The sequence below is a fragment of the Bombus vancouverensis genome, unplaced genomic scaffold (genome assembly GCF_051014615.1).
Source record: "Bombus vancouverensis nearcticus unplaced genomic scaffold, iyBomVanc1_principal scaffold0046, whole genome shotgun sequence".
NCBI lineage: Eukaryota > Metazoa > Arthropoda > Insecta > Hymenoptera > Apidae > Bombus > Bombus vancouverensis.
The window spans coordinates 199446-271534 of NW_027468937.1; the positions used below are offsets into that span (position 1 = coordinate 199446).

At 37.8% G+C, this 72089-nt stretch overlaps 1 protein-coding gene and 1 pseudogene across 1 annotated transcript; one reads left to right on the forward strand and one right to left on the reverse strand.

Moving 5' to 3' along the window:
- Window positions 1–28648: 28648 nt before the first annotated feature.
- LOC143304674 (uncharacterized) lies at window positions 28649–29479 on the reverse strand. The gene has a single exon (XM_076627184.1). The coding sequence runs from the start codon at window positions 29477–29479 to the stop codon at window positions 28649–28651; it is 831 nt and encodes a 276-aa protein (XP_076483299.1).
- Window positions 29480–32322: 2843 nt separating this feature from the next.
- Window positions 32323–40529, forward strand: LOC143304675 (very long chain fatty acid elongase 6 pseudogene; annotated as a pseudogene).
- Window positions 40530–72089: the final 31560 nt, after the last annotated feature.

The window sequence follows — 72089 nt, forward strand, 5'->3', positions numbered from 1 at the left end:
TAACGTCATTATTTTAACACATGTTTTAAGTTAATCCTTTTGTCCTGGAGGACTTTTTAAGCCTAGAAAGGTTTTCGGTTTATAGAGGGTTATTGGAAAGGTCCTTAGGCTTATTAGGCGCTCTTAAAAATTACGGAGACTGCGGGCAGTGACCTAACGGAAAAAGTGGATATTTATCTAACGGAAAATCCGGTTTTTTCCTGTAAACAATGACACCCCCTAGCAAGGTTGGTAGGAGGTTTCCTTCTCCTCTCACCACTCATTAACATGACTGAAACCAATAGGCATCACATATCGTTACTCTCACCTTATTAACGAAAAGTGTGAGGAACGAATCCGCTTTCTTCGTTCAAGAAAACACACCCACACCGAGCTTTCCTCCGTAATTGCATGAGATCGGAACATCAGTCTCCTCTATTACTACGTCAACTACAACAAGAAACTCAACTGTAAGGGCCTTGCTGTATTACCAAAGAATACTGTGCATGTGTATCGCATCTTCATACGCCAAATCGTCGTCTACGACATATATCATACGCAACGGCGTAAGTTCGTTGTATCAATTTGTTGAAAATATATAGTTTATAATCCTGTTAATCGCAGCGCTATACCACCTCAACCACCTCTATTATCTTAACGGAAATCAGGAGATCGATCTATTCTCGACGTTGATTATTATAATCGTAACGGGAATTTACGACTCCCGCTGATGTGTTTCCGCGCGATTACGTCTCCCCGCGATTGGTTGAAAATACAACCTTAATTACACAATACCTAAAACAGTCCAGTTATGTAAAGTTTTCTACCACATATGCAAAATACTATTAATATTGATACAGATAAAAATGAAAAAAGTAATAATAAATTGACATATTTACAATTTCTCTGATCTCAAGTGCGTCCTTTTTATTGATTATTCTGTAATGATAAAAACAGGAATATGTCTAATCAAAAATCTTTTAGTACGTTTGGGACGCAACTGCTCCATTGTGCAGCAGTAGTTTTAGCTAATCGATCGTTACAACCACGTCCGCGCTATTGACTTCTTCAGAGGTCTCGGCGACATTTGAATTGTGCCTGAAATTGTACAATTTGGTTTTGTAGGTACCCAGGTAGATACCCTTGTCCAAGAAGTCTTCGTTTTTATACTTCCCGTTCGTGGTTATTATGTTTTGCGTCTATCTTCTTAAGCATATTTTTGAGGTAATCCATGCTGCATCATGAAGACATTAAATAATGTAGATTTATATTGTTTCGACTCGAGATCTCTACCGATTCATTTATGTGATGCTCTGTATGAAGTGTATCATCGATCAATTTGAAGAGAGACACGATTTGAATTTTTGGACGAACTACAAATTTTTAATAGTTAGTAGCCAAAATTGAGAAGCTAAATCAAAAACCGCGCGGTCACCGTCTACTTTTTCATAAATGTAGTCATAGACTATGGACATAAAAATATGGATCGTACCATAAGTCTATGGTTTATTCATCTCTGGATATAATGTTCTTGATTCGTGATGTAGTCGCGCGTGGGTTGCCTCGTTGCTTATTGCCCCGATGTAGCTGATTCCTCCATCTGGTTTAGGATCAGTTGCCTGCAGCTTGTGAAGCAAAAAAATCAGAGACTGTTGAAGAATTTTGAAGATAGATCTGTCTTATACTGTTCATTCTAAAATAAAACGAAATATTTCATTAAGTTTCACAGAATAAATTATTATGCCTATTTGCATGGTAAGATTTGCTTTCGAAAAGAAATACTATGTAGAAGACAAGTTGTGCGATAATAATAACCAAAACGAGTTGATATTTCTAATTTCATAGAGTGCTTACTTCATAAATGAAATTTTGGGGGTGCCCTGGAGAAAGTACTTGTTACGTTCAGATACTGGCAAAGATTGCAATGCTCTCTGCATAATGTGCCTCGATTTTTAATAATCCTTCTCCACTATTAAATCATGTCTCGGGAATATGTTTAAACTTCCCAATCATGGTATTAATTGTTTTTTCTAATTCCATCTGCCTGCCAGCCACGACACGAACAGCCAACATGTGACTGTATATTTTCAGTGAGTCGTTAGACCTCACTGCCTCTTGAAAAACATCATTTAATGAGTCAGGAATTCCAAATTTCGATTCTAAATTCAACTAAGCCTTCCAAACGTTTAATTTTTCCTTCTGTTCCCTGAAATTATTCGTTTACACCGCTCTTGTCGCGACTGCTCTTACTTTCTCTATTTCTGTTGCTTGTAGACGGTATGCCGTATACTGTAGCCATACTATTGAACTGTCTGGAATAGCTAAAACTAATCTGTCGAACTGATCTACAGAATTTGATAACTGGTTATTGACGAGCGCTTCTTCTCTTTGACGAACTTCACGTTCCTTCTGTGTTTTCTGTTCTCAACGTTCAGCGGCACTTAATTTCTTATTTCTCAGTTTTGGCTTTTCTTCACAATCGTTAGATGACTCTTTAGGCTGAAGGAGAGTTAAATCAGGGTTGTTATCCCAGTAAAATCCATACGCAAATATCCTTGGCTTCTGCTCGTTATCGTCACCATTATTAACATTGTTAAGCGCATATCTCAAATCTTGTTTGGAAGGTTTGGTATATTTCAGTTTAACCTTTTCTTCTCCTGTTCGTTCAACACACGTTCGTTTTTCTCTGTTTCGTTTTTTATCTTTGGTACTTTTTGTAACTTTTCAATTGTTATTCTTTTGGCGGCTACCATGTTCTCTTGATTTTGTTTCTTTCTTTTTAAGTTATTAATATCATCCGATTTCTCTTCCACACAATAATGGAAGATAGTGTCACGTAGAAGACACAGGAAATCGCGAAATTAACGGATCATGTCTTGTGAATTTGAAGTGTGTAGGGCGTAATAGATGCCAAAAGAAAACACTCGGAGATATTTAAACAGTATATTTATTAACAATTCTCTCTTTCGACACTTTGCGTAGAACTCGCGATTACACTTGACGATTCGCAATTCTCGGTTACAACTGATAGACGATGAGTTAAGGTGGCGATTGAGCAAAGTGCGCGATATAAATTAAGATGATGACTACTCAAGGAACGTAGAGGAACTGTCCTTCTGTGACGATGACGCTGCGGAGGTGTGACTAAGGGTACGAGATAATCGGATTCATTAAGGAAAGTTTTCCTTAGGAAAGTGAGGGAAATGAACGTCGCTGTTAATTCGTTAATTTCTATGTTGATGGTTGAAGAAGGATAATAACCGCCCTCGAGAGAAAGTTGCTAGCGGGAAGCGTCGTCCTTGAGGAAAACAGATTTCCCGTATCTTCCTGCAGTAGGTGTTAGAGATTTAGGGACTGTTAGGATAAAGACTGTTTGTCTGTTTGAAGAACTTAACTAGTTAACTAAATCTTAAGATTTATAACAGGTCCTCAAGCTAGCTGAACATGTACTGTGGAGATGCATCGACGTCTGGTAATCGTCGCACCCAGAGAATAGGGTCTGCGTGTGGCGAGCCACGGGACAGAAACCGTTGGAATGTTTACTGTCGAGTACCGCTACAACTATTTCTTTTTAAGGAGAACTATACTATTACCTCATACTTTTGTCAGGCAAAGCGTTCATCCCTTGACCGCTGCTACGTTCGGCGACTGGTTGTCGCCTCGAGCCCAAGCTCATTATCACAAATCTCGAACAATTGTAATCGAGTTAAGTTATAGAGGCTAAAATATTGAGGGTTTTCCGATGAATTCCAAAGGAAGGCCCCGGTGTCCTTTCATCTCCGACATATATATTTTGTGGCATGCTTGTAAAATCTAGACATCATTCTTTTGATAGCTTTTTATGATTGTATCACAATTTTAAGATTAATTAAACGAATATTTAATAATGATTTTAATATCGAAAGTAACGATTATTATACTACGAATTTTTATATGAATAGAGTATGTTAGAATATGTGAAACATAAGATCCGGTCAAGTAATAGGAACAAACGAAAAACAGTTTTGTACGAAGAAAAACAAGAAAGATATAAAGAATAACAGGCTTTGTTTTCGAGAAAATTGATCTTGGAAATCTGTTTGAAACATGTAAATTTGGTTAGTTACCGATTAAGCAGAGGGAAGTTATTTGACGTGCAAAAATAAGAGAAAAATGTGGAATAAGATCTTTCCATATAAAGCTTCATTTTCAAGAAAAACGAATTTCTTCGTGCTCAGTTGATAACACTGTTCAACACGTAATTTTGCAACCTTCAATTTCTTTTACCACCGTTCCTGGTATGCCATCTACACCAACCGCTTTATTCCGGTTCATCTCAGCTCCGGCATCCAGTAGCGCTTCCTTCGTGATCAAGCCCTCGCTGACACTAATACTCCCGTGGGTTCTACTTATATTTCCCCTCGGTCTCGTTAAGAAAAGCTACGTCATGATAGCCCTGTACGGCCTTCGCTATGGATCCCTGCCCAACGAGGCACAGAACTCCTTTCAACCCTTCTCCTTGTTCGTTCGAATCAGTTTCCTCATCTGCCTCTTCTTTTTCCGCAACTCCTAAATCCACTGTGCCGCGTCTCCAGTTCCTCTCGCCATTGCTCTCTAGCTCTTCTTCTCGTCGTCATCACCTCCTTTCTTAACTTCATCAACTGTTCACTCCGCCAATAATTATGATTTTTCTTGCTCATCGGAGGGTAAACCCTTTTTAATTCGGAGGTACATGAGGTTTCCACTGTAACAGCATACATCGAGCCCTACTGCATAGATGTCCCTCGGTACATGTTACTAATCTTTCTTAATTAACCATTGCCACCAGGTGGCTCACTTAGCCAGATTGACACATACCATTTCATATTGAATAATACTTCACTTCATACATGTAGATGGCACCACTCCTTAATGTATCATAAAGCCCCTAAAGAAGGGGCCCGTTTACCAATATGGCAACCGTATGACACGTGCGCGTCTCATCACGTCGTTCAAATTATTATGTGAGCCCTACTTCCTACACTGCATTGCATATAAGCATTTGCATTTGCATTTCCCCTATCCCATCAACTCACAGTTGACCCTAGTGACAAGAAAACCTCACCTTGCCCCAATGCTACCACCCACATGTACCTTCTTCAATTCATCGATCTACTAATATTCATGTGCCAATCCAGCAGGTATTAATCGTGTCGAAGCCACCCAAAGGGCAGTGTTAGTATATTATTGTGTTCCATCGTGTGCAATTGCATTCTCTATCATACTTCATAATCTTACACCATTTAAATCTATTATATTAATTATCATCTCGAAGCCAATATTAAATACTGTTGCGTTGTCAATTAATACAAAACCATTCTCGTTATTCAATTAAAAGTAAAATAAATAACGACTAAAACAAAAACAAAACACGATAAACAGGCTTAGCGTGATGAGTTATTGTTATTAAAGGCGTTTTTAATCTTTCCATTCTTAACCATTAATTTAATAGTTTGTAATTAATTAATTAATTAATTTGTAGTTATGAAGCTATAATAACTCATCAATAAATGCGAACAACCAACGTCCTTTCGAATTATCTACAACAACGTACTCACGCATATTAAACATTTACTAATACGTTATATACATTAATTTATTACTTTTTAAATTATCTACTGTTTCCTATTAATTCCTTTCTCTCTAATTCCACTCTCTAATTCTTTCACTGTTTTCCATTATGAACTGACTTTATCTGACGAGTCATTATAGTTCCAAACATATTTATCCTAAGCTATTGTATTTAAATTACTTAAGGTTGAAAATAAATTTCTTCTTAAAACTTTATATTTATATAGTTGTTCAATTATATTATGTAGTATTCTACGTAATACTCCTTCATTATATTACCACTCTTTATTATATTTTATTGAACTCTGGCTTCTTCTAATTCAATTCTAATTTTATTTCCTTTTAAAGTTTTATCATTTAAATTGAGATTCGTAATTCCATTTTCTATAGATACTCGACTTTACCAACTCCTCTTCATATTTTAATTCAATAATTCAATAATTTATTGCTTTATATTCTTTGATATTGTTCATCTATGACTCATCACGCCATGATTATCGAGCATTACACTTCTTGTTTCTCTCACATTTAACATTAGATCCTCCAATTATTCCATTTATTTTTGTTCAGCGAAGATATTACCATTTAATTATACCCAAACATATTGTAACTCACTCACTCGATCATAATCCACGTCGACTCCCTTGTAACATACACCCTTTTTTTTTTATTAACGTGGAGGAAATCCGCACGGACACCAGGTCGCTTCTGGGGAAAAGCGGCGTGGTAGTGCCGGACTCCAGCCGACTAAAACCTCCACGATGACCGCCCCGGCTGCGATTGAAAGGGGCCCGGGAACTGGTGTGAGCGATACACCGCCCCCCCCCCCCGCCTAATACCGCCGCTTGATGGAGCCATGTAACATACACCCTGGTATTCACTTAATACTATTCCACTCACACCAATTCTCCTATCACCTCATCCCACTTCACACCCCTTACAATTTATCGTAATAATTCATTGCACTTCCCTCCCCCTTTGTAATCCATTGTAACCCATTGCAATTTTGTTGAAATTCGCACAAGCATACTGTATTTTTGACCAGTCGTGGGGAGACGCTTTTGCTAGGAAATGCATCAACGGAAGTCCATTATTAAAATGAGCATAGATATCCTAGCGAGATCCACTTCATGAATAATAATTCAAAGTCAATTTTTAGATATCAAAAACCTCGTTCCCTAAACACTACGCAAGCCAAGACTTACCTCTCAAGTAAGTACATTAGTAAAAGCAAGTAAGTACCTCCTTCATATATGCTTACAACCAAGTAATAATTAATAAAACACATAAACATTGATAGATATATGGAGAGTTAAAAACCTCCTTCTCTAGTCGATATTAGTAAACAATTAATCGTATAAACTCTATAGTCAATTACAATAAACTATCTGCTGTTAAATAGGTAAAAAATGCTAAACTTCATCGTACCTGCACAATGTTTATTGCCATAATAATAATATTACTATTATAAAATTAATATAACTTTAATATAATTTAATATAAAACTCCACTTCTCAGGATATCCTGTTCTACCTCCTAAAATCGAAACCTTCTTCACACATCACCGCGCTTCGCCCAAGTCTTACCTCGTAGGGGTACACACCTATTAAGAGTAAGTACATCCTTTCCTATTGACATGTCGAGTCACGATCCGAATCCGGGCTCGAGTCGCTATCACGGTGAGGACTTGGGGTAGGTAATGATTCTTCACTGAAGCTATCCATCTTCTTAGACCACGGAAGTGACTTTTATTGACACAAACAAAAAGGTTACAGAGTTGACGCAAACTGACGATGATCATACACTTGCAACACTAGTGACAATGATCTTAGGTTCACTAACAAATACGCAGCCAACGGGATGGTAGGTGTACGTACTCTATGTCAGATTCTTTGGTGATATTCACTGACCGTAAGGTGTCAACCTTTTCGTCGATGAGATCGCAAGCGAGAGAGTGAGTTTCCGTCCCGATGATGCCACAAAGAAGAACTATAATGGGGTGTGTCTAAGGACACGAGATCATCGGATTCGTCGAGAAAAGCCTTCGTTCAGAAAGTAAGGGAAATTGGCGTTGCTGCTAATTGGTCAATCTCCATATCGGTGGTTAGAAAAAGATGCTAGCCGCCCTCGAGGGAAAGTTGCTAGTGGGAGACGCCGCTCGTTGAAAAATAGGTCTCCTCTATTTTCCCGTAGTTGGGACAAAGACTGTTTGTCTGTTTGAAGGACTTTAGTTAGCTAAATCTTAAGATTTATAACGGGCCCTCAGGCTAGCCGAACATGTACTGCGGAGACGCATCGACATCTGGCAATCATCTTACTCGAAGAATAGGGTCTGCGTGTGGCGAGCCACAGGACAGAAAAATTCGGAAGAGTTAATATGAATAATAAATAAGCTGAGTGCCTTTTATAGTCGACACTACTTTAACTTTAATAATTAGCACCGTGAGCTTCGTTCGACTCACCGCTACTCTTCGCATCACATTCCGCGCTAGGTTCATATTTATTCTCTTGCACAAGTTGCTACTTGCACTGATGGTTACTACGATATTGCGACGACGAGCGGTGGCGGCGGTATCGGACAGATGGTGGAAGTTCCTGGAAAAAGGAAGAGGGGCGTCGGCATCAACAGCAATATCAATACCAATACCAATACTAATGCCGCATTCACCGTCACTACTACCGGCTCGGGATCGCTGGAGCCGATGGCGCAAATCAAACTTGGTACGATCGATATGACGACCGCCGACATTGGAACTGAAATTACCAGAGAGATGGAGGAGGTCGGGAGGATTGCCTCCATCTTGAAAAGTCTTAAAGGCAGCTGTATGCGTAGATTGAAGTTAGCGTCCCGGAAGATGAGGGCGGGCGGCGCTAAGCTTCAGCAGCGTACGGTCGTCCCATTTTATCTCGGGACTGCGGGCAGTCTTTAGCTTTCTCAACAGCAAGAACAATATCTCCACGGCAGCGATAGAGAAACGGAGAGCGTGTGCGTGAGCGTGTGTGTGTGTGTGTGTTAATTAACATCTGTTTAATCCATTTATTATTAATAAACTAATTATAATAGTCTACGATACTACAATATATTTAAATCATTGACTTTATGTATATCTGTATCAAAAAACTGTATCAAAATCTTTTACGTATATATTGAAATCATTGACGTTGATGTATATATTAAAAATCATCCTATATAGACATATAAAGTGATTCAGATGATATGGGAAGTACGTAAGCCGATTCACCACAATAAAACGAGGAGAATGGTTTATATAAACATATGCCCAATATAACCGGGGATTCGAATGGCAGCTTATTTTTTGTTGTAGCATGTAATTTTTTACGTTGTTTGAGTATCATGTAAACATTGTGTTATAGATAGAGCCATTAACATACAAGCTACATTCACTGAATCAGAGTCTGTATGGGAAACGATTTTCGAATCGCCGTTTGCTTGAGAGGAAAATGTTACAAATAATAAACGAGCGTTTTCGAAATACCCGTTCTTAGAGGAAGCTTACAACAAAAGGAAATGCGCGTGTCGGTAAAAGTGTTAGACAAGAACGAGGTTAAGAAGTACGAGGGGGGGGGGGAACAAGAGGAAAGTAAAAAGTGATATGCAGCTTGGTAGAGGTTCAGAAGAAAAGTCTGAGGAAATTGTGAAAGGAAAATGTCTGACATAAAATGTGATGATTAAGAAAAGAGTGGGGCATGAAACATGTTATATAAAATATATCTTATATGTTCTATTTTGGTTCATATATATGTCGGAGATAAAAGAACATCGGTGCATTCCCTTTGGAACTTCAGGAAAATCCCTTAACACCGTAATCTAGATTCTATCATAGGCATAATTAAACAATTGTCGTCTTTTAATCCGATTGTATTTGTTCGAGATTTGTAATAATGAGCTTGGGCTCGAGGCGACAGCCAGTCGCCGAACGTAGCTGCGATCACGGGATGAACGCTTTGTCTAACAAAGGTATGGAGTAATTCTATAGCTCTCCTTAAAAGAAATATTTTTGGCGGCACGCGACAGTAAACATTCCAACGGTTTCTGTCCCCTGACTCGCCACACGCAGACCCTATTCTTCGAGTAAGATGATTGCCAGATGTCGATGCGTCTCCGCAGTACATGTTCAGCTAGCCTGAGGAGCCGCTATAAATCTTAGGATTTAGTTAACTAAAGTCCTTCAAACAAACAGTCTTTGTCCCAGCTACGGGAAGATAGGAGAGACCTATTTTTCAACGAACGGCGTCTCCAACTAGCAACATTCCCTCGAGGGCGGCTAGCATCTTTTTCTAACCACCAATATGGAAATTGACCAATTAGCAGCAACGTCAATTTCCCTTACTTTCTGAACGAAGGCTATCCTCGACGAATCCGATGATCTCGTGTCCTTAGACACACCCCATCATAGTTTTTCTCTGTGGCACCATCGGGACGGAAATTCATTCTTTCTTGCGATCTCATCGACGAAAAGAGTAACCCCATACGACCAGTGAATATTACGCGTTTTATTAACAAAGAGTCCGACTTAGATTTTGTGAACCCGTACATCTACTATCCCGTTGACCGCGGATTCGTTATTGCACTTAGGATCATTGTCATTAGTTTCTCGAGTATCTAATTACCACGGTTACTTGTCCGATTCTATAATAATCGCAGTTGCACTAGTCAATGTCTTCCCTATTGCACAACGACAATGTGTAATCCAAATGAAGATTCGTTTCACGCCCCTAACCCTAATTCTAATGTAAACCCGACATTTATAATGTAAAAAATGTATATGTAATACAAAAAGAATGTAGAATATAGGTACTAATGTTTAATCTGATTTTCTGTAATTTTGACAGTTTTGTAATCTTTTATTTTTATATTTTTATATTTTCTATATCTTTGTGCTCTTGTATTTTTTATATAATTCTATATTCAAGTAACAGTATAAAAAGGATACGAAAAGTATGGAATGGCAATGCATGTAACGGTACGTGAATGTTACGCGTGCGCAAGATAACCAGGAGAGGTTGTATAGGAATCAAGAGGTCGTTGGACAAAGAGAACGTTTTTTAGCATTACCTTATGTTTAAGACATTCATATATTCTGCAGATATTAGTTCCTATCAGTATACCCACGTCGTTATTAACAAGATGTTTATGTATTTCCATTATCTTTGTTCTAAAATTCACTGTTATTTTGGGAATTTGTTAAAAAATCTCTTAATCCTTTTAGGAGATGTATCACTCTAAACTGAGATCTAAACTCAGATCACAGGTTTTTTTTTATTTTATAGATTAGATTCACAATTTGTCCAGTTTGGACATTTGGTAGAATTTTTTAGCTGTTAGATTATTATGTGGGTAGCTACCCCCAGTGGGATACCATCTTCGTGTTTGTTTGGTTGTGTCCTTTGTGAGGTCTGCTGGGTATATCCCTTTCAGCCTTCTATCCATGTTTGAGGTGTTGATCGTTTCCGCAGCTAGCCAGTTTGGCTGTGTTCCTATTCTTTCTTTGTATTTTTCTGCGTGTCTGCTAATTTTCTCTTTGACCATTGGTATTCCCAGGTCCTTCCGTATACCTTCGCTTCTAACGTACCATGGGGCGTTTACTATTGTTCTAAGAATTTTAGCTTGTACTGTCTCTATTTTGTTTATATGGCTCATTGCCGCTGCCCCCCATAGTGGTATTCCGTACGTCCAGATTGGTTTTATGATCGTTTTGTATATTTTTAATTTATTTTCTATGCTTAATTTGGATTTTCGACTTGTTAGCCAATGCATTTGTCTCCTTGTTATCTGTATTTTGTCTATTATTGATTTAGTATGCTGTTTCTATGTGAGTTGTGTTTCTAGGTGGTCTAGTCCTAGGTATTTGACTTGCCTTGTTTGCGGTATGTGCGTGCCGTTCAGTAGGATGTTTGATGGTGTCTGTTTTCGCAGTGTGAGTGTAATATGGTTGCATTTATCGGCGTTTGCTTTTATTTGTTTATCTTGCAGCCACTTTTCTATTTTTGTGGTATGTTCTTGTAGTAATTTGACTGCTGTTTCTGGGTTAGTGTGCCTGACTAGTACAGCTGTGTCGTCCGTGAGTGTCAGTATTTTGCTATTGGTAGTTGTTGGTATGTTTTGTGTATAGTATTGATCCTAAGACGCTTCCTCGCGGAACCCCTGCCTTTATGTCTTTAACTTCAGAGTATGTGTCCTTAATTTTTATTACGAAGGTTCTGCTGCTTAAGTAAGATTTTATTAATTGGTATATTTGCTCCGGAAATTGTTTCCTGATTGTTTGTAGTAGGCTTTCGTGGTTTATTTTGTCAAATGCTTTATCTATGTCCATAGAGAGGGCTGTACAGTATTGTTTGTTTTCTAATGCTAGTATTATTTCTTTAATGAGCCTGTGCATTTGCTCTATAGTGGAGTGTATGTTTCTGAATCGAAATTGGTGATCTGATATTAATTTTTCCTTCTATATTATTGGTTTTATGCGGTTGCATATTATTTCCTCTAGTATTTTGGAAAACACAGGAAGTAGTGATATTGGTCTGTAAGATGCAGTTTGGTGTGGTTCTTTGCCTGATTTAGGTAACATTATGTCCTGTGTTAGTTTCCACAGTTTAGGAAAGTATTGGATTCTTAGTATTGCATTGAATATTATTGTCATTAGTGTTATCGCTTTTGGCGGAAGGTTTTTCAAGATTTTACCATTGATTAGGTCGATTCCTGGTGCTTTATTGTTTTTTGTTTTCTCGATTATGTTTCTAATTTCTTGTGCTGTTGTTTTAGGTATGGTATAGTGGTTGTCAGTTGAGGTACTAGTGGTAAACGCATCCTCGTCCGTATGACGTTTGGGGTTGCTGTTGTTGATATTATATGGTATAAATGTGTTTCAAAGGTGGTTGGAAAATTCTTCAGCTTGCTCTTCGTTGCTTCTTGCCCATGTGTTGTCTGCCGTCCTGATTGCTGGGACTAGTTTTATTGGTTTCTTTTTTTTCGTGGCTTTCCATAGGGAGTAGTTGGAGTTCTCGTGAGCAGAGAGTGACTCTATGAATTTTGTGAATTCGTTATTATTGTGCACTTTTATTTTGTTTTTTATTTCCTTTGCAAGTTTGTTTAGGTATTTTTTGTTTTCTCGTGTTCTATGTTTTTGCCATTTTGCTTTCGCTTTTCTTTTTTCTCTAATTTTTTCAAGTATGTCTGATGGAATTATTTTTGTTTGTCTGTTGCTTGGTTCAGGTATAGTGATTGTCCATGATGCTTCTTGGATAGTTTCTGTCAATGGTGTTACTGCCTGTTCGACGTGTTCGGGTGTTTCCAATGGGATGCTGCAACTGGTTTTGCTCTCGATTATTTCTTTAAAAATTTGCCATTTGGTTGTTCTGTTGCATAGTGTCCCTGGATTGCTATAAAGTATTAATTTGTTTCTGTAAGCAATTGGGCTGTATGCAATGAGGCTGGGTGTTATTTTTAGTTTATTTGCGTTTAGTCCCTTTGTAACTGCAAAATCGAGTAGGCCAGGTATTTTGCTGAGGTCTGTCGGCCAGTATGTCTTCCTGTGGATAATATATTGAGGTTGTTGTTAATGTATTTTTCCAGGGTTCTACCTCGAGGTGTGGTAATTCTTGATCCCCATAGCGTGTGGTTTGCATTGTAGTCTCCCGTTGCGATATACTTGTCACCTAAGTGTTGAAAGTACTCTTCCCACGTTTTTGATGTCATTTTGTGTCGCGGCGGTACATATACTGCTGTCAACTGTAAATGGTTGCTGCTAGTTTGTACAGTAACGGTGGTTGCTTGTATATATTCCTTACTAGCTTGGCTGTGTTAGTGGTGTTTAATGTCGTTTCTTATTATTACTGCGGTCCCTCCGTGTGATTTTCCTGAGGGATGCTTGGTATCATATATTGTGTAGTACGGTATTTTTATGTAACTTTTTATAGTGAAGTGTGTTTCCGATACGAGTAGTATGTCGATATTATTATTATACAGGAATGTTTTAGTTTCTAGGGCCCTTTGTTGTAGTACGTTAGAGTTCCGGGCTGCTATTTTAAGCATGTCCATTTTTATTTTTTACTTAGCAAGTTTGTGAGTAGTTGTAACATGACTGTTGTTTGTTGTACTTGTTGCCTTAGTATTGTGTTTTTCTTACTTACCATTTTTCTTAATATCTCTGTACCTTTAATGGATTGTTTGAGCATTTCTTTGATTTCTGTATCGTCTTCGGTGTTGTTGCTTTGATTCTGTTTGTTTGTGGGCGTTGTTTGTCTAATGTTTTGGGTTACTTGCGCGTAGCTGCGGTTTCCTTGGGGATCGGTGTTTCCGTTTATAGCTTTTGGTTCATTTTTTACTTTCAATGTTGCTTAATTATCCGTTATACTTTGTTGTGGTTGGTAGTTATTGATTGATCTATTGCCAAGTGGTGGAAACTGTTTACGTTGTGATTGTTTTCTGATTTCGCATCCTTTATAGCTGGCTGGGTGGTTTCCATTACAGTTGTAACATTTTACTTCATTTATTTTCCCTACGTATGGACAGTGTGTTGTTAAATGCTTCGTATCGTATCTTGTCATATTGTTTATTGCTCTTGTTTGGTGACCAATTTTTGCTAATTCGTCACTTAATTTTTTTTGTGTTAGTTTTTGAATGTAGTCCTCTTATAACTATTTCGTAGCTCCTTTCCGTTTTCAGCTGGTATGTGTGGTACACAGCGTTTTTTCTTTTAATTCTTTTATCACTTTCCTATAATTTTCTGGGGTGTTTATTTGAATTTTTACTTGTTCTAATTTTGTTTGTTTTATTGTGTAGTTTTCCTTCCCAACTATATCGTTTAGTCGATCAATAAGCGGGTCTATTATCTGGGCGTCGACAAATATTGGTGGTGGTTTTGTAGTTTGCGTTGATTTAGTTGTGTTTTTGGTTGTTGGGTCGTCTATTTCTTCCGTAAGTGAGCTGAAGGAGTTTCTTAATGGTAATTCTTGCAGCCACCGCTGCTTTTCTGTATCTGAATTTCCTGTTATTTTTCGTTTCTTGTTATAACTTGCCACCTTCCAGCTTTCATCCTGTTGGGTTAATTCGTTATTGGTAATATTCTCTTCATTGTTTGGTATTGTTTCCATATCAACTTCGTTTGTAGCTGAGCATTCCTGTTCTTCGTTTATTGGTTGGCTTGGTTTTGATATGTTTGTTGTTTTATTTATGTAGTATTGTTCGTCTTTGTTAATTATTTTTATCGGTGGGATGTGCTTTTTCATTTTAGTTTTGCTTGTAGTCTTCTTAGTAGAAGACACGAGTTTCCACCATTTAGCTATGGGCGTTGCCGTTCGTAACTTTCTCTTCCCCACTTGCCGCACTTTTTCTGAAGCACTGTTTTACACGTCCGTTTGGCTCGGTTGCTCTGGCAGAACTCGATTTACAACATTGAGAACATTTATATCGAAAATTCTTTCTCGCATGAAGCTTCTGTATTAATACAAAAGGCACGAATTAAGATATATGATTGTTCACAAGTATTAGAGCACTTGCTGATCTTATAGATTTTATAGAAAATGTGATACATGATTGACCAAGATTATTAAGAAAATGAAGTTTACATCCGTATGAGATTAACGATCCGAAATACACACTTTGTGAAAATTCGTGACAGTTGGAGGAAAAGTAATGAATTAACGATTATGTGACAGCAATTAAAATCCGTCGATCTAGGGTCTTTATTAAATTAAATAGTTCAAAATCGTTTACATATTAGGTGATCCCATAAGTTTTTGTGTATATATTTATACACTTTTGTGTATATATTTCATGTGTCGATTTCTAAACATACGGCCATACGGGACCAATGCACTTGAGCTTAGCTGATCGAGAACAGGCTAGAGTAGATCTTCGTGGGCATAGGATCGTAATATAGTGAACACAGTGACTTCTAACAGTAAAAAATCACGAGTGAAATGCGTATCCATTTTCGACATCTCATGTTATATGAATTTCGGAAAGAAAGTTCGGTAACAATTGCCAGGAAAAACATATGTGCTGTTTACGGAGAAAATACGCTTTCATCTCGCACCTGTAGGAAGTGGTTCCAACGTTGTAGAGCTGGGAATTTCTGTTTAGAAGAGGAGGTACGCTCCGGGTGTCCTCCTCAGACAGACGGAGATAAAATTCGGGATCTTGTTGAAAAATCACCAAGTTTGACAGTTCAAGAGATGTCAAATGTCCTGAAAATACCTAAGACAACGATTCATAGGTGTTTAAAAAAAATGGGGATGGTGTCAAAGTTGAACGTTTGGGTGCCCCATGAACTTACGGAACGGAACCGTCTTGAACGAACGACAGCGTGCATGTCATTAATTGCACGTAATAAACGTGAACCATTCCTTAAACGCCCCTGGTAACTGGTGATGAAAAGTGGATACTTTTCGAAAACCCTGAACGGAAACGTAGCTGATCCCAACGAAATCAGCCACCTGAACGCTGTGCAAAACCAGGGTTACATCCACGTAAAGTTCTTTTGTGTGTATGGTGGGATTATAAAGGAATACTCTATTTTGAACTTTTATCTAGTGGTGATACCATTAATTCAGACAAATATTGCGCTCAGTTAGAAAAATTAAGGGAAGCACTAGCTGAAAAACGGCCAGGTTTAGTGAATAGGAACAACGTTATCTTCCATCACGACAATGCTAAACCGCATGTCGCGAAAAGCGTTACAAAAAAATTGTCTGAATTTAATTGAAAAATTTTACCACATCCCCCATATTCCCCAGACATTGCCTCATCTGATTACCACCTGTTCAGAGCATTACAACACTTTTTAGTAGCTAAAAAATTTGAAAATATTGACACTCTCAAAAATAGCATAGAAAATTATTTTAAAGAAAAACAAGAGAACTTTTATCGAGACGGAACCTACCAGAAAAATGGGAAGAAGTTGTACAACGAGAGGGGGATTACATTTTTTCATGAAACTGAAAGGTATGTAAACGATCTTAACATATATAACCTCTCGAAAAACGGCACGAACTTATGGGATGACCTAATAATTAAACAACTATAAATATATCAAAAGATTATAATAAAAGAATGTAATACAATATCTAATGTCCGTACTTGTAAATACAACGAAAAACGTAACGTGTAGATTGCAGATGTTTATGAATGTAAAATTTGCGAAAAGCGTATGAAAGTTATACACATAAAATATACAAATATTGATATATGCACGAAAACTATGCGTATATGCACAAAGATATGTACAATTTATGAGTAATATGTCTAATATTGATTTATTAACGTTATGTGAATTGATACAAAAGAATATTTAACAATTTCGTTTTAAATAAAAATCTATTTATGACGACGCGCCAAAATTCGCATTACGATAAATTACGATAAATTATAAATTGCTTTTCCGTATCTGCAGCACTCGAATTGTACAAGTAATGTGTGCGTTTGAGGGCCCGACCTTTTGGTCGACCGCGCCATACCTGCAGTAAAAACGCATACTGGCTTCGCATTTAGATGTTCGCGTTCGACTTGGGAATGGCGCGCATAGATGTTCGGCGCGCGACTTGCCCTCTCCTTGCGGATCATTGGACAAGTTAAACCTACCCTTTCGGACGGCAGCTCGCTTAGCTGGCGCCACGCGATACCTGCCACCATATAGCTCGGTCCCAGCAGGTTGGCTCTCCAGCCGATTATTCCTGCTCGGCAACCATTTTGTAGGCTTACCGCTTGCACCGACGGTCACAGGTTTCCTCTCCAGCTCGCACGCTTCGTGCTTTTTTCTGCGCCCCGGTTCTTCGTTACTGTTGTTTTCTTGGTTCTATCTTGTTTATTGTTCTATCTTCGATCCAGTGTTCTGTTTGTTGTATCCGTTGCGATTCTTTGTTTGGTTGTTGTTGTTGTCTCTATAAACTTGAAATATAAATGCAATTTCCTTTTAAATACAGTAACGAGGTTTATTCAATTTCGATAACATTGTATTAGTAAGATATCGAAGCTAGCAACTTTTCGTTGAAGTTTATTTTATATTTCTTAAATTATTCGGGTAAAGATAACTCCACACTGACGGCCTATTGTCCACAGACAGATGTCGTAGTAATCGGCGGACAATGTCTGTCAGTGAAACTTAAGGCGCGTACGGGCAGACTACAGGCGTCTGTAGACATTGCCTGCCGACAACACATGCCAAAACATGTATATAAACTGCCTGCAAGCAACGTCGCTTGTCCACTAGAAGTTTGCCGGGTATCACTGCGTATCGATGAGTCGAAGATGCCTTGGAGATGCAACACACGGATCGTTTAAATCTACCTGTAATCCAATCAAGCTAGCCTAAAAAAAAGACAAATTCAACATTAAATTGTATCGGACATTTTGCTACAACGCTCAACTGATAGAAATCATGCTCAGGAACAAATATATGTCTTTGCTAACTTTCTAAATATATGTAGACGACGTTTTAAATTGCTAGTAGTTGAAACAAACAATATGATATATTTTTGAGTGATCTATAAGGATTTACAGGCCCACTGGGAAATCTTATTAGTGTTCCCTTGCACTATGTATTAAAGCGCATCAACACCGATAGAAGCACTGTACACGCGATATCGTCGCGTCGTGTCTCCTGAAAATCGCCGATAAGTCGCTCGAAACTTTACTGGAAACATTTCTCCATGTTCTACTGACAATCACATAGCATGTGTCATTGCTGGAATTTGATAAATTTGGTTGAGAACACGAAAGAATTTTCCGTTTACAGTAAAGCAAGGGACTATCGAGTTGGAACAATTCGTGTTTGAAAATAGCGTTCTATGCTAAAATGGCGGTGGAAATTATACTACATGTAAAAGTGAGTCATAAAAACAAATACAATTTTCTTATTTTCTATCTTTTTTACTTTTATCGCAAGTATGATTTCTATACATATAACTGTTTTCAATTTAAGGAGGAACTTATTTTCTTAAGGGCTTTTCATACAAATTTGAAAAATAACTGTTGTTTTTGATCCCTTATCTCTATCTTTATCCTTCTATTTTTGTGAGACTGTATCGGTTATTTATTCTTAATTTTTACAATCCGAAGTCTAATTTATGTGCCGTATTAATTTTCTGTGAATAATTTAGAGATATGTGAAATCTTGCTATATATATATATACTGTTTGGTACCTATTAGAAGTGCGTTCGATCTAATGTGGAAAATTCTTAATTTTAATAAAATAGTCTCAAATTGCTAAGGCTGGGGCAAACTAAGAAGTTTCTGGAATATACAGGGTAGTAAGTCGCTTCGCAGATATGTGTACATCGGGACAATATGTTACATATGTAATCCCTTACACAGTTTCATATTATCTTGTAAAATAATCATTCTTCTTTTAATATCAGTTGGTTTTTGTATTTTTATTTCATTTATCTCATAGATTATAATTCCTTTAGGAAATTTTTGCAAAAATTTTCGCGCGTATTCCAAGTTGGCCCGTTGACTAGTTGGCAAAAAGAATTCCGCCGGCAGACGTATGCCGGTGCCGTAAATCATTTCGGCCGCCGTTGCGTTTAGGTCCTCCTTTATCGCGGTTCTTATACCTAATAAGACGATCGGGAGAATTCCGACCCAGTTGCTCGTGTCGTGGCATTTGATCGCCGCCTTTAATTGTCTGTGTAGGCGTTCTACCATCCCGTTAGACGCTGGATGGTAGGCCGTTGTACGCAAATGTTTGACGCCGAGCAACCGGCATAATTCCTCGAATAAACGCGATTCGAATTGACGTCCTTGATCAGTCGTAATTTTCAAGGGTACGCCGAAACGAGATATCCAGTTAGAAAGGAGGGCCGAAGCCACGGTTGACGCTTCCATATCGGCGATAGGTATGGCTTCAGGCCAACGCGAAAAACGATCGATACACGTAAGGCAATAACGGTATCCTTGCGAATATTGCATTGTGATGATATCTACGTGTATATGCTCGAACCGGCCCGCTAGCGTTCCGAACGTTCCGACGGGCGAGGATACGTGTCTTGTGACTTTGTTGCGCTGACACGGTATGCATTGTCGTGTCCACGTTCGGCAATCTTTATTTACCGACGGCCAGACGAAGCGCGTCGCTACCAATTTTCGCGTAGCTCGCATCCCCGGGTGGGAAAGTCCATGTAGCGCTTGGAATACGGTGCGGCGTAACGGTTCCGGTACGTACGGTCGCACGGTCTCGGTTTTAATATCGCAGTATAACTCGACGTTGTGATCGGGAAATCGTACTTTTCTCAGCTGCAACGCGCTCGAGCCAGCGTTGATAATTTTGCGTAGCTCGCTATCCTTTTCTTGCGCTGCAGCTAGCGTATGGTGATCTATTGGTTTTCCGATCGCTTCGATGCGAGATAGAGTATCGGCTACGTTATTTTCTACCCCTTTTATGTGACGGATATCCGTCGTAAACTGTCCGACGTAGTCCAGATGTCGAAACTGTCTCGGCGAACACTTATCGAGGTTCTACAAACATTGTGGCCTTTTTCCTACTTAGTTCGGTAATTTTCAATTTTAAGGTGTTGAACAATTTCGTTTCGTTGTAATTTAAGATTTGTTAACGAGCACTTTTCACAAACTGACCGCTGTTACTTGTCTTTGGATCGTTGTTTTGTGAATACGGTGAATGTAGGAATAAGAAAGAAGAGAAGCAATTGAGATACAACGAGATACCTTACAGATTTTATATCTAGACAAATAAAGTCAAAAGAAATATAATTTAACCAGTGTCTGGATCCATTTGGACTAGTCAGCAAATAACGGAAGTTGTTTAACTTAGTGTCATAAGAAGCCAAGGTATCTCTAAACGACGGATTTAGTATCAACATTCATTGTAACTTCAAAGAATTGTGTCGGACTTAGGCATGGTCTTCTGTGCAGTTGACCGAACGTTGCGCATTTCCAGAGTTTAGCTATCGTCCAATATCATTTTGATCGTGAGATTCTCGAAAATCCAATTAAATCGTTTTATAACAATGAAATAAAAAATATGAAAACTTCGTTTTTCTTATTTTGGCAATTTATGAGTAATTGCGTTATCGCTGGAGCAGACAAAGAAAACACCGGAAACTACTTGCAGTGATCAGTTCCGCGAAGTAGTGGGGATAACTCGTATCCGCTTAAAATTTGAAGAGACAAATTTTCGACTCTCTGAGCGACGTTTATTTCGTCAGGACTATCAATTGTCGTTTGAACGTTGTGTTTCGATCGTTCGCGGAGAGACGCGATCGCGAGATAGCACGTCAACGAGAGTTGTAAGTTCCCGTTACGATTAAATAATCGACGCCACGAATTGATCGATTCCCTTATTTCGATTAGGATAATAAGGGTAGTTCAATGAATTCCACAGAATTAACACAAATAAATTAACGTTTATTTTAACAAATTATCAACTAGGAAGACATAAAGAGAACAACAAAAAGAAATGTAACTGCGTTTTGCTTGATAAGTAATGCGCGATATAAGAGATGTGTTGACGGTTCGGCTTCTCGAAAAGTTCTGCACGCCTTTCGATTTTTTCCGTTTTTTCTGGAAGGCGACCCCCACTACGTTCGGATCACGCCACATTCTTTTACGCGAGGTAAAATAACGGCCACGAATCGACGTTTCTGGAGGTCGCCCTGCTTAATGAACCATGTGCTTGCCACTACAATGTTTGTTTGCCGGGCAGCCGCGACGATCCGTCTGCGACATTATAGTGCCGCGATCGACAGTTAAGAATATGATCTATGGTAAGCCGCATGGCGTAACACGTTGCATTAATTTCTCTAATGTAATTTCGCGTACCTTTAACTGTAACTCAGTTCTTTCGGTACTTAACGAGAGAGCCGAAAATTTCGTCGTTTTAAAGTTTGACGATCTCGATAATTGTTAATTGTGTAATTTCGTGCTCCTGATAAGGATCGATAACTTACAATTAATATGCATAAAAATAATTACAAATATTGTTAAATATGCCGCCTTGATATTCAGTACATTTATTATTTCTTCGTAACATGTTTTTAAAGACGCTTAATAATATCTCTTCACTTATTTGTGACACTCGCCTTTCGATATTCTCCTCAGCGGTTTCGATTTGTACACATCAGTCTCTAACATCCCACAGAGAAAGAAGATTATTCTATTCTCTCCGTTTATTACGCCCCAAGGCTTACTATAGGCCGTGTTCCTAACCGTCGCAAACAGATCGTCTTACATGACCGTCGAGATATACAGAAAGTAGCGATAAACGCATAGTTGTCGTCAAGCAGCGAGTTCCAGAAACATCTATTCGCCTTCGGTGCGTTATTTTATCCGCATAAAGAAACTGGTATACGTGATCATAGGCGCGAACGGTGGCGTGATCCGAGCGTAGTGGGGGTCGTCTTCCAGAGAAGACAACGAAAAGGATCGAAGAGTAATCGGTCCCTTCTGAAGAGTCAAACGTTATAAATTGCTTAGTCTAACGAATTCATTGAGAGATATCGCAATGTCGGGTCGAATTCCTATAACATATCAACTGTATTTATCGCTAAATAATTTGTGACGTTCTTATTATTACATTCATTATTTTTAAATATACAAGCTATATTAATCTGTTAATACAGTGTTAAATTCATTGAACCATCCCTATTATCGTAACAGAAATCAGGGGATCGATCAGTTCGTGGCGTCGGTTATCTAATTGCAACGGGAATTTACTACTGCCGTTGACGTGCTTTCTCGCGATCGCGTCTCTCCGCGAATGCTCGAATAAACACGGATTGCTTTTTAACTAAACGTATTCATACCCTGTTTTCTCAAAATCGAAAGCTTAAAACATCCGTTCTCACTGATGTTATTTCAATTATATTTATATCGCGTTATTTCAATTATCTAATATTTTTTTACTTTTTTCATGTAAAATCATCATTTTACCAATTGTACCATAATTATTAGGAAGCTCTGTTAGAATTTAATCTTGGAATTAAGATTAATAATCTGTGGAAGACACAATGTTTGTGTTGAAACAATATAATGTGATATTTATTAAACAATTATTACAGGAATTATAAGTGTGTGTGTTCTGGAATGTAGACAGTTGGCTAGTTATTCACAGACTGACTGGCTTAGTGACCCATGGCCCTTGAAAAGGTTTTGAACCCCACTCTCTATGCAGTAATGAGTGTGACCTGTGTGGGTGTCTGTGTGGCGTCACATGTGCCACAGAACCTTCTAGTAGCTTCTCGACGTGCCCATCGGGAATGTTCCATCCATATTCCTACGCTTCTTCCGCCGAATTCTCGAAAGAGCATGCACGTGCTAGCCGCTGTGGTACATCTCACGAACGCACGCTAATGAGGATATCGCTGAACAACGAAGGAAAGAATCCGTTCGATCAATCACCTCATCTGTATGCGATTAATATCGTTGTATTCCAACAAACTCTGAACAATAACTTAAACACGAAACTGTAATTTGTGTCTTTATAATTTGCAACGTTGTTAAAATTTTGTATCTCCCTTTGCAAATGCAAACAATTTAAATGAAAAAATACATGGTTTTTAAATCGTTTCTCTTATATTCGTAATAATAATTTCGTTCTACAGTGAATGCATTTATTATTCAACGACGTGATTTTCGGTTGTTTATTGGAAAGTTATAATGCTGCTGATCTATAGAATTAGTACTGACTGTTATAGTAATATGCACAGTGAGTCATTTGTAATAAATTGTAATTACTTGTAATGTATATCGATTGTAATTACTTGTAAACCACTCAATTCATAAATGCATACATATGTGGCGGCACTCGACAGCACAAATACGACAACTCGACACTAACTAATACCAGACAACGGCAGCGCAGTGGTTAGCGCCTCAAGTTACGAACGTTCGGGATCTGGGTTCTTAAATCCCGGCGACCGTAGTCCGATTTTTCTTCCACGATTCTTAAATGAAAAGAAAATACAGCAGTACCCTAGCAGCGACATCTACAGCCAGCAGCTACAATTATCATTTGTGTCTTTGTTCTCTCCTAAAGGCCGTCCAAGGGACTTGAGAATGCAAAGAAGAAGTGCTGCAAGAACATAACAAATATATTTACAAACCAAAACCAATTCATTACAACGCTCATCCTTCAATTACATCCTCCGTCGCGAAAATCCTCCGCTTCCTTTCTGTCAATCCATCTTGCCCATATGTGGTTCCATAGCTGCTGAATCGTATATAGACAAACAACAACTTCGCCGCCGCGAGCTATCTCTCTAGTAAGGAGAACCATAGCACTATCTTCTAGGGCATCGTCAAAGGCACGCGGACTACTTCACTGGTCGTAACTGTTTTATTCTTGTTTGACATATCGTTAGCGCGCCCGGAATAACGATCATTGAAATCTCATTAGCTCGATCACGTCGGGGTCACTTACACCTCACATATTTCAAATAAAATCTGCATAATTCTGAAGGAAACACAACTACATTTGGGTTATCTTGTTTTCACAGAAACCTGAGAATTGCTCAGAGTATTTTAATAAAATATTCAACTACTTTAAAACGCAAAAAATAGTTTATTGTATGGAATATATAGAGTGGTTCACGCAATTGTTTCGGCATAATTGGAAAATTCGAAATGTGTAGCTTTAAAAATATTGCAGAGGAAAAATCGGATTCGTCGAGGACAACCTTCGTTCAGAAAGTAAGGGAAATTGGCATTGCTGCTAATTGGTCAATTTGTATATCGGTGGTTAGAAAAGGATGCTAGCCGCTCTCGAGAGAAAGTCTCTAGTGGGAGACGTCGTTCGTTAAAAAATAGGCGTTTCTGGATCAATTCTGGATCAAACAATTTTAAAACATTTATACAGTTCAAAGATGCGTAAGAAAGCGACACCGATTACTCAACTTTCCAAGTAAAAAGCCGATCAAGTCCACCGGATTGCCCTACAGACACGTATTAATCCGTAAGAGTTAGTCATCATGTTGATAATAATTATCTAAAGAAACTTTTCACGTGAAAATATAAAATTTTAATTGATTAGATATTGTGTTAGCCATACTTAAGAAAGAAAATGAAAATGAATGAAATGAAAGAAAAGGACTACCTTCAACCTCATTTTTTAAATAAACACTTTGTCAGTTTTGCGGTAAATAAATTCTTAGGAATTCAGGACAGTTTTTAGTGAATCATTTTGTTTCGACCGTTCGCGGAGAGACGCGATCGCGAGATAGCACGTCAACGAGAGTTGTAAGTTCCCGTTACGATTAAATAATCGACGCCACGAACTGATCGATCCCCTTATTTCGATTATGATAATAAGGGTAGTTCAATGAAATTCCACAGAATTAACACAAATAAATTAATGTTTATTTCAACAACTTATTAACTAGAAAGATACAAAAGGAACAAAAAAAATGTAACTGCGTTTTGATTGATAAGTAATGCGCGACGTATCAGATGTGAGGTGGTATGGTGATAGGTGCGTAAGGAACTACTCTTGGTGTTTTTAACGAATAACAGTTTATTAGGACTAATCAACAATCAGAGTTAACAATTAACGGTCAACAATAACATTTAACGGACAACAGGTAACAACTAACAAATAACGATAGACACCGAGATGTCGTTCGTCGCGTTGCTATCGAAAAGGGCCGAGGAGTTACACTTCTAATGACGCAAAACAGACTGACTCTGCTTTTTGTTTTTCTTCGCGCAGACCTTCCCTTCGTAGCCCATCGATATCCCCACTCGCGTGCATTCATAAGATGTGTCGCCTGTGCTGGCACGAGTATGCTCTTCCGAGAATTCGGCGGAAAGAGTGTGAGGATATCGATGACAGATTGGGCACATGGGTGTTGCGCTTTGGTGGCGTCGCGCTTTGTATCTGGAGCCGTTGAAAAGTTCCGTGGCCCGTGCCGCCACAGTACCCCCTTACCAGTGATAACGCTATATAAATGAAAAGTATATATAAATATTACAGGCAAGGATGTACATTCGCCGGCTCCTAACGCCTATCCGAGACCCGCCTGAAACCGATCAGGAAATCGAACTCTTCTGCCCGCACGTGTGGTGTGGTGAACTCTTGAGTCCCCTTCGCTTTGTTCGTTTCGGGCACCGGGCGGTATTGTTACATTGCGCTTTTCCGTGCTATGGTGTTCAATATTGTCGTTAAAAAAGAAATGCGGGTTTCAATCGGTCTATGGACACTATTACGTTTTTATTGTTTATTTTAACAGTGAAGGTCTTTTTTCCTCGCTCTATAACCTGATACGGCCCGTCGTAGGGTGGTTGTAAGGGGTCTCCGATGGCGTCGCGACGCAGAAATACGTAAAGCGATGTTTCGAGGTCGCGGAACACGAAGGTTCTCTTTTCGCCGTGTCGCGTAATTGGATGAGGCCTGATTTTTCCTATTCGGTCTTTTAGGCGACTTGCGAATTCCGAATTGGCCTGTTGTTTCGTCGGTACAAAAAATTCTGCCGGCAATCGTATGCCGGTGCCATAAACCATTTCGGCTGCCGTCGCGTTTAGGTCCTCTTTAATAGCTGTTCGTATGCCTAATAGAACTATCGGCAAGATATCCACCCAGTTGCTCGTATCGTGGCATTTGATTGCTGCTTTTAGTTGTCGGTGCAGGCGCTCTACCATCCCGTTGGACGCGGGGTGATAGGCTGTCGTGCGCAAATGTCTGATGCCGAGCAACCGGCATAGTTCGTTAAATAGGTTCGACTCGAACTGGCGTCCTTGATCAGTCGTTATTCTTAAAGGCACGCCGAAACGAGATATCCACGTGGAAAGGAGAGCCGAAGCGACGGTTGCCGCCTCCATGTCGGCGATGGGAATGGCTTCGGGCCAACGCGAAAAACGGTCGATGCACGTTAGACAATATCGGTAGCCTTTTGAATATGGCATCACGATAATGTCTATGTGTAAGTGTTCGAAACGACCCGCTAATTCTCCGAATGTTCCGACGGGTGAGGATACGTGCCTGGTGACTTTACATTGTTGACACGGGATACATTGCCGTGTCCAATTTCGGGCGTCCTTGTTTATGGACGGCCAGACGAAACGCGTCGTCACCAGGTTTTGAGTGGCACGTATCCCTGGATGGGAAAGTCCATGGAGCGAATTGAATACGTCGCGCCGCAAGGATTTCGGTACGTACGGTCGTACAAAGTCACCCGATACGTCGCAATATATTTCTACGTCGTGATCGGGGAAACGTATTTTCTTTAACCGTAGCGCGGATGTACCGGAGTTGACGATGTTGCTTAGTTCTTTGTCGGCTTCTTGCGCGGCGGCGAGAGCTCGATGGTCCACAGACTTTCCTATCGCTTCGATGCGTGACAGAGCGTCGGCAACGTTATTGTCTAACCCCTTGATATATCTTATGTCGGTAGTGAATTGTCCGACGTAATCTAGTTGCCGGAATTGTCGCGGCGAACACTTATCAGGATCTTGGTTGAACGCGTATGTAAGGGGTTTGTGATCCGTGTAAATTGTAAAATTTCTCCCTTCAATGGCGTGTCGAAATCGCTTTACCGCAGTGTACATAGCGAGTAATTCGCGGTCGTACGCGCTGTACTTTCGCTGCGCGGAGTTCAACGGTTTGGTAAGGAAACCTAACGGCTGCCAAGAGTCGTTGACGCGTTGCTGGAGGACCGCTCCTATTGCATAGTCGGATGCGTCTACCGCGAGGCTAACAGGTGCGCCAGGTATCGGATGCGCTAACATCGTGGCGTTAGCGAGGGCGCGTTTCGACTCGCGGAAGCTGGCTTCGGATTGTTCTGTCCATTTGATGGGCGCGTTGCCCTTTTTTCCTCCTTTTAATAGGTCGTTTAGGGGTTGAAAAATTTTTGCGGCCCCCGGTATGAAACGTCGATAGAAATTAATCATACCGAGGTACCTGCGTAGTGCTCTAACGGTCCCGGGGAGCGGTACTTCTACAATAGCGTCAACGCGTTCGGCTAGCGGCTTTATCCCGTCGGCGTTTACGGTGTGTCCCAAGAATGTGATTTCGTTCACACCGAATTCTCACTTAACTGGGTTGATGACTACGCCATACTCGTTTAAGCGTTCAAACAAAATCCGAAGGTGTTCGCGATGTTGTTCTTTGTTTTCGGATGCGATTAGGAAATCGTCTATGTAAGCGAACACGAAGTCTAGACCGCGGGTAATTTCGTCGACGAATCTTTGACACGTTTGCGCGGCGTTTCGAAGCCCAAACATCATGTTGGTTGCTTCGAAAAGTCCGAAAGGTGTCGTGATCGCGGTTTTCTTAACGTCTTCTGGCGCGATCGGGATTTGGTGGTAAGCGCGGACAAGGTCGATTTTTGAGTAGACACGCTTACCGTACAGATGTTGCGCGAAATCTTCGATGTGTGGTGGGGAGTACCTGTCGGGTATGGTGCGAGCGTTCAACGCACGATAGTCGCCGCATGGTCGTAGACTTCCGTCCTTCTTTGGGACGACATGCAGGGGTGATGCCCATGGACTCTTCGATGGCCGCATCACTCCTTGCTCGATCATTGTTGCGAAATCCGCCTTGACTTGCTTGAGGCGATCCGGTGCGAGACGTCGAGGTTTACTGTAGACGGGTGGCCCGGGTGTGGTTTCAATATGGTGTACCACACTGTGTCGGATTCTCTCTCGTCCGAAGGCCGGTGGACGAGTTAGATCCGGAAACTCCGCCAAAAGTCGATGGTAGACCGATTCGCCGATTACGGTTTTGATGGATGTTTCTTCCGTCGTGGCAGCATATCCCCTTGTTGATAATTGGGTTGTCGTGTCGAGGAGTCGTTTGTTTCGCGGGTCCACGAGCAACCCATAATGGCTTAAAAAATCTACGCCTATGATAGGCGTTTGAACGTCAGCAATTACGAAGTTCCACTTGAAGGCTCGTCTAAGGGACAGGTTAAGGCCAATCGCAGTGGTACCATACGTTGCGATGCGCGTCCCGTTGGCCGCGAATAGTTCGTACGCGTTTTTCTTGACGTGCCTACGAATTTTGCTGCGGGGGTATACGCTGATGTCGGCGCCAGTGTCTACGAGGAAAGAAATCTTCGTGCCCTTGTCCGTAACGAAGATGCGGCGGGATCGCAGGCCGTCGTCGTCTGCCGCGTCTACGGACGGCTGGTCTCGTTTCCCGACTTCCACGTGCATGGGAAACGACAGCTCCTTGCGCATTCTCCGAACTTTGCATGGTAGAAGCACAGACCGTCTTGCCGTGGCCGATCTCGCGAGCGCGAACGTCGGTAGTATCGCGAACGCGAGCGTGATCGTGATCGTGGTCGACGGTGATTAATCATGCTCAGCGCGTTCATCTGTGCCCGCAACTGTGATATTTGCTCGCTCAACACGTTGATTGCAGCGGCCATTGGTTCGTATGCTCCCACGTTTTGCGCTGGTGGGTCCATTACTGCCGTTACCCGGGCGGTGCGCTGAAAATCCTCCCGGAATTCTTCCGCGATCAGGTCCGCCTGCCGCAATAACCTTTCTGGGTCCGAATCGTCGACTGCCGCGAGGATACGCCTGATGCGGGCGGGTAATCGGTTCCTCCATAGCGTGAGGGTAAAATCATCGGGCGTGGAGGGGCTGGAGAGTTTTTTTAGGTGTTGATAAAACTGGGATGGTTTTCTATCTCCCATCTCCTCGCTTTCCACCAACTTCTTTATCCGGGTCGCGTCCGTATCGGATAATTTGCGAATGAGCGCATGTTTTAATTTTTCATAGCGTCCGATGTCTGGAGGGTTCGTCATTAGGTCTTCGACGTCCTGGAGCTGTTGATCGTTGAGGCATTTTGCCAGCGTCACGTACTTAATGGTGTCATCCGTAATTCGTGCTGCCTCGAATTGTCTCTCCAGAAGGGCGAACCATGCCGCCGTGTTCGTGGGCAGCAGTGGAGACATGCTGATCACCTGGCTGGCTATGGTTCCCTGTGTATTACCTTCCATTGTCGCGGTGCACTCAAAATCGGTGGTCAAAACGATAGCACTATCACTGTCACCTCTTTCACTAAATATTACGTCAAATCACGTCGGTAGTCACCAGTTTGAGGTGGTATGGTGATAGGTGCGTAAGGAACTACTCTTGGTGTTTTTAACGAATAACAGTTTATTAGGACTAATCAACAATCAGAGTTAACAATTAACGGTCAACAATAACATTTAACGGACAACAGGTAACAACTAACAAATAACGATAGACACCGAGATGTCGTTCGTCGCGTTGCTATCGAAAAGGGCCGAGGAGTTACACTTCTAATGACGCAAAACAGACTGACTCTGCTTTTTGTTTTTCTTCGCGCAGACCTTCCCTTCGTAGCCCATCGATATCCCCACTCGCGTGCATTCATAAGATGTGTCGCCTGTGCTGGCACGAGTATGCTCTTCCGAGAATTCGGCGGAAAGAGTGTGAGGATATCGATGACAGATTGGGCACATGGGTGTTGCGCTTTGGTGGCGTCGTGCTTTGTATCTGGAGCCGTTGAAAAGTTCCGTGGCCCGTGCCGCCACAGATGTGTTGACGGTTTGACTTCTCGAAAAGTTCTGAACGCCTTTCGATTTTTTTTCGTTTTTTCTGGAAGGCGACCCCCACTACGTTCGGATCACGCCACATTCTTCTCCGCGAGGTAAAATAACGGCCACGAGTCGACGTTTCTGGAAGTCGCCCTGCTTAATGAACCACGCGCTTGCCACTACAATGTTTGTTTGCCGGGCAGACGCGACGATCCGTCTGCAACATTATAGTGGCGCGATCGACAGTTAAGAATATGACCTATGGTAAGCCGCATGGCGTAACAATAGGTTTCCCCTATCTTCCCGTAGTTGGGACAAAGACTGTTTGTCTGTTTGAAGGACTTTAGTTTCCTAAGAATTCTGCCGAATATCAATGGTCCGCCTGGCTTGGCGCGCAGGCTCTATTACAATGTTTGGGAACCCATCGTGACATATGGTGCGCCTGTGTGGGCTGATGCAATGAACTATGAGAAGAACAGGAAGATTATAAAAAGGACCCAACATACTGCCCTGTGCATTACATTTACAGCCTACCGCACTGTATCTCATGCGGTGCTTTGTGTATTGACCGGCAACTTACCGATCAACATTAAAGCTAGGATGTTGAAAGAATCATACGAGAGAATGAAGATTTAGAAGAGTTTAGCTGTTGAAGGTGAAGTGATCGATAGATACATCATGTTAAAAGAAGAACTGGATGACATAAGGAAGAAAGCCCTAATGGAGTGACAAGCGGAATAGGGCAATTACAAAGAGGACAACTTTACTAGGAAGTTGATAGGTAATGCGTCTATATTTGCCAAGAAAAGGAGAGACATCGATTACTTTACGATGCAAATGTTAATGGGGCATGGTATCTTCAACAGCTACAGAAAGAGGATCGGTAAGGGGGTCGACACTAAGTGTAGGGATTGTGGTGACCCGAACGACGATGCAGAACACGTCCTGTTCGTGTGTCCTAAATGGACCTAATGAACATAACGATCGAACTCGAGAATTTCCTGGGTCTCAGGATAAGTGTGGTCAACTTGGTGGACACCGTGGTTACCAAGGACGAATACTGGACAAAGCTCAAAGCGTTCTGCAAATCGATAATAAATTACAGAAGAGAAATGGAAATGGCTATGGGGTCAGCGAACAGGAGGAGCGGTACCAGCATGCAACGTTAAATATTCGGAGACGCGGTTAATGACAACCCTGATGAATGCTGATCGGCTATGCCGGGATTGTCCGTGTCTAATCAAATAAAGGATCGAGGGGTTTTTAGGGCGTATGGCGATGTCACCTGCCGAGTCCTACATAACCCAGAGACGCGGATCTCTCTGGGTACGCGTAATAGCATTTTTCGCTCTTCACGCAAAAAAACCGGTTTATCTAACAAATTTTTGTTTCATGACGACGGTGTCCTCGAGATAAGGACTCATGGTAACTACAACTGCCGTACATTCTCTACTATTCTCCTCGATAGGAACATGAAGAGATCCGTTCCTTTTTTCAACTACGATCGGATTTGCAAAGTCGGATTAAGACTGATCAATTACTTTGTCTTGCCGCATTTCTATATCTACTTTAAACACCTCCGGGTGTCTATTACAATCTTTTTTCTCTACTTTACGAATAGAAGCATTTCCGTCCTTTATGTTTAATTCGACGGTATTCAGGAAGTATGTGCCAATTATGAACGAGTGTTGCATCAAGGTATCTGAAACTACATGTATCGTTACAACGTACGACTCATCATCTATCACAATATTCGTCGAAAATTCTTCGAGTGTACAATTTCTTCCGGACCCGATACCAATTTTCACATACTGATTTGCTCTCATTAAAGTTAGTTCGCTACCGGTATCTATTAGCGCGCTCAATTCGAAATTTCCGATCTTAAAGTCTTTACCACGCTTCGTCTGCAACGATTGCCACGTGCTAGAAACAACTTTATGGGACTCGCTCAGGTTGTCGCATTTCGATACGATGTGTCCGTACTCTCTACACTTAAAGCACTTGGGTCCTCTCGACCTATTCGGGCACTCTGCACACTCATATTCTTCGTCGCCGCAATTGTAACATCTCGTCTTCTTCATATCTCCAGATTGACTGGGCATCCTGCTCCTTTCAATTTTGGCTAGCTTCACAATCAATTTTGCTCTGCGATAATTCTGTTCCTCGTACATGATTAATCTCTTCCTCAATTCTTTAATGGATGTAGTAGACTTATTGTTTTCTTCATCTACTATTCCTTCTACAATATGCTCCACTTTCGCCTCCTCTTCCATATCAACATGGCTGGCTATTTCAAGCATGCGGTACATATTCAAGCATGCGGTACAATTTATATTCTAGAGAAAAATGGCGCGCCCGGGCGAATAGATGGCGTTAAACGCAATGATCCCAATTGAACTGAAAAGTCGTTATGTATTAAGGGACTTGTGTGTAGAGGATGGTTAATCGAGAGATTTATTAGACGAGATTGCCTGTTGTAGAAACCGTCAAGTATATTTTAAAATGATTAAATAAATAAGAACAGATAATGTTCGCAAAGACGCTCGTATTAACGGATTCGCTAAGACAGTGCATAACCGCTCGCTCATAACTCGTTAGTAACTGATCAATACTCGATAGATAGTCGGTAGAGTCATAGAACGTGGCGGATCGAGAGCGACTCATGTTGTTGTGCCTCGGAACACGGACATCGCCTTGACGCACGAAACATATCGATAGGTAAACTCCGGACAAAACAAAGTCACCGTTATGGGCAATCGTCGATCTAAGATGAATTCAAATTTTCCGACTCCCCCCCCCCCCCCCAGTATAAATAAACGGACGTGATCGCGAGTTTGTATATACCGAGTACCTACGAATTATCCATCAATATCTACGAGTTATTATCCGAGTCATCCGAGTTATAGTTATCGAGTTTTTCGCAAGCGACCATACCCTAGCTTCGCGAATACATTTGTACGAGCGTCTCTCGACGGTATTTATATTTATTCGTATTTATTTTATTTACTCTAAATATATTTGAGGCGTTGCAGCAGCAATTTCTCGTATTCTCTAAATTATTGATCCTCACACGATCCACTACATGATCGATAACTCGTTACGATTGCGTCCGTTTAAACTGGTACAGTATAAACTGGTCGGAGGAGAATCGGAAAATTCAAATTCGTCTTCGTTCGACAGTTGCACGTAGCGGCAACATAGTTTTGTCCGGAGTTTATTTATTGCTACATTATGTATGTCCTAACGATATTGATATTCCGAGGCAAAAAAACAACATAATTTGAATTGTCCTCTAGCTCATGTACCGCTACATGTACTTTCAAGGAGCAAAACTGGCACAGTCCCGCTTGTGACGCGAAACGGAGATTATCGTTTCCCTTCCTTTAACGCATTTTGCCATTGAAAGACACGAATTTCTGTGACTTGTTTTATCTCTGTTATAAAAGTTGATATTTACAATTTTGTAGTTTTTATGCAAACGTAAAAGGTAAGTAAATATTAATAAATATTATAATAATATAATATAGTACTGTATAATAATATTAATAAATGCTTCGCTATTTACTTGTTTTATTTCCATTAAAGTATATTGTATTTTTCATTAGAGTACTTTCACTTTTATTTGGTGTAATAATAAACATATACGTTAATATTCATTGACATTAGTGTAATTGTAAGCTTCACTGTAAATTTAATAAAATTGATAAGAACGGTATTGTTAACAGTGTATATATTTGTAATTAAACTAGATTTTATTCTCAACGTTACTTCATTATTTTATTATTGTTTCATATAAATATTTTTTTTGAAAAATAATTTACATATACTTCTAAGTTAAGTGTTTGTATTAATTGTTACATATGTCATAATTTCAACCACAATATTAAATTATGGTATGTATTATTACAAACTATAGTTTAATGTATATATTAAATACTTATGTAGTATCGTTGAGCTGTGCTCAGTGCTGTAGTGTTCGCTGTTGGGTACGGCCGCTCTTTTCCTCATTTTTTGTACCGTGGAAGAAAAATCGGACTCCTACGTTCGTAACCTAAGGCGCTAACCACTTCGTCGTCCGACACTAGTTAGTGTCGAGTGGTGCTATTTAACTATCGAGTGCCACCACAGGCCCTTCTTTCCACGATACTACACTTATAAAGAATTTATTTGTAGATTTATCGGTTGTAGGAATATCGGTACTACATCAAAGAATCGGATTAAAGCACTAATTACCAAAGATATATTGAATATACGTTGCTTGGGTGTTAAAAAATCTGTTAATGACCACTTTGGAGATACTTTGCTCAAACACCACAACCTGGCCCTTCAACTTCAACTACGCCGAAAGTTTTGAAGAGCCGAGCAAAAAGAGAGGGTTGAAGGAAAGCTGCAATTAATATTAAAAAACAACAGTCAATGTCACTTGTTGCAAAATTACGAAGGCTATTAATTCGTGACGATGACAGTAATGTAAATGTTTGTATCATATTATGATGAAATTTAATATCTTTAATCTTACCCCGAATCTCATGATACTGATCAATACTAACCTTTATATATAGTACCCAATAATGCTTGATATCGGTTAATTAATATGTTGAAATCTAATCGCTTAATGTATGTACATTGTGCATATAAATTCTATTATAACGTAATTAAATATATCCTACATTTTTAAAGGAAACGTGAAAACCGATCTAAAAAAAAGGAAAAGTGCTAGAAGTAGCTCAGAAGAAGAAATAACACAAAGCCCTACAAAACATAGTAAATGACAAAAGTGTTTTAAGCGAAACAATTTCAAGGAAGATCGCGGGTACTTCACAGACACATTCACCATAAGAGAAGATGCAATACAACCAGAAAAGTGTTCAATGACAACAAGAAATAGTAACAGAAAGAGAACTTTTTCACAGAGTGAAAACACGAAGATGCATCAGCTAAAAGAAGAAGATGAGTCATTCCCTGAAGTGAAAAAGTTTCAAGCAAATATTCAGAAACAAGAAATTAAAAAGCGGCAAAACAGATCTATGACATTGTGTTTCGATCGCGGAGAGACGCGATCGCGAGGAAGCACGCCAACGGGAGTCGTAAATTCCCGTCACGATTAGATAATCGACGCCGTGAAATGATCGATCCCCTATTTCGATTAGGATAATAGAGGTGGTTAATTGAATATGACACTGATGTAACAAGGTGTGAATGACAGTTTATTCCAACAACTTTGCGAAGAAGATAGTTACGCTGGTGCGTATGTATAAGATAAGTGACTGACTGATCTTCGGGTGTAGACCCGGTCGAAGGATGTTGTATGTTTGAAGGTTGAAGAATCAGTGATGTTCGGTGACGATGCTGTAGCGGAGGAAAGCTAAGGATGCGTGCGTCTAGCGCACGGGACCACCGGATTTGTTGTTAATTGGTTAAACGAAGGTTGGTGGACTAGGAAGGGTCTTAGCTGCTCTCGATAGAAAGTTGTTATTAGGAAGCATCGTACGTGGAAAAACCCAACTCTCCCTTGTCAAGCCGTGGTAGACAATAATCTTTAGAAATGATTCAGAAAACAGATGTTTGTTGGGTCTGAAGGACCTTAGCAAGCAAATTAGTGGGATTTATGACGGGTGCTTAAGGTTATTGAGGGTACGCCGTAAGAATGAGCGGACATCTGGGGCCTGTCTGGCCCGCGGTGTATGGCCGGGTCCAAGTAGAGTGTTGCACGACGCAACATATTGAGTGAAGATGAAATACAACCATCTTCGGAGGAAGAGAGAATGCTCTATTCGATTCATTTGAACAGGCAGGCACGGACACTTCAAAACTTGTTCAACTAGGATAACTAGAACGAAAACACGAGAACAAAACACTAGAGCTATTGCATGAACAAAAGCTTTGAAAAATGCAAACATTGCAGAGGAAACGATTGCATATAAATCCGCTGCGTTAAATGTGCAGGTACACACCCCACTGATCAGTGCACTAAATCACCGGAAACCCCAACGAAGTGCATCCACTGTCAAGGTGGCCATTCTGCTAACTACAAAGGCCGCTCAGCCTACAAAACCTTATGTATAAATAAGTATCCCAAGCTTAGAGCCAAAGAGACAACCAATCAAATACCCAGTCTTCCGAAATTCACTAATACTTCAATCTCCTATACTACTCCCAAACAGTACAAGGAAATCAAAATAATCCAAATAACCACAGGGACCATTCTCAAAATAATGTCTCCAATTCATAAAACACAGACAACGTCTCTAGTGTCACAGTGGCCCCGGGAATGCAGCAATAGGATAATCATATCTCACATACCTTAGCCATCGAAACAGTAACTAAGCAGTAACAGGATCCCTATGTGACCGGCATCCAACGATAACCCCTCCACAGGAGCCAACCCCTTGATATAAAAAAACCTCCCAAGTCAGTACTCGACATTCTATTCTGTTCTGTTATAACATTCTGTATCGTTACTTTGTCAGTTTCTAATAAATTTTGTAATAACGATCATAATTGGAATACGAATCTCTCACCTTACGTGCGGAATGTGAAATAATCCCGAATCAACGTGACATTAGAGTTGAAAAGTTAATAGAAAAACAATCTGAACAAATAAATAATTGGCTATCACTATTAACACTCACCATGGATAAATTAATACGCCCCGACGCAAAATAAAATCAAGACGCATAGCTCTTTGGAATGCCAAGGGGCTAGCTCAATACAAATTCGAACTAGAACTCTTCCTAAAGCAACAGCAAGTCGACGTAATGCTCGTATCTGAAACCCACTTCACCGACAAAAACTATCTGAAAATAAATGGTTATAACTTCTACCATACCCAACATCCCAGCGGAAAGGCCCACGGCGGCACCGGAATCATTATCAAATCCAGCATTAAGCACTACGAACTTCCATCATTCCAGAAAGACTACCTCCAAGCAACAAACGTAGCAATAGAAGACTACCATGGTACAATCACCACTTCAGCAGTATACTGCCCTCCCAGACACTCCATCTCCAAAGAAGATTTTGATAACTTTCTTGACACTCTGGGCAATAGATTCATAGCTGGAGGAGACTATAACGCCAAACTTACCCAATGGGGCAGAGGTCACAGTAAGAGGCAAAAATCTCTTAAACAGCATAATCACCAACAATCTCAACTACTTCACCACATATGAACCCACACACTGGCCCACTGACACTAACAAAATACCTGACTTACTTGACTTCTTCATAACTAAAAATATCTCGCCAAAATATGTCCAAATCAACTCCTCGGCTGATCTCTCTTCTGACCATTCGCCCGTGATAGCAACAGTCAGTTTAACAAGTATCGAGAATACACCTAATGGCTTTATTCATAACCAACTTACCAACTGGCAGCTCTTTAGAGAAGTCTTTAATGACTCAACTTCAGCCTTAATTTCACTAAAAACTAATGAAGATATCGAAGCAGTCACGAAATACTTAAACACGAGCATAATAAACGCAATCCGCTCCTCCACACCTACTAAGACTTCTATCAGCAAACGTGAATATCCCCATTACATATTCAAAAAAATAGCAGAAAAACGTAGACTAAGAAGAGTATGGTAGTCCCATAGAACACCGGATGACAAACGCAAACTAAACAACGCAACTAGAAAGCCAATCACAATCATCAAAAATTATAAAAACGACTGTTTTCATAAATATCTCGCCAATTTGTCCCCCACAGCTGACTCCAACTACTCACTATGGAGGGCTTCCAGGAAACTCACGCGCTCCCCGCAAATAATCCCATCAATCCGCTATCCGCAAGGTGGATGGGCATGTAGCCCTATAGGTAAAGCCAACCTGTTTGCTAAATACTTGTCTAAAGTATTTAAACCCCATTCCTCCAAAGCTGCCGCAGACATTACTGAACACCTGCACTCTCCCTTCTAAATGTCTCCTCCTATCGAACCCTTCACTTCTGCAGAGATTATAGAATCAATCAGTCGCCTAAACCCCAAGAAAGCAGCGGGGCATGACCTAATAGGCAATAGAGCAATCAATGAACTTCTCATAAAAGGGATCGCACTCGTCACATCGATTTTTAACGCAATTCTTCGCCTTGAATACTTTCCTAAGGCCTGGAAAATTTCACTGATTACTCTCATCCCTGAACTCGGAAAACCAATGTATGAAACTCTGCTCCTATCGCCCAATTAGTCTTTTATCTATCCTGTCAAAACTATTCGAGAAAATGCTAACGAATAGACTCCTTCCACTCTTGGGGGATTTGAAAATACTCCCAGATCATGAATTCGGTTTTCGGAAACAGCATTCAACAGTAGAGCAAATCCATCGCATAACACACATTATCAACCAATCCCTTGAAAAGAAAAAAATATTGCTCAGCGATATTCCTAAACATTCAACAGGCATTCGACAAAGTATGACACGAAGTACTACTATACAAACTTAAAAAAGTCCTACCACACACCTACTACTCCATCTTAAAGTCCTACCTAACCAATAGGCAACTCATGGTTAAATACTTAGACGTCACTTCCACAACGTTCCCAATGGAATCTAGCATACTCCGAGGTAGTGTCCTCGGACCCATACTGTACTCCATCTACACTGCCGATTTACCAACATCTACAGAGATAACAATAGCAACATTTGCTGACGACACAGCGCTACTAGCTTCCCACGCTGTTACGTCGCATGGAACAGCTGTACTCCAGCCGACGCTACCTGGCAGCCAGCGGCCCTCAATAAACTCAAGGACCCACCATAAACCGTCAACTTTGGCTTCATTGTTTCCACATGTTTGCCAGTCAAACTGTTTGTCTAGAAGTATTTTCAGTTTATTTTCGGGTTTCGGAAAAGTCCTTGAGTTTATTAGGCTCTTAGAAATCACGGAGAAAGCGTGTAGTCACCGAATGGGAATACCGAACACATGTTTATCGAAAAGGACTGGTTTTCCCCAGGAACGAAGTCACCCCCCGATCCACGTTGGTGGGAGACTACCTCATATCCTTTTTCATTAGCATGGCTCATAACCAATCGGCATCGCGGATGGTTACCCTCACTTCCTTGACGAAAAGTGTGAACAACGAATCCGCGTTCTTCGTTCAAAGGGCACACCCACGCCAAGCTTTCCTCCGGAAAAACATAAGAGGGAATAGTCAGTCAAGCAATTCGAGCCTCTCAAGTGGGTCATTACATCAACTCAATACTGTAGAAGCAATTCAGAAAAATATGACAAGGAAGGGATGTGTGTTGAATAATAGATAATAAAACTTCATTTACCTTAAAAACTGTTCTTTTTAATAATATTAGCCCGAAACGTTTTAAATGTAAATGCATACAGAATTTGATTTTATGCTAAAAGTATCTGTACATGCTCAATCCGCCTTGCGATAGCATACGTATCTAACAGGGGATTCGTAATATATTTGACACATATTATCTTTACACGGGAAAATCCATGTCGAAGGAGCAAAAATATCCTGCAAAATTGAGACTGAAAACATATTTTACGGAATTATTACGTTTAGAAAGATAGTTTAAACGTAGCAATTGTCTACAAGCAAGGAATTCAGCTAAACAGTTTTAATCTATAATTTAATTTTATCTGTAAATTTTCTTTAATACTAGAAATTCGCGTCTTTTTGTTAACTTTTATTGCAAAATGTTGTTCGATGCTCTGGAAAATTGAGAAACTTCAAAGAAATGTATAAAATATGGATAAATGGAAATTTTTATTTTTGATATTATAACAAAAATAACTGCATTTGTTATTATTGTACTATACTTGAAATAAATTCAGCCACTTCCAACATAAAAGTAAATTGTTTGTAATATGAAAAATACACAACATCAGACAGATATTAAGAAACACACTATGTAACTTCAATTTATATATCATGTTCATAACATATAACAATATTTCCAAAATATTATATCATAATAGAAATGTAATTATATTCTTTCCAGCCATCTTACTCAAGATCCAGTTTTCGGTTTTTGGTCGTGGACCTTTGCCCTATCGAAGCTAGTAGAATTTGGCGACACAGCCTTCATTGTGTTACGAAAGCAACCGTTGATTTTTCTACATTGGTACCATCACGTAACAGTCCTTCTCTATACCTGGTTCTCTTATGCAGAGGCCACAGGAAATGGCAAGTGGTTTGGCTTGGTAAACTCTTTCGTTCATGCCTGGATGTACTCCTATTATGCTCTGAAAGCAATGCGGTTCAATATACCAAAATGGGTCGCCATGTTTGTTACTACGCTACAGCTATCACAAATGGTTGTGGGTTGCATTTTAACTGCATCAGCTTACTACTATGTACACAGTGCCTAAGTTGAATGTCACGTTACGCCTTTGAACATCAAACTTGCTATGCTGATGTACCTCAGCTATTTCATTTTGTTTGCCAGATTCTTCCAGCAGGCTTATTTATCTAACAAACACATAAAAAAAATTGGAAAGAAGGATTAGCCTAATAGATCTGCAAGTTATAACAAGCTGAAGTTTATGTAGAGCAGGTGAAAAATTTTTTAAATCTTTTTTACGGACGCTTTTCAGTGACATATCTTAAGAAAAACTTTATCAAAATCTCATGTGATGGATATGGACGCCAAGAAATAATTTGATGAATATAGTTCTCTCAAGCCTTTGTGAAGGCAAAGTTGTAAAGATTGATTGTGAATGAATGAAAATGGAGAAATAGAATTAAAGTAAATTTCGCACACTAAATCAGAAATAAATTTTTAATATCTTAACGATATTATCGTTAACTATAGTACGAATGAATTAATAAATCTCGTCCTGGAAACACATATATCCCTAATCTGTTTACTTATGAAACAATTTCCAAAGAAATTTTTTGGTCTCTTTTATTTGTAATGTTTCCTTCTTCCGATAACGTGACAAAACCTTACTGGAACAAGAACGGAAGCGATATAATATTTGAAAATGTAATGTGTAAATATTCGGGTAATATTAACGTATCTAATATTGAATCATCTAATAGTAAAAAAAATATTAAACACAGATTCGCCGGCAAATCTGATATACTTTTATAATAATGAATTATAGGGTTGACAAATTTATTGTCGTACGTATAAAACTATGAAACTATATATATTGAAAGAAGCCATAGAATACATAACAATTTGTATGAATAAAGTACGAGTGATATTAAAAAACGGATCATGCATTAGTTCAAAATCTTTATCGAGCCTTAGAATATTTTCTGCTATTTTTAAGTGTCAATATTGATTATTATCTTGTTTAGTATGTAGGAAACGCCTTTCAAACGTTTTTCTATTTTCATTCGAACTGCCTATGTACGTATATATGTATGTATATTATACCGCCGTTTTCTGGTGGTATTACATATTCTAATGGTGTAAGAAAATACTTATACTCATTGTTTTGTAAAATACACACTACCGGTGAAGAATTGATAACCTTCCCATTGCGTCTATATTATATCATCTACTAGTTTTATTATGAATTTAAGAGTTATTACTACAAAAATTAAAGAAATGATAAAATTTTTGCAAACAGTGCTTTCTTTTTAGTTTGTTACAATATTTTAAAAAGCAGCCTTATGAAACTTCAGAATCGAGGAAAAAATATTCGTCGGTGTGACGGTAAGCTTTAATTAAGGCTTTAATTAAGGACGGATTTCTTCCGGTACCCCCGCGCCATACGCGGCTACGTTTGTTAAAACTCGAATCACATGGGCGATATCCATAGCCGCACTAGTTCCAATATATGTATGCCATGTTTGTGTTGACACATATACCACAGCGTTAATATCATGGACAGCACTGCTTCTATTTTTCAACAAGCAAGTTTCAAGTATTGCATTGCGTCTGATGCACGTGTCACCCGCTCAGAAACAGTAATAAAGTAGACGAAACATCCTGCATGCCACAGCTATCGAAATAATAACAAAACAGCAACTGAATAGCCGCCTCTGATATACATCGGACGATAACCCCTCCAAAGGGACTAAAACCTCCATATAAAAACCCTCCTACATTAGCGCTCAACACATTATTCTGTTAATTATTCTGTAACACTTTGAACCGTCACTCCGTTGGATTTATACAATAAAATTTCCATCATCTTATACGAAGTTCAATTCCTTCACGTTATTCGTGAAACGTACGAATATATTTACTGCGACGCGAGGAGAGGAGATCACCAGCGATCTATTGGTTTCATGATTTCTTCTGTCTTCGACGTGACACACGCATTTGACTGGCTTGGAAGCTGTTTTGCGATCCGACCACTGCAGCCGAATTAGTAACTATTAATTTTTATTAAATACTTTTATTTTAAGAGTTAATTTTTACACAATAAAAATTATTAAAAATTATTTGTTATTAAATATTCTTATGCTAAAAATATATTTTTAGTTAGTAAAAATTAATAGCAATTAGTGAAACCTATACATTTTTTAATAACAATTAATTGTCATTAAATATTCTTATTTTAACAATAATTACGAGTTAAAACAATTAGTTTCACTTAAAATATGTCTTCACAACCCTAATGTAATCACAGAATCATCTGAAGGAAGAAATATGTGTGGATTTCGAAGCTTTGGGAGGTTGTGAATTCATAGGGACAAAATGTTTTTAAATTCAACTCCTGAAATTTGATTTTGACCGCGTCACATAATCTAAAGAACTCTTTATATGTTCTTTCGTTATTCAGCCAAATGGTTCCTTATTAATATGTCGGAGATGAAAGAACACCGGAGCCTTCCCTTTGGAATTTTGGGAAAATCCCGTAATATTGTAATTCAGAATCTACCACAGCTGTAATTAAATAATTGCAGTCACCCAGTCCAATTGTAATTGTTCGAGAGTTGTGATAATGAGCTTGGGCTTGAGGCGACAGTCAGTCGCCGAACGTAGCCGCGGTCACGGGATGAACGCTTTGTCTAACAAAGGTATGGAGTAATTCTATAGCTCTCCTTAAAAGAAATATTCGTGGCGACACGCGACAGTAAACATTCCAACGGTTTCTGTCCCGTGGCTCGCCACACGCAGACCCTATTCTTCGAGTAAGATGATTGCCAGATGTCGATGCGTTTCCGCAGTACATGTTCGGCTAGCCCGAGGGCCCGTTATAAATCTTAAGGTTTAGTTAACTAAAGTCCTTCAAACAGACAAACAGTCTTTGTCCCAACTACGGGAAGATAGGGGAGACGCGAGATGCGAATGCGATGCGAATTTACGAGTAATAGCCGACATGAGTACAAAAATCAATGAATTAAAAGACGACATGCGTTCACTCAAGACAAAAAAGGAAATCGAGACACCCGTATCACTGCCGATAATTCCCTAGGTGACAATACCGACAGACGGTAGCCCCCAACCAATTAAGTTAAAAGACGCGATCGAGTCAGTACCAATATTCGTCAGATATCGACCCTCAGTATTTCAATATTTAAGAGCATGCGAGCGCACACGAAACATGATTCCGCGGCATCAGGAGCCTCAGTTGGTAAAATTATTAATGAACAAGCTTCGCGGGCACGCATTCCTCGCCATAGAGGACAGTTAGCTAAACAGTTTGAACGATTTCGGGAACAAATTAAAGGATATGTTCGGCCGGACTCAGATTTGGACGACGACCTCTCCGGATTATTTCAATAAAAATAAACGAAACTCCAAGTACTCCCACCGCTAGAATAATTTCCCCAGATTTAAAAACTAAGACAAATTTACTATTAGACCCCGGATCAGAAATCAATGTCATCAAGAAACCTGCCTTATCCGAATCAGCAATCATGCTGCAGCAATCATGCAATCGTAATGCAGGTTGCGGGAAATCAAGTTATTTTTCACGTGGGGAGCACGAGGCGGCTACGGGTTCTCAGGGCGTAGGACCACGCCCTGGTCCCATCGGGAAACCACGATGAATCTAATGTTCTCCTATAGCCGGGTGGTGACTGGTTGACGTCTTCGGCCCTCGCCAGTTTGCCGATCCGGTGCGAAGAACCTCGGAGAAGTTGGTGGGCCCGTATCTGCCAAGACCACTCACCTCACCTTCTTGTGGGGCTCCCCGTCACCCTGCGCCGGCCTTTGCTGGGGCAGGGTGCGAAAGAGTGAGTGGCACCAGGATGGAAACCCTTGTTGACGACCTCGGCGACTTCAGAATCACAATGGACAGAGAAACGAACCAAAAAATCGTTTACAGTGCAGGGGAGGGATACCACAGTACCGGCGCAGCCGCGGGTTGTAAAACGGGCCCCGAGTCGTCATCGAGCAACCGTGACCGTCCGGGGGTGGGCCGCCAGGCCCCCGAACACGCTCATGCGTCTGGCGAAGGGGACACACGAATTGGGGGGTCTCGGAGAGGGTTGGAGGAACTCGACGTTATGACCGTCGGCCCGGGACCCTCACGGGATGGGATGCGGCGACGCCGCAATCGCGGCGGGGCGGTGAGATCCGACGACGAAATGTCGTCATGCTCTTCCTATTCGACCGCTGCCGGGACGGTCATCGTGGAGGTTTTAGTCGGTTGGAGTCCGGCATTACCACGCCGCTTTTCCCCAGAAGCGACCTGGTGTCCGTGCGGATTTCCTCCACGTTAATAATAATAATTATAAAAAAAAAGTTATTTTTCACGTAGTTGACTCATTGCTGATCGATCAAGATGGAATCTTAGGATCCGAATTTTTCGCAGGATGCAAGGCTCGTTTGGATTACGAGCGAAAACATATAAGTGGGGAAATATTTATATCCCCTTGGATACAAGAGAAAAGATAATCGTGCGGAAACGAAGTTCGGTACCATTACAAATGTTCGATTAACATTACAAATCTGGAGATAAAAGAGGGATTTACTCCCAAAATCGAGCCAATCAAGGGAGTCTATTTTGGTAATGTAGGTGCGAAGAACCATAAGGGACAAGGATATACAAGAATAATAAATACCACATCGAAAGATTACGAATTTATCACACCTACAATAGTAATTAAAGAATTTGAGAACCTCGCCTCGCCGCCTGAAGTTCCGTCTTCTTGATTATCTCACCTTTTTTTGGACGCACGGAGTCTGCTGAAGTTTCGTTTTCTTGATTATCTTGTTTACGCTATTTTTAATTTTCCACATCCTTGAGACACGTAGATGCTGCTGAAGTTTCGTCTTCTTAATTTCTCATGTTTCGTTTGGTGTTAGTGACATACGAGGTGCGTGATAAAATGTAGATATTGTAGTAGCTCGTATTTTGTTGATGTTTCGTCTGCGATGCTTCCCAGGCTTTCCCTACTGATGCCAGTGGAACGTGCCAGGCGCGTGGCAGCTTTGTCCTTGCTGAGGTTGCATTTGTGATGTATTTGGTAATTTCCTTGCTCATGTCAATGAAACGTACAAGGCGTGTGGCAACTTAGTGTTTGAATTGAAATCAATAAGTAATCAATTGAAATCTATAAGTATTAACTACAGTTTGTCTTAATCGGAATCAAGTTAGTAGAAATTTATAAGTATTAACAAGAGCTACCATCTTTCGATAGAAGTGTTTACACCGTCACTCTGCTAGTTATCTCTCGAATAATTGTTTCAAACGAAATTTATAAGTGTTAACTACGAAGGTTGCCCAAGCGAAATAAGTGCCAAAGTTCGATTAACCGCCGAATTGTATAATAGAACACGATTGACTCCGCATACATTTAAGGTGAGAATTTTAAAGTTTGTATATTCTCTTCTCTGATAACTTCGCAGTTGTACGATATTTGAAATCGGAATAAAAGTATCCGTTGGCAGTTACAATCAACGAACAAGAATATCAAGCACACGATTAACGCGGATTTTGCCCAAGACATTTTGGATTCACAACGACCGTTCTCTGCATTAACTAGTGATCTGACGCAGCCGAAACGTTGTGCTAATTACGGTGTTTTCAATCATAGAAAACACCTATGGTCTCCGTGTTTCTCTTCCCATTATTAGCACATATTGGGCGAGAGGGACGAAGATCTGCTTCGCGCGGCCTCCTCGGGGGCGATGGCCTCCCCTAGCGACAAATTAATCGGTTAGGGAAATTTGCATTGTTGGCTCGATCAAGAGGATCGGAGTGCAAGGAGTGCACTGTTAGTAATTCATGAGAGACCCCGGGAACACTTCTGTCAAATGTCAGGATGACCACCGTGGAGTTTTAGTCGGTAAGAGACCGACGCTGCTCTGCTGCTGCCGCAGAGGTGGAGTGTCCACGAGTATTTCTCCACGTACAAAAAAAAAAAAAAAAAAAAAAGAAAACAAGCGGAGTGCACTGAGTGCGTCGTCGTCCCACGACATCCCGACATAAAAATCATGCCGAATTCTCCAGAATGTGTTTTAGGCAGTGCAAATTTATTCATTGGAAATGACTCTTTTAATGAGTATCTCGTGAGAGAACCGAATAGGTATCATTATTAAGTTATAGATAAATACAAAATTACATCAAAAACAAAGAAATGAACAGAAATAAAGAAATTTTTAGGCCTAGCAGTTCTAACGAGACAAGTAAAAATGAATGCTCTCTACGACTATTGGTCAACTGATCCATGTATGGAAACTCCATTCTTCTCGCAAGTAATAAGCAGAAACAGATTTTTACAAATAACGCAGAATTGGAATTTTTGCAACAATTCGACGACGAAATGTCATCGTGTTCTTCCTCTTCGACCGTTGTGAACGCGCTCGGCAAGCGATCATACCGGAAGATTACTGGGTCAAGGTTGGCCTCATGGAGGGCGAAAGCGTCCAGCGCTGAACTCCAACGGCGCACGTGGTCACTGTCACGACCGGCATACTTCAAATCCGACGGACTGACGATAGAGATAAAGATGTGGCGGCACTCGGCGACAATGTATATCGCTGAAGTGCCTAATGAACCATCAACATCCCAACGGTCCTTCCACCGAAGGTTCTAGAAGAAAGAGCACGTGGCAACGATCGCGGACGCCTAACAAATGCATGGACGGTGAGGATGTTGAGGGATGACAAAAGAAAGTAATCGGATCCGATCGAAAGTAAAATCATGAGAGTCAGTCTTAGAAAGTCACGCCTAGAGTTCGGAGGTAGATTGTAAAGTGTATTGATGTTAGAAAAAAAAAATAAAGTTTTCTTTTTTTATTTTTCACCTCAAATTCCTATTTTATTTTGTTATTTTACGTGACATCACCACCACCTCCGCCGTCGCCTCAACAATGGCCGATCTCTGCCGTCTCTGCATCCGCGACGGTGCCGTTGGCGGCGACGACGCGCGGAAAGAGGATATAAAGATGGAATCGGATGAAAGAGAAGGGACCGAGAAGGACAGCTAACCGATTCACGGACATGAACACGCGGACAGCGCATATCTGCGGAGGAGGGTGCGCTTTCTGGAGAGTGAGGTCAGTCGTCTCCAGAAGACGGTGGAACGGCTGACCAAGGAATGTGTACTAAGAGGGCAGTAACAGAAGGAAGTGTAGCAACACTCGACAACAAACTTTCCAACGGTTTCTGTCCCGTGGCTCGTTACACAAAGACCCTATACAAGACAAGATGACTGCGAGATGCCGATACATTCTTACAGAATACTTTCAGTTAACCTAAGGGCCCGCTACAAATCTTAGGACTTTGTTAATTAAGGTCCTTCAAACGGACAAACAGTCTTTATCCCAATAGTCCCTAAATCTACCACCTACTACGGGAAGATACGGGAAATCTGCTTTTCTCACGTACGACGCTTCCTACTAGCATCTTTCTCTCAAGGATGGTTAGTATCCTTTTCCAACCACCAACTCAAAATTTAGCCAATTAACAACGACGTCCACTTCCCTCACTTTCCGAACCAACGCTTTCCTAAACGAATCCGATGATCTCGTATCCTTAGACACACCCCATCATAGTTTTTCCTATCCAGCATCATCGTGACGGAAAGTCAGTCGCGAGACGCCTGTACGAATTGATAGTTGATAGTTGGCAGCAATCACTGATCCGAGTTGCTCGACATCTCAGGCAATCATCGTCCGAACTCGTAGCGCATATCGAATCGTATCTACCCGAATCTACCCGAGTTCGAACTTGTAATCGCGAACCGCGAACCGAAATTAATAACCGCGAGTTTTACGTCAAGTATACTCACCGAATATATTTTGTTAATAAATACTTATTGTTAAACATATTCGAGTGTTCCTTCAATACCTATCACGCCCATCACCTCAGAAGTAACGACGGTGAAGGGCAAGCGGTGGGGATCACCACTACGAGGGGACGAAAGGAGATGCTCCCGGGGCCCCAACGGGAATGATTACGGGCCATAGAATAAGAATACATATAAAAAATTTCCTGCAAAAAGTGATAATTTCGTGGATAGAAGATTGTGGATCAAAGGAAAACGACGAAGAAATATCTAGTACAGCAAACACTTATGAGACATATGACAAGCAGATCATCCAGACTAGATCACCCACAAAGACTATCAAATTTCGGAAAACATAAACTTATAAACATAGTGTCTAGTCGTCGGAGTAAAAAAGCCCCAAAACCCCAATGTAGAATTTGCACAATTAAAAAAGAAAAGAAGTAGAATATGTTTTGTCTGTAAATTTTGCAATGTTCCATTACACAGAAGCGATTGTTTTGGACGATATCACACTTTTAAAAAAATATTAAATTATTATTTGCTTGAAGAAAATCATTGTATGGATTAAATAAATATTAATAAAAAAATAAATATTAATCTAAAAACGATTCTAATAGATCAAATAAATATCAATATAAATATTATAAGTAATTTCGCCAAATTTGAGTTAACATTTCTATAGGTATGAGAAAAAGCGCGTATATTCCCGCGCGATATCCTAGAGTCTAAACAGAGCTAGAGTCTAAACTGGCTTCAACGATGTATCTGCGACCGAGTGAGAGGTAGACAGTACATAGGATTTTCAACCGCTACTGGTCGGTAAAATGATACGATAGTACACAACAAGTGTATAAGGTGAAACCGTGAATGTGCGTGCGTGCGTGCGTGCGTGCGTGCGTACGTGGATAACGATAAGGCGAAGCGAATAATATGCATAGTGAATCTTTTCTGTCTTTTGTGAAGAAAGGTTTCATTTTTCATTCTTTTGGTCTCTTCCCTCTCGTTTCTTTTTTCTTTTCTTCTCTCCAGCGTCACATGAAGCGCACAAATGTCCAAATCTTTCCACGGTTCTTTCTTGGTTCGCTATATTTTGCGAATGAAATTGTACTTCAAATCCACTATATCCAAACGTCTTCCCCTATCCTTTCCTATTTCTCTACCTATATGTCGGAGATGCAAGGAAAGCCGAAGCCTTTCCTTGGAAATTTTCGGGAACATCCTCTAGTACTTTAGCCTAGATTTTATTATAGGTGACAATTGGTCGCCGAACGTAGCCACGGTCACGAGATAAACGTTTTGCCTAACGGAGGTCTGACGAGTGGTTGTATGGGTTTTCCGAGAAGTGTGATTGTGGCGGCATGCAGCATCGAGAGCGAGCCTAGCCACGTGTGAGGTTACCTCGGAGGTGCCGATACAATGGGAAATACATTTGCTAGTCCACGCGAAGAGTTGTCACGCGCCCAAAATTCCCATCTTAACCCGACATATATTTTAAATAACCCAGAGCGGTCGGAGCCTATATCGAATCGATAAAGTTTGGACCCACGTAAAAATAAGTATAAAGCTCAGGAGTTTGTCGTTTGGGTATTCAATTGTGTGTTCACTATCGTTACTACTCGCACTCCGCACTCGTACTACAAATCGACAAATTTTTACAATTTGTTAATTTATCAACCACGGTTGATCATTTTACAATCCACAGGAAAATGATAACATGCTCGATATTCTAGTTCGTGTTTGAAGATACATAAAAAATATATATTTATGCACTTCCTATACTACATATCTCATTGAGCATGCGAAAACTCGCTAGTAGAACGGTAGTAGTAGGTTATGAAAATGCATCTAATTCATAAATATATTGTGAAAATTATGTAAAGAAATATAAATAGAAGATAAATTTGAGATAACAAAATGATAGCACGCGCCATACAAAATATATTTTAGAAAAAATAAATGATTTCTTATACTTTTTTACTTATATTTATTTACCTATATTTTTACTTCCCTTGTAAAATATCTATTATATTTCGATGTACTCAGTTTTTTAATATTTTCATGTTAAATTATATTATTCTTTCAGAGTTATATAATTTTGCTCTTTCACTATTTGAAACTATTTCCTTCCACGAAACGATTTCCTTCGACGAAAACCATGCCATGCTTTGAAATACAACTTTTCAAAACATTTAATGTAAAAATAGGCAGGTCATGATCCATACTGATATATACATATTTTCTCATTTGGAGTTAACATCGCAAAAAGTTCCTTCTTGCTTAAATTTCATTTACGATAAGTATCTTCTGTTTGTTCTTCAGTCATAATCACGGAAATAAATGGTCGAAGAGGTAGTGTGCATCGAAATATAAATATAATATGCTCAAATATACTAGAACTGCTAAAATATTCAACAAGGGCGGTGGTATAGGCAATCGTCATCGAGAACAGATGACTAGCAATCGTGTTATCGTAAGTAGCTTGTTTTTTCTTGTTCTTTATTTTGAGATTCAGCTTCCATTCCTTACATTCATCAACTCTTTGTATTCTCCTTATTTCCCCTTCCCTTTTCACCCTTTTCCACTTGCGGCTCATTTCTTCACCCGGAACAGAGTATGTAGCTGATTTTCATCGAACAAACCTGTTCGAACGTCTCACACCACTTTACGGATACTTGCATATAACTATAATACGCATCTTCATTCGTCTCTTATTCATTGAATGGATTTGAGAGACAGCGATTCTGGCGTGCTTTCCTCTAAGCATTATCGTGTTAGGAATGTTCCTACTAGAGTATATATGTTTCGTAACGGTGATAAATAGACCGAGTTCGATGGACTTTCAAATGGATGGAGCAAATTTCTGATGCCCAGATTTACTACTATAAAAATAAATCAATGCATCATTTGATTAAGCAGTTTCAGAAAACAGTCTGAATTTAATTTGGTAGGACCGTCATTTTAAAGATATCTTCAGGATACGCGGGACAGCGTACTCTATATATTTAGTATAGTTTAAAATGATATCTTATAGGATTCTCAAATCCGAGTCGAAATTGAATTCATGAACAGTTGCAGTTTTCATACAGGCATGTATGTATGTTTTCACTTAAAGCCTTTTTGACAGCATTTCACAGATGAGGCATCAAAGTTTTCTCTGCACGTTGTCTATTGACAGTCTTGAGCGCAGTGAGATCATATTGGAAGCTCTCGAAAAATTAGTGAATAAAATTATTGCTAAACAGATCGAGAGAAAAGGAGCGTTAGGTGCTCCTCTTATTAAATTATCAGAGAATTAAAAGTTGTTTCCTTTTCATTTTTACTATTTATATCATTTCTAAAATAATACTAACATTGACAATAAAATTCGATTGGGTTAGACATCTTCGCTTTAGTGATAAATAGTTGTTACGCGATACATTTGTTCAGTTGAGATGTACTGTTGAATACAAATACAATATACAAATTGTATTATAATTTATAGCGTAACTATGGATAGATTTCAATGGTAAGAAGATTATTTTAAACTCGTACAAGCATATGCCTCTGCTCAAAGTGATGAATCTTTATGCTCTTGTTCAGCAACTGGCCTAATAACATTTATGTGACAAAAAAACATATACATCTAGAAAAATTGTATAATACACAACTCACTTCTCGATAAATGTGCGAACATGTGTAAGATGTTCGAATTTCGAATATTTTTCAGATATTCATCCACTTATGTGAAGAACGATTTTTCGCATGAGTCATCTGATTATTTTATTTTTTCTCCGAATGTCCGTACGTTATGTGTGTATTCTGTACATCCTCTGTGAACGCTTTCAGTCCTTCCGGCTTCAGTCCTTCGTCGTTTCCACGATTAGGCCGGTGTCGCTTATTTTTTTTTCAACTGCTGTGACTTGTATTCCCCCTTTACGGGGGATTACTAGCGTGAATAGCGCGTCGCGCGCTTCTCCGCTGGTTCTTATTTCACCATCCTCAACTTCCGACCGGATTATAATCACATTTCTCGGTGGTTTTACCGCCATTTGTCCGCTTTATTGCTGGCCATCTTCACTTTTTCCGCGTACGAGAGCTGTTTTGGCTCGGCCTTCGTTGTTTTCTTAACGGCCGTTTTAAGCCGCTTGCTGGCTTCCAGCGACTTACTCACAGCGCTTAATATCGCAGTTTCCTTATTCTTAGCTTTTAGCTTGTTCTAGCCTTCCGGCTAGATGACAGTTGTGGAGCAGGAGATTCTCCACAAATCCTCTCATATCCTTAAAGTAACGCATTATCGTTGCGGTTTGCCCTTGTTAACTTTGTTGCTCGGGTCGTGGCAGAATGGTAGGACCCTCTTTTCCATATCGCTAGCTCGCTCCCTTATGTCGGGTATTGGCCGCGATTCTTCTTTAGTATCCTCCTTCTCTTCATCAGACCGCTTCTTGATTTCTGGGCTGTTTTGCTTTATCGGTGTAGCGCTTATATTAATATCTTTAGGGGTTGACCACTCTGCCCCTTTTTCAGGCTTTTGCGTTTTCAAGGGTTGCAAAACCATGCTTGCATTCGTGGCGGGTGGCGGGTGGCGGGTGGCGGGTGGCGTCTGCCCACGTGAAGACATCTGGATTACATTCGTGGCGTACTGTTTGTACACACGGACAGTGTACGAAGCGACGCGAACACAACCTATCTGCATGCCGTCATCTTGGGTCAACGCATGCTGTCAGGAGATCTTTAAAATGTGTCCAAGGATGTTGGCCGATGTAATTGTTAACAATGACTTGGCTTACTTAGAACCAGGCAGGCAACCGCCAGAGGCAAGCGAGGTGAAGAGGCTCTACAAGCATTTCTGGGGTAGAACTGCACCTCCAAATCCTATAATCCTAGGAAGTAGAGCCTCGGAGTTGTCATTATGTGAATACTTTCCTGTTTCACATGATCTAATAAACCAACACTTCTTTCAACTTTTTTTAAGAAACTGTTTTGAATCGTGCAACATTTTCGATCGATTGCGATATCTCTGGTAATTGCATAGTTTTATTTGTGAATATTACACAAGTAAATATTTCGTTTTTTCGTTCAGATAAACTGCAACGTGATATTATTTTATATCACTGTTGCTTGATCATATTGCACAATTTTTATGCCAAGAGAAATATGCTAAAATTCTACATGTAATTTCTTTAGAGATAGTTGTACATTCAAATCATACAAATATATTCGTCTATAAAGTGATGAAAATTTCCATAATTAGGAGGTTGGCGTATGCTGCGTTTTATATCGCGCAGGAATAATTAACTCCATTTCTTCCAATGACGTTATTACAGAAATTCATACTAACCACATGATCATCTGATTTAAGTGCACGAACGAAAGAATCCATCCGTTATTATTTTTTTCCTTCCATATATCTATAAGTGTCATTTCTCCACTACCCAACATGTTCATATTCTAAACGTATCATGCGCATCTTCTTTCCGTTTCCGTCCCAAAGTTCGCAACGCAAGTATATCATTTCTAATCTTTCCACTTTTCTTCTCCTTTTCTTTTATCTGAATAATGGTTTAGTACTGCATGATTCTTAGGAACATCTAACGCATTCGAGTCAAATTATTTTCCATCACTAAATACATCCTTTCTTCGATACTTCCTACACTGCATACGTACTTTCGTAATTTCTATAGCTTTTCTCTACGGCGAGAGGCGAGAAATATCCAGCGTTTCAATGTTGGATGTTTCAAATGTTTACATCGTTGCAAAAGCGTCGATCGTTTAATAAAAGATCGTTTAATAAGACCTACTATTTTGGCATATCCTTTGGCATTCGTTGATACCGGCGATTGCTCTCTGCTCACTCTTGTGTTATATTTCACAGACCTTTCTAAGGATTATGTTACCATGTTTCAATATCCATTAATGAATTTTGTAATTTTTTAGACGTTACAGTTATTTGTAATGTATATATAGTCTTACTTTGATTGACTAACTGATTTACTTGCATAATTTAATGAGAAGTAAAACAATAAAATATTGCGTATAAGCTATCATTTTGCTTTCAAAACACCTTAATTGTAATCAATAAAAAATATAACAAGATTCTATTTAGATTTCCTTCTATAACTTTCATATCTTTTCTGCATGTATATAATTTATAAAATATAACATTTAAAAAATATAAACTGGTAAAACATATAATATTCTCATGGGAGAATGTTCTCATTTCTCCTTGTACCGTACATCAATTAATGTCAAATTATACTACAATCAATAAAAATATAGCAGCAGAAATGGAAAATGTAAATAACCCATGGGAGAAAGCAGGGTATCTCTTGTGAAGACACCACAACTCCCATGATCTATTGTCGCAATCATAATTAACTAGAAGTGGTTAGAATGAAATAATTACGTAACTGTAACGCTGACCGTATGTTATGCCAACCCGGGAGCCGAGGCAGTAAAACTCGATAGCGACACATATACCCGTACGGCAACACGTGCTTGCGTGGCGATTACGAAAAACCGACGGCCAGTAGATGAAAGAAGGCCACATGCAGTCGAATGAAATCAAATATTAAAAACAGGGCCTAGGCTAATTAAGATTCTCTTAAGATGTTCACTACCAGCATCACACTATTATGATGCGTCGATTTTCATTCAGAGGTAAGAATCATAGATATGAGAAGACAGTCTCACGTACGATTTCAGGAAACCCAAACTGCAACATCCCGATTCCCACGGAAGTGAAGCCCCAGTGGACCACCACTCCGTGGGGGATGGCATTATAAATAAGCGTAGCAACATAGCGCAGCGCTCATTATTATTTTAATCATTCTTTGTGCTCATTATAATTTACGTACCATATTGTGCTCATTATTTTTGTATTCATTCTTAGTGATCATTGTTATTACGGTTCATTATTATTTTGTTCACTCTTTGTGTTCATTGTTACTACTTTCGTTATTGCGCTCATCATTGCGTTTAAAAATTTTGATAGTATTTTGCGTTTCGGGGTCTTTAGTTTTTCGGTCAAGAAAAGAGAGCCGCGACTAAGTAAAAAGAAAATTTTATCATTGAAGTCCTCATTTCATCGCTTAGACAGAAACGGGCATTGTAATTGCGGTATTAATCCAGTTAGTAAATTGTTCAGTCTGTATCGAAATAGATAAATAAAGTAAACGTTGATAGTAAACTATATTCGAGTTCAAGTAATAAACCCAACAAAAACATCGACGACCACCGGAGCAGCTGAGGTAATGGCGCCAGACAGCACCTACTCCTCAAGGTAAGAAAATTAATTTTGAAAATTTCCTTCTTCTCTGATAATTTCGTTGCCCTCGAGAATCGAATTAGAACTTCCTATCATCGATCTCGTTTTATTTTCGTGAACGGTTTTGAAGATAGAATCATTGTTTAAACTTTAAACAAAGGGGTTGTCCGCTGTGTCGGCTTGTGCGAACGGTGTTTTCAGCTACTCAAACACCCACTGATCTTCGCATTCCTCCTCCCATTGTTGGCAAAACATTGCCCGTCTTTGGGCAAGGCTTGCGAAATCACACAAGTCCCGCACAGAGAGGACCATTAAATACATCGTCGGGGTCAATCGAAAATTAAGAGCAATACCGGCATTGCTATTTACCGATATTCTTGCCATCATTGCATGCGATTGTAAGAGAGAAATAGCAGAACAATTTCCCTTCGAAAATTTAACCAAAGGATCGTTCGCTGTGTTGGCGTGTGCAAACGGTGTTTTCGATTATCGAAAACACCCATCGATTTTCGCATTCCTCCTCCCACTGTTGTCAAAATATTGCCCGTCTTTGGGCAAGGCTTGCGAAACCACACGAACCCCACACAGAGAGGATCGTTGGAATCATCCTCGATTATTAAACTCGAAGAGCAAGAAAATTGTGGCAATAGAAACCATCGTAGTAAATGAACTGAGCTTTGGTTCTAACGACAAACTACTATAGCGAAATTAAAAGAGAAGAAGAAGGCAAACGTAGGAATAAATTTATATCAAACAACGAAAATTCACATTCTTATCCAATCCATCAACGCGAAAATTCTTATTCTACCTCCTCTAACTAACTAATATACACATATACATATATATATATATATATATATATATATATATATATATCAACTATACTAACATACTAAGTGCACACAAAATTCTCTAAAGCATATGACGACAAAATGGACAATTACATAAACTCGCTTGCCAAAAATAGTAATCCTTACTTGGGCTTTCGGTTCGGTTCGGGCCGAGGGTAACACACGGACGGAGATCTCTGTGGAAAAAGTGAAGTGTGAAGGGAAAAAGGAACAGGAAGCATAAAGAGGCATGAAGAAGGGAAAATAAAGAGTGAGCATACAAGGAGAAGGCAAAAGAAAAGCGAAAAAGGAGACAAGAACGAGAGAAAGCTACAAATAAGAAAAACTAGAAAACAAGGGGTTAGGAGGCTAGAAGCGCGGCAAAACAAAGTAAGGTAGGGAAACGGCAGATGGCGACAAACAGGGGAAGACCAAGGAGTACTGGTAAAGCAGTCTTCAAAAATACACTGGACAAATACAGCTCGACAGAAAAAGAGACACCAGCCAGAGAGAAAGTAATGGAGGCAGTGGTGGAAAAAATAGAGAAAATGGAAAGAGGATTCGAGGCAGTGATCGAGGAAATAAAATATATATATATTGGAAAAGCAAGTGGAGGAGCTGAAGAGAGAAATGAAAGAGGAAAGGGAAAGAAGGGAAAGAAGGGAAAGAGAGACAGACAGAGAGAAAGGAGAGTGGGAATGGGAAAAGAAAGAATTATTGGGTAGAATCAGAAGAATTGGAGAGGATCAGGACAGGGCAGAGAGAGAGGAAAGAAGAAGAAACATAGTAATCAAGGGAGTGGCCTGAAACGAAGGAAGCAATGAAGAGACAGTAAAGGAGTTCATAAACGAAAAAATGAGGATAGGGACAGAAGTAGAAAAAGCACATATGATAAAGGTGTGGTGGGGGGGGGGGGGAAGAACACAATAATAGTGGCAACGATGAAATCAATGGAGGAAAAAATAAGGATAATGAAGGAGAAAAGCAAATGGGAAAAGGATGTATACATGGACGATGATCTGACAAAAAAAGAAAGGGATGGGAAGCAACACATAAGAAGGGTAGCCAGAGAAAGAATGGAACAAGGCGAATATGTAAGGACAGGATACAAGAAACTAACAATAGAGAACAAATGGTACAGGTGGAACGAAAACGGAGAGAGGCTGGAGGAAGAAAGAAAGAGAGGGGAAGGAAAATGAAAAAAGAGGAACAGGAGGGGGGACTACAATGGGGATGAAAACGTGCTTCTGAAATGTAGCAGGGCTAATAAGTAAGGACAAAAGAGAAAAGTTAAAATATAGACTACCCAAAGAATTCGACTGGAAATGCAGGGCAGCAATGACAGTAAGGAAAAAAGGAAGAGCAAAGGGAAGAATAACAACGGGTATAAATAAAAACCTAAGAGAAATAGGATATAAAGGAATTAGTGATAATATAATTGGAAGAAAAATAATATACAATTACAAGACGTATAGGATAATGATGGTTTATAATCAAGATACATAAGGGACATGGAAAAAAATAGAGGAAAGAGTAGACGGAAGAGAAGAGGAAGTGGTGATCATCGGCGGAGACTGGAACGCAAGAACGGGAGAAGAGGGAGGGTCGATAAACGAGGACGTAGGGAAAGAAAAAAACAGACGATCAAAAGACAAGACAATAAACGTGGAAGGAAGAACACTGCTAAAGATAATCAATGGCAGCGATAAAGAAGGAGAGGAGCGGACCTATATTGGCGAGAGAGGAAACTCAGTAATAGACTATGTGATTGGCAATCAGGAGGCGACAGAAGAAATAATTTACATGAAAATAGGAAAAAGAACAGAGTCAGGCCACATGCCGTTAGAAATAGAAATAGGGGGGGGGGCGCGGAATTACAAAAAAAATGAGGAAAAGGAAGAAGAAGAGAAGGAGAAGAGGGAATGGACAAACAAAAGTGTGGAAAAATACTTGGACGAATGTAAAGACTGGACCTGCAACGGAAGAACAGTAGCGGAAATGTGGACAGAAATCAACAATGCGTATGTGCGTATTCTAAATAAATATGTAAATATTTTATATTTTAAAAATAAAGATAATTTAATAAAAAATTATATTTAATGTAATTTGCATATTAAATTTTGATTTTGAAAGAATTAATAATATTAATAATATAAAGTAAATTTTATAATGATTTTTTAATTAATTATATTTTTGTATTAATAAATAATGATTTAAAATTAAAAATTTATTTTATTTTAATAATTGAATTTAAATAATTAATGAAAGTTAAATTTAGAAAAAAATATAAATAATGATTAATTTAGTGCCAGCAATAGCGGTTAAACTAAATTTGTAAATTAATTTTATTAATTTATATATATATATATAAATATTTAAAATAATGTTATTTAATAAAAATTATATATTTTAGGTGAAATTTAATTTATAATTAAATTAAATTTTATATTTATAAATATAATAAGATAAAATAATAAACTAGGATTAGATACCCTATTATATAAAATAATAATATTGGATTTATTATTAAATGTTGAATCATTAAAATTGAATTATATGGCGGCTTTTCATTCTTATTAGAGAAACTTGTAGTTTAATTTGATAATCCACGATAAGATAAACTTAAGTAGATGTTTATGTATTGTTGTATATTATTATATAAAATTAATTTTAATAAAAATTTAATACAAAATTTTAATTCAAATCAAAATGTAGTATATTTAAGAATTTATGAGTTATAATAAATTTAATTTTTTAATAATTAAATTCATTTGTGGAATAAGTCGTAACATAGTAAAAATATTGGAAAATGTTTTTAGATAAAAAATTAGTTTTTATAATATTTCATTTTTAATGAAAATTATTTAAATTGAATTTTTTTTAAATAATAAATTTAATATTTTAGTTTAAAATTTATTAAATTACATTTTTGTAACGTTGTATAATAAATAATTGTTAAAGTAATAATTTATGAAATAATGTAATGATTTATAGATTAATTTTTACATAATTAAATTTTTTAATAATTTTTTAATTATTTTATAAGTAAATTTTAAAGATTTATATAATTAAATTTTAATTTATAGTTAGATAATTGTTTATTTAAAGTTAATAGAATATTTTATTTCTATAATATGATTTCAAGTCATATACTTATTCAAGTTCATTAACTAATTATTTTTTTTAATAATATATCTCAAATATTATTTATAAAAAATGATAAAATTAAATATATAAAATATAATGATGTAAATAATATATTTAAATTTGTATATGGATATTCAATTATTTGTTTTCCTAATCAAGTAAGTATAATAATCGTTAAGAATCAGCCGACGTTATTTGCAAATTGTCAGTTGTTGTTATCTGTTTAATAAACATTATTGGTTAAATATCACCTAGTGTACTTCAGTACCTATTACACCATTCCACCTCATATTCAAGAGATAAAAACAAAACACCATTAAAAGCTGCAACAGTTATACTTTCAGACCAGAAGAATAAGATGAGAGTACAAGTAAATGAAAAGATATGGAACATTTAAGGACACTAGATATAGCATTGCAAAGAAAGGACAAGATCATACATGATCTATCACAAACGCTATCATACTTTGAGAAAAATATATTTTTCATCTTTCTTAAAATCCTTTTTAAGAAGGAAAAATGATTTGAAACAAGAACAAAAGAAACTTTCAATCATTTTTCTTGCCTTAAATCGCAGTGTAAAAATAAAGATGAAAAAAATGTTATAGCGGATTGTAAAGAAAATACAATGAACGAACATACCTTGTTGTCGCGAATTGAAACGTTGCTCGTCACCGTGTGTGTCTGATTTGGCGTGCAAGACATTTCCTTGCGGAAGTTGACCCTCTAGCTGTTGGCGCGAGGTTCGCCGCTAACGGTTGCTGCGATGCTGATGATGATGTGATCATGTGTCACTGTATGATTTACTGCTGTATCTCTGTTCACTTGATCGTCCAATGCTCGTGATCCGGCTCGAAGGACCAAATGTTACGACCGTTCGCGTAGAGACGCGATCGCGAGGGAAACGTGTGAGCGGGAGACGTAAATTTTTGCTACGATTATGATAATCGACGCCGCGAATTAGTCGTTCCCCTGTTTCGTTTAGAATAACAGAGATAGTTCAAATGATTTTAACTTTGAATTAACACGGTTAATATAAACGTGTATATTTAACGATATTTAAAGTTATAATGAATACGTCACAAATGATTTAACGATGATACAATTAGTTTGTTACAGTAATTTGACCCGATTTTATGATATTTCTCGATGTATTCGTTAGACTAAGCGACTTTGATTTTATTCGTCTGAACCTTTCGATGCATCCCGTTTGAATTCTCATTTGCCACTGACTGCCCTTCCATTTTGTCCTTTGTCTTCTCTGAGATACGACCCCCACTACGCTCGGATCACGCCACCGTTCGCGCCTATGATCACGTATACCAGCTTCTTTCTTTATGCGGATAAAATAACGCACCGAAGGCGAATAGATGTTTCTGGAACTCGCTGCTTGACGACAACTATGCGTTTATCGCTACTTTGTGTATATCTCGACGGTCATGTAAGACGATCTGTTTGCGACGGTTAGGAACACGGCCTACAGTAAGCCTTGGGTCGTAATAAACGGAAAGAATAAAATTTTAATTAAAATTAAATTTTTTATAAATAAAATATATATAATAATATTGTTAATAAGTTTTAAATTAGAACAAAAAATAGATAAAAAATATATAAATATGAATATAAATATATATATATATATATATATACTAATATAAATTTTATTAAAAAATTTTAGTTTAAATAAAAATATTTTATTTACAATAGAAAGATTAATTATTAATTAAAATTTTAATAAAAAAATAATTTAATATAAATTAATTATATTTAAATAAATATATATATATATGAGTGTGTGTGTGTGTATATATATATATATTATTTATATATATATGAGTGTATATGTGTGTATAAAATATTTTAAAGAATTAATTATTAATTAAAATTTTAATAAAAAATAATTTAATATAAATTAATAATATTTTAATAAATGTATTTATATATATATATTATGTGTGTGTATGTGCGTATTCTAAATAAACATGTAAATATTTTATATTTTAAAAATAAAGATAATTTAATAAAAAATTATATTTAATGTAATTTGCATATTAAATTTTGATTTTAAAAGAATTAATAATATTAATAATATAAAGTAAATTTTATAATGATTTTTTAATTAATTATATTTTTGTATTAATAAATAATGATTTAAAATTAAAAATTTATTTTATTTTAATAATTGAATTTAAATAATTAATGAAAGTTAAATTTAGAAAAAAATATAAATAATGATTAATTTAGTGCCAGCAATAGCGGTTAAACTAAATTTGTAAATTAATTTTATTAATTTATATATATATATATAAATATTTAAAATAATGTTATTTAATAAAAATTATATATTTTAGGTGAAATTTAATTTATAATTAAATTAAATTTTATATTTATAAATATAATAAGATAAAATAATAAACTAGGATTAGATACCCTATTATATAAAATAATAATATTGGATTTATTATTAAATGTTGAATCATTAAAATTGAATTATATGGCGGCTTTTCATTCTTATTAGAGAAACTTGTAGTTTAATTTGATAATCCACGATAAGATAAACTTAAGTAGATGTTTATGTATTGTTGTATATTATTATATAAAATTAATTTTAATAAAAATTTAATACAAAATTTTAATTCAAATCAAAATGTAGTATATTTAAGAATTTATGAGTTATAATAAATTTAATTTTTTAATAATTAAATTCATTTGTGGAATAAGTCGTAACATAGTAAAAATATTGGAAAATGTTTTTAGATAAAAAATTAGTTTTTATAATATTTCATTTTTAATGAAAATTATTTAAATTGAATTTTTTTTAAATAATAAATTTAATATTTTAGTTTAAAATTTATTAAATTACATTTTTGTAACGTTGTATAATAAATAATTGTTAAAGTAATAATTTATGAAATAATGTAATGATTTATAGATTAATTTTTACATAATTAAATTTTTTAATAATTTTTTAATTATTTTATAAGTAAATTTTAAAGATTTATATAATTAAATTTTAATTTATAGTTAGATAATTGTTTATTTAAAGTTAATAGAATATTTTATTTCTATAATATGATTTCAAGTCATATACTTATTCAAGTTCATTAACTAATTATTTTTTTTAATAATATATCTCAAATATTATTTATAAAAAATGATAAAATTAAATATATAAAATATAATGATGTAAATAATATATTTAAATTTGTATATGGATATTCAATTATTTGTTTTCCTAATCAAGTAAGTATAATAATCGTTAAGAATCAGCCGACGTTATTTGCAAATTGTCAGTTGTTGTTATCTGTTTAATAAACATTATTGGTTAAATATCACCTAGTGTACTTCAGTACCTATTACACCATTCCACCTCATATTCAAGAGATAAAAACAAAACACCATTAAAAGCTGCAACAGTTATACTTTCAGACCAGAAGAATAAGATGAGAGTACAAGTAAATGAAAAGATATGGAACATTTAAGGACACTAGATATAGCATTGCAAAGAAAGGACAAGATCATACATGATCTATCACAAACGCTATCATACTTTGAGAAAAATATATTTTTCATCTTTCTTAAAATCCTTTTTAAGAAGGAAAAATGATTTGAAACAAGAACAAAAGAAACTTTCAATCATTTTTCTTGCCTTAAATCGCAGTGTAAAAATAAAGATGAAAAAAATGTTATAGCGGATTGTAAAGAAAATACAATGAACGAACATACCTTGTTGTCGCGAATTGAAACGTTGCTCGTCACCGTGTGTGTCTGATTTGGCGTGCAAGACATTTCCTTGCGGAAGTTGACCCTCTAGCTGTTGGCGCGAGGTTCGCCGCTAACGGTTGCTGCGATGCTGATGATGATGTGATCATGTGTCACTGTATGATTTACTGCTGTATCTCTGTTCACTTGATCGTCCAATGCTCGTGATCCGGCTCGAAGGACCAAATGTTACGACCGTTCGCGTAGAGACGCGATCGCGAGGGAAACGTGTGAGCGGGAGACGTAAATTTTTGCTACGATTATGATAATCGACGCCGCGAATTAGTCGTTCCCCTGTTTCGTTTAGAATAACAGAGATAGTTCAAATGATTTTAACTTTGAATTAACACGGTTAATATAAACGTGTATATTTAACGATATTTAAAGTTATAATGAATACGTCACAAATGATTTAACGATGATACAATTAGTTTGTTACAGTAATTTGACCCGATTTTATGATATTTCTCGATGTATTCGTTAGACTAAGCGACTTTGATTTTATTCGTCTGAACCTTTCGATGCATCCCGTTTGAATTCTCATTTGCCACTGACTGCCCTTCCATTTTGTCCTTTGTCTTCTCTGAGATACGACCCCCACTACGCTCGGATCACGCCACCGTTCGCGCCTATGATCACGTATACCAGCTTCTTTCTTTATGCGGATAAAATAACGCACCGAAGGCGAATAGATGTTTCTGGAACTCGCTGCTTGACGACAACTATGCGTTTATCGCTACTTTGTGTATATCTCGACGGTCATGTAAGACGATCTGTTTGCGACGGTTAGGAACACGGCCTACAGTAAGCCTTGGGTCGTAATAAACGGAAAGAATAAAATTTTAATTAAAATTAAATTTTTTATAAATAAAATATATATAATAATATTGTTAATAAGTTTTAAATTAGAACAAAAAATAGATAAAAAATATATAAATATGAATATAAATATATATATATATATATATATACTAATATAAATTTTATTAAAAAATTTTAGTTTAAATAAAAATATTTTATTTACAATAGAAAGATTAATTATTAATTAAAATTTTAATAAAAAAATAATTTAATATAAATTAATTATATTTAAATAAATATATATATATATGAGTGTGTGTGTGTGTATATATATATATATTATTTATATATATATGAGTGTATATGTGTGTATAAAATATTTTAAAGAATTAATTATTAATTAAAATTTTAATAAAAAATAATTTAATATAAATTAATAATATTTTAATAAATGTATTTATATATATATATTATGTGTGTGTATGTGCGTATTCTAAATAAACATGTAAATATTTTATATTTTAAAAATAAAGATAATTTAATAAAAAATTATATTTAATGTAATTTGCATATTAAATTTTGATTTTAAAAGAATTAATAATATTAATAATATAAAGTAAATTTTATAATGATTTTTTAATTAATTATATTTTTGTATTAATAAATAATGATTTAAAATTAAAAATTTATTTTATTTTAATAATTGAATTTAAATAATTAATGAAAGTTAAATTTAGAAAAAAATATAAATAATGATTAATTTAGTGCCAGCAATAGCGGTTAAACTAAATTTGTAAATTAATTTTATTAATTTATATATATATATAAATATTTAAAATAATGTTATTTAATAAAAATTATATATTTTAGGTGAAATTTAATTTATAATTAAATTAAATTTTATATTTATAAATATAATAAGATAAAATAATAAACTAGGATTAGATACCCTATTATATAAAATAATAATATTGGATTTATTATTAAATGTTGAATCATTAAAATTGAATTATATGGCGGCTTTTCATTCTTATTAGAGAAACTTGTAGTTTAATTTGATAATCCACGATAAGATAAACTTAAGTAGATGTTTATGTATTGTTGTATATTATTATATAAAATTAATTTTAATAAAAATTTAATACAAAATTTTAATTCAAATCAAAATGTAGTATATTTAAGAATTTATGAGTTATAATAAATTTAATTTTTTAATAATTAAATTCATTTGTGGAATAAGTCGTAACATAGTAAAAATATTGGAAAATGTTTTTAGATAAAAAATTAGTTTTTATAATATTTCATTTTTAATGAAAATTATTTAAATTGAATTTTTTTTAAATAATAAATTTAATATTTTAGTTTAAAATTTATTAAATTACATTTTTGTAACGTTGTATAATAAATAATTGTTAAAGTAATAATTTATGAAATAATGTAATGATTTATAGATTAATTTTTACATAATTAAATTTTTTAATAATTTTTTAATTATTTTATAAGTAAATTTTAAAGATTTATATAATTAAATTTTAATTTATAGTTAGATAATTGTTTATTTAAAGTTAATAGAATATTTTATTTCTATAATATGATTTCAAGTCATATACTTATTCAAGTTCATTAACTAATTATTTTTTTTAATAATATATCTCAAATATTATTTATAAAAAATGATAAAATTAAATATATAAAATATAATGATGTAAATAATATATTTAAATTTGTATATGGATATTCAATTATTTGTTTTCCTAATCAAGTAAGTATAATAATCGTTAAGAATCAGCCGACGTTATTTGCAAATTGTCAGTTGTTGTTATCTGTTTAATAAACATTATTGGTTAAATATCACCTAGTGTACTTCAGTACCTATTACACCATTCCACCTCATATTCAAGAGATAAAAACAAAACACCATTAAAAGCTGCAACAGTTATACTTTCAGACCAGAAGAATAAGATGAGAGTACAAGTAAATGAAAAGATATGGAACATTTAAGGACACTAGGACAAGATCATACATGATCTATCACAAATAGGATAAAAAATATATAAATATGAATATAAATATATATATATATATATATATATACTAATATAAATTTTATTAAAAAATTTTAGTTTAAATAAAAATATTTTATTTACAATAGAAAGATTTATTATTAATTAAAATTTTAATAAAAAAATAATTTAATATAAATTAATTATATTTAAATAAATATATATATGTCGGAGATGAAATGAAAACCGGAGCCTTCCCTGTGCGATTTTGAGGAGGCCTTTTAATGCTTTAGCCCAGATTTTATCATAACTGTAATTAAGTAATTGTCATCTGTAATTGTTTGACATTTGTGAAAAGCGAAAGTGGGTTCGAGGTGACAACTGGTCGCTGAACGTAGCCACGGTCACGGGATAAACGTTTTGCCTGACGAAGGTGTGGATCGGTTGTATTGTTCTCCCTAGAAATCACATAGAATTGTACTTTAGAGATGTCGATATAATGGGACACACGTTGTATGAGGAATCAATCTCCAGACAGAAACTGCCTAGCAACGGCGTTTGGATCTTTCTCGATGTTTCCAAGGAGTATATAACAAACTTCTGACAGATATTGCCTAGCAACAACGATTGGAACCTTCTCGATGTTTCCAGCGAGAATATAACAAACAAAATGCAGTCGGATTACGAAAAAGATTTTATGCAGAGAGGCATTCGTGTGATCGCCTTGGAAAGTGATACATCGAGTAATTTTTTCCGAGTGATTCAGCAAACGTATTTTTTTGTGTTATAAAATTGTTTAAAGTTTTCCCGTTGACCGTGAATTCGTTTGAACCCCGGATCATTGTTTATAGCGTAAATTAAATTCAATATTTGTAAATTTATCAATCGTTAATTTTCATTATTCGTTAAATTAGTAAATCGTAAGATATATTATTCGTTTCTTTTATTGTTCGATAAAACTTATTATTCTTTAATCTAATTAATAATTTAATTTATCATTTGTTAATCAATCATATCATTTATAAAAATTCATTATTCATAATATTTGTAAAACCTTGTTTATTCGTGTAAATATATTCTCTGTTTTGTAAAACAATGGCTAATTCAAACGAAGAATCGTTACGCGCCTTAAATCCTAATGTTACCCGACATCAGAAGTGGGATCAAGCCCAAGTGTCACTTTGGAACAACTCATGAAAATCATAAACCAGATGACTCAGCCTAGGGAGCAAAAGTCGAGTATGGAACCTAAGGATGTAACGTTGTCACGTTTTGATCCTGAAGGCACGGGCGCTGATCCATTCGCGTGGTGCTCATACACAGATGTGATTTTGAAAGACTATCCGATGCAAGATAGTGTGTTACTTTCTGCTTTAAATCGTGCCCTAAAGGGATCTGCTGCACATTGGCTTTCACAAATAGTGCGCGGTGGAAAACTTTCCTGGCCAACGTTTAAGGAACAATTCCTTTCGCGTTTTGGTGGCAGAGAGACAGCCGCCACGGCATTAATAAGGATGTCCAGAGAACGACCGACGGAGATCGAAACTCTAGGAGCTTACGGTAGTCGCCTCCGTTCCATGTTGCAGATAAAGATGCAAGATCTAACGATGCCCGAAGTACTCAATGCCTTAACTCTTTATATGCTAAACTCACAAGATCAACGCTTTCATCGATTAACGCTCGCAAATAATATCAAGACGGAGGAACAATTTTATGAAGAAATGAGAGCTTATCCTTACAACGATCTGCCGGCAACTTTGTTAGGAAATACATCGGAGGAACCTGAAGTTAAACGACGCAAGTTATCGCATTACCGGGTGAAGTGTCATTATTGTGGTACTCTTGGACACAAAATAACGGAGTGTCGCAAGAGGATGCGTAGTGAACAGCGGAAGGATACAAAGGATACAAAGGATACACAACACCAGGAAAGAAACCGTCCAGCTTCATCGTCCAAGGTGGTTTGCTTCAAGTGTCGTGCGGAGGGTCATATCGCACCTGATTGTCCACAACTGCAGAACAGAGAATCCGGCTTCAAGAATGAACGTCGAGTCGACTCCTGTGTGGTAGAGCCTCCAGCTGGTAAATTAAGTCATCTGGGTGAGTCGTACCCATTTTATTTCGATTCCGGAGCCGAATGCTCATTAATCAAAGAATCCGTAGCTTCGAAATTTTCTGGCAAACGAACGACTGATGTAGTAATAATGCGAGGCATAGGGAATACTTGTGTTAACAGTACATCTCAGATTTTATCCACTGTATGTATTAACGGTTTTACATTGGAGATAACTTTTCATGCCCTTTCTGATAATTACTTAAAATACGATATCATGATTGGTCGTGAAATTTTGAGCCAAGGTTTTGACGTGAATGTTACACGAAACAGTGTCGATATTTGTAAGACAAAAATAGTTAACGCTTGTAGCAGAGTCGCGGAAGATGTGATCAACATTAATGAGGTCGACACTGATGTAGTTGGTAACGATAAAGATCGATTGATTTCTGTTCTCGAGAAATACAAAGAGTCATTTATTACGGGTTTTCCGCGGAATCGTGTAAATACGGGTCAATTAGAAATTCGTTTAATTGATCCCAACGTTACCGTGCAACGAAGTCCTTATAGACTCAGTGAGGAGGAGCGGGGAATAGTTCGAGAGAGGATAGGTGAACTGATCCGAGCAAAAATCATAAGACCGAGTAATTCACCATTCGCAAGCCCTTTATTACTTGTTAAAAAAAAGAACGGCTCAGATAGATTATGTGTAGATTACCGAGCATTAAATAAAAACACCGTCGCGGATCGGTACCCTCATCCTCTCATAGCTGATCAGATCGCGAGACTGAGAGGGGCGAAATACTTTATAAGCCTGGATATGGCCAGCGTGTTTCATCAAATTCCTATTCACCCGAATTCGACTGAATATACCGCGTTCGTTACTCCTGATGGTCAATATGAATACATGACGATGCCGTTTGGATTGAAGAATGCACCGTCTGTTTTTCAGAGGGCCATTTTCAATGCCTTAGGTGATCTTGCTTATTCATATGTTGTCGTTTATTTGGATGATGTTTTAATTATTGTCGATACGATAGATCAGGCGTTAGAAAGATTAAACACCGTCCTAGATACCCTCGTAAACGCCGGATTCTCTTTCAACTTTTCTAAATGTTCTTTCTTGAAGACGTCAGTACTTTATCTGGGTTATGTGATTCATAACGGAGAAGTCCGACCAAACCCAGGTAAAGTACAAGCCTTGAGCTCTTTGCCCGCACCAACGACTGTTACACAGCTCCGGCAATTCATTGGTTTAGCTTCTTACTTTCGAAAATTTGTTCCTAAATTCTCACAGGTAATGAAATCTTTGTATGCTCTCACTTCCGGTAGCAAGAACATAAATTGGACGGATAAACATGAAAAAATTAGGCAAAAAGTAATTTCTATTCTGACCAATGAGCCGGTGCTAATGATTTTTGACCCCAAATATCCAATAGAACTACATACGGATGCTAGTTCCGAAGGATTTGGGGCTATCCTAATGCATAGGGTCGAAGGTAAAAATAGAGTAGTTGAGTATTATAGCAAGCGGACTAGCCCTGCGGAACCTAGATATCATTCTTATGAGTTAGAAACGCTGGCAGTGGTAAACGCCATCAAGCATTTTCGTCACTATCTGCACGGTCGGGAATTTCTTGTTGTCACTGATTGTAATTCTCTGAAGGCATCCAGTGACAAGGTACATTTAAATGACAGGGTTTACAGATGGTGGGCTTACCTGCAAACTTTTACCTTTGACATTATGTATCGGGAAGGCAAACGAATGGCTCATGTAGATTTCTTTTCGAGAAATCCCGTAGATCTGCATCATCGTACGATCAACAAAATTGTAGAGAAAGAAATCAATCTATCTGAAATCTCCGATGATTGGTTGTTAGCAGAACAACGTCGCGACCCACAAATCTCTGAGATCGTCCGTAAGTTGCAAAATGAAGAGCTCGCGGAAGATATTGCGAATACGTATGAATTACGGTCTGGTACACTCCATCGGAAAATACAGAGAAAAGGTAGAACTCTTTGCTTGCCCATTGTCCCAAGGGGTTTCAGGTGGTCCGTCATTAATCATGTGCATCAGTCCATTATGCACTTAGGTTGGGATAAAACGCTTGAGAAACTATACGAGTATTACTGGTTTGAAGGAATGGCGAAATATGTTCGCAAATTCGTTGAGAACTGTCATGCTTGTCGAGTTTCGAAGGCTAGTTCAGGTAAAGTACAAGCTGAACTACATCCTATACCTAAGACCAGCATACCCTGGCATACGGTACACATGGATATAACGGGTAAATTAAGTGGTAAGAGTGACTCGAAAGAGTATATCATTGTTTTAGTTGATGCTTTCACGAAATTTGTATACCTGTATCATACTCGTAAATTAGATTCCTTTAATACCATTATAGCACTTAAGTCCGCTATATTTTTATTCGGCAATCCCTGCCGGGTAATAGCAGACCAAGGAAGGTGTTTTACGGGTAAAGATTTCCAAAATTTCTGCCAGAATAGACATATTAGACTTCACTTAATAGCAACTGGTGCGAGTAGGGCCAATGGACAGGTAGAGCGTGTTATGAGTACGCTGAAAAATATGTTAACGACGGTGGAAACGACCGGGCGATCTTGGCAAGACGCGATTGGGGAAATACAACTGGCTTTGAACTGCACTACCAATCGTGTAACCAAATCAAGTCCTCTGGAATTATTAATTGGGAAGGCAGCTAGGCCCTACGGTTTATTGTTGCCTGATAATATTGAGGAAAAGGAAGTAGACATCTTCAATGTAAGGCAACAAGCGATACGGAACATAGAGACTTGCGCCAGTTATGATAAAGACCGGTTTGACAAAACGAAAGCGAAGATAGTTAGGTTTAATCTCGGCGACTTTGTGTTACGTAAGAACGAGGAGAGAAACCAAACAAAGCTAGATCCGAAATTCAAGGGTCCATTCGTGATAACGGAAGTTTTAGAGGGGGATAGATATATTTTAAAAACTCTAGATGGCAAACGGTCATATAAGGATAGACACGACAAGTTGAGAAAGATGCCAGATGGTTGTATTCCTGCTGAGTTGGATGTCTGCGGTGATGACAGTGTCACAGACGAAATTCGAGCAACTGTATATAACAAACCGAAATTCCGAACGCCTTATCGCGTGTGACCGTCCGGTCAGCACCCGTTCTCAGCCGCTTGAGTGGCATTCGATCACTCCAGCCGTTCTCCGAATTTTACACTAAGTATAAACAAAACCTTCTCCCACTCCAACGAATGGAAGAATATAAATGCTCCCTTCAAAATCATCCAGTCAGTCTAATAAAAAAATTCTTAACTAATCCAAGTATCGAAAGTGTATCATCGCGAACCGAAAAATTGTATAAATTGAGTAAAAAATAAAAAGAACTTAATCTCCTTTTCGGAAATTAACAAGTTCCTTATTTTTACCTTAATTTTACACGACATTTTTGGCGATCCGTGCCAGGATCTATTCACTTCAGTGCAAACGAAATTACGATTTCGGCGTACGCGCATCATTGAAGATCGAAGGATCAACGGACCCAGTGCGAATCTTTGCTACTACGAGGCCCTGCAGCAACTTTCAACGTTCCATTACGGTGAAACTAGACGAGAGGACTACGGTCAGCGCAGAGCAAGCCTACGAATAAGATTCGGAATCTAAAACCAACCAGAGAGGAAACATCCCTGAGACTCCTCAACGGCCATAGCTACTACGGTAAGCTGAAAAATCTGGATTCATTTTCACGATACCGTGTGAGAAAACCCAGTTTCTCAAGCGCTTCGAGTTCAAATAGCAACAGTAGTTCAGAATCAATAAGCTCAATTAGAATCATGCCCACATCACGAAAAGACAAAGTCGAAACTATTGAAACCGTTTCTACAAACGGAGGTACGGACAATTCGATTCGTGCCATACTCGACGTGATACAAAAACAAATTGAAATTCTTGCGCAACGTGTAGAAGAGACACAACGGACGGCCGACAGTGAAAATAAGAAGCGTGCCGCGGAAATAGAACTATTAGGCAAAAATATCTCCAAAATAAAAATAGGACGCGACGCTACTACAGAACTAGGCTCCCTTATTA

What these genes read in the sequence shown, in the direction of transcription:
- LOC143304674 (XM_076627184.1), bottom strand. Translation starts at nt 29,479, where the DNA reads ATGGAAGGTAATACACAGGGAACCATAGCCAGCCAGGTGATCAGCATG.